At 46.5% G+C, this 72,089-nt stretch overlaps 1 protein-coding gene across 1 annotated transcript; it reads left to right on the forward strand.

The window, feature by feature from the left end:
• Positions 1-7,286: 7,286 nt before the first annotated feature.
• On the forward strand, positions 7,287-32,257 carry PLPBP (pyridoxal phosphate binding protein). Its single transcript, XM_077484824.1, has 8 exons — positions 7,287-7,446; positions 9,648-9,755; positions 12,353-12,388; positions 13,919-13,994; positions 21,339-21,473; positions 22,069-22,211; positions 27,441-27,539; positions 30,246-32,257. The coding sequence occupies exons 1-8, from the start codon at positions 7,351-7,353 to the stop codon at positions 30,381-30,383; spliced, it is 831 nt and encodes a 276-aa protein (XP_077340950.1). The 5' UTR covers positions 7,287-7,350; the 3' UTR covers positions 30,384-32,257.
• Positions 32,258-72,089: the final 39,832 nt, after the last annotated feature.

The following is a 72,089-nucleotide window of genomic DNA, read 5'->3' on the forward strand; positions in this document are numbered from 1 at the left end:
GTTCCTCACAAGGTGGTCCATCATTAGAGAATGATCTGCTCCCTCCATGGGCCTTAATCAGTCGGTAGGAGGCTTGCCCCCTAGTCCTCTCCAAAAGCCCCTGTCCTGATTGGGTCTGTCACACTTACCATTTACATGAGTCTACAAGCTATAGCCTGCAGGTCACATCTGGCTCGCTCCACCATTTCTTTTTCCCACCCCAAAGCAACTGATCCCATATCTGAGTCAGCCAATGACACTGAGCGGCAAGAACACACACTGTCATTTGTTGCTTTACTGCCGGAGTCTGGCCCGACTTCACCATGGAAACCCACGATGCTGATCCAGGGCCCTCCCAACATTCAGAAGTGGACCCACTTTGCCTGCTGCCCTCCATCCAGACCTGCACTGTCCTGGGCCAGGCTGCCGCTGTGCTGAAGGTTCTTAGACAAGAGAGCGGTACTGAGAACTCTGATGTGGGGGGGGGGGGGTGTTATGTGATGTGAAAGGGGGCTCTGATATGAAGGTGGAACTCTGATGTGATGGAGGACCTTTGATGTAATGGCAGAACCTCTGATGCGATGAGGGACCTCTGATGTGATGGGGGGGACCTCTGATGTGATGGGGGGGACTTCTGAAGTGAAGGGGGGACCTCTGATGTGATGGAGGAACCTCTGGTGTGGTACGGGAACCTCTGATGTGATGATGGAACCTCTGATGTGATGGGTGAACCTCTGTTGTGATGATGAAACCTCTGATGTGATTGGGGGGGGACCTCTGATGTGATGATGAAACCTCTGATGTGATGACAGAACCTGTGTTGTGAAGGGAGGGGACCTCTGATGTGATGGAGGAACCTCTGATGTGATGGGGAACCTCTGATGTGACAATGGGACCTCTGATGTGACGATGGGACCTCTGATGTGATGGGGGAACCTCTGATGTGACGATGGGACCTCTGATGTGTTGATGGAACCTCTGATGTGATGATGGGACCTCTGATGTGATGATGGGACCTCTGATGTGATGGGGAACCTCTGATGTGATGGAGGAACCTCTGATGTGACAATGGGACCTCTGATGTGATGATGGAACCTCTGATGTGATGATGGGACCTCTGATGTGACGATGGGACCTCTGATGTGACGATGGGACCTCTGATGTGATGGGGGAACCTCTGATGTGACGATGGGACCTCTGATGTGTTGATGGAACCTCTGATGTGATGATGGGACCTCTGATGTGATGATGGGACCTCTGATGTGATGGGGAACCTCTGATGTGATGGAGGAACCTCTGATGTGACAATGGGACCTCTGATGTGATGATGGAACCTCTGATGTGATGATGGGACCTCTGATGTGACGATGGGACCTCTGATGTGACGATGGGACCTCTGATGTGATGGGGGAACCTCTGATGTGACGATGGGACCTCTGATGTGATGATGGGACCTCTGATGTGTTGATGGAACCTCTGATGTGATGATGGGACCTCTGATGTGATGATGGAACCTCTGATGTGATGATGGGACCTCTGATGTGATGATGGAACCTCTGATGTGATGATGGGACCTCTGATGTGACGATGGGACCTCTGATGTGACGGGGGAGCCTCTGATGTGACGATGGGACCTCTGATGTGATGATGGGACCTCTGATGTGATGATGGGACCTCTGATGTGATGATGGAACCTCTGATGGGATGATGGAAGCGCCTAGAGGCGATTCAGTTCGCATTGTGCGCTATACAAGTATTTCATTCATTCATTCATGGAACCTCTGATGTGCTGATGGAACCTCTGATGTGATGATGGGGCCTCTGATGTGATGATGGGGCCTCTGATGTGATGATGGGACCTCTGATGTGCTGATGGAACCTCTGATGTGATGATGGGGCCTCTGATGTGATGATGGGACCTCTGATGTGCTGATGGAACCTCTGATGTGATGATGGGGCCTCTGATGTGATGATGGGGCCTCTGATGTGATGATGGGACCTCTGATGTGATGATGGGGCCTCTGATGTGATGATGGGACCTCTGATGTGCTGATGGAACCTCTGATGTGATGATGGGGCCTCTGATGTGATGATGGGACCTCTGATGTGCTGATGGAACCTCTGATGTGATGATGGGGCCTCTGATGTGATGATGGGGCCTCTGATGTGATGATGGGACCTCTGATGTGCTGATGGAACCTCTGATGTGATGTGATGATGGGGCCTCTGATGTGATGATGGGGCCTCTGAAGTGAAGGGGGGACCTCTGATGTGATGATGGGGCCTCTGATGTGATGATGGGGCCTCTGAAGTGAAGGGGGGACCTCTGATGTGATGATGGAACCTCTGATGTGATGGGGGAACCTCTGATGTGATGGGGGAACCTCTGATGTGATGATGGAACCTCTGATGTGATGGGGGAACCTCTGATGTGATGATGGAACCTCTGATGTGATGGGGGAACCTCTGATGTGATGGGGGAACCTCTGATGTGATGGGGGAACCTCTGATGTGATGATGGAACCTCTGATGTGATGGGGGAACCTCTGATGTGATGATGGGACCTCTGATGTGATGGGGGAACCTCTGATGTGATGATGGAACCTCTGATGTGATGGGGGAACCTCTGATGTGATGATGGAACCTCTGATGTGATGGGGGAACCTCTGATGTGATGGGGGAACCTCTGATGTGATGGGGGAACCTCTGATGTGATGATGGAACCTCTGATGTGATGGGGGAACCTCTGATGTGATGATGGGACCTCTGATGTGATGGGGGAACCTCTGATGTGATGATGGAACCTCTGATGTGATGGGGGAACCTCTGATGTGATGGGGGAACCTCTGATGTGATGGGGGAACCTCTGATGTGATGGGGGAACCTCTGATGTGATGATGGAACCTCTGATGTGATGAGGGAACCTCTGATGTGATGGGAGAACCTCTGATGTGATGGAACCTCTGATGTGATGGGGGAACCTCTGATGTGATGGAGGAACCTCTGATGTGTCGGGGGAGTGGCCTCTGATATAAATAGTGCATCACATGCTCTGAGTTTTTTTCAGTTCTCAGCCACTCTGGCCATAAACTACACCCCCATAGGATACATTGTATACACAGATGATATAGAATATAGGGCTGAAACAACTAATTGATTAATCAACAACTAATCGATTACTATTTTCATAATCGATTAATCGGCCAGTAACACAATGGGGTTGAAAAAACACGAAAATTAGCCCTTTATAGTACAAAAAGAGCAAATAATCTCTACTGTAAATATTACTTTCACAGTTCTACAGTACCCTTTACAGTAGTGATCATCTGCTTTTTTTTTGTACTATAAAGGGCTAATTTTAGTTTTTTAACCCCATTATGTTACTAAATGTCTTAGGCCTGGTTCACATCTGAGTTTTTTTTGGTGCCTTTTGCAGAAATGCACTACAGTTCATTTACATGGTTTCCTATGGGACACGTTCACATCTGTACTTTTTTCAACCGCTGCGTATTTAGAAAAGATTTGATCTCTGAGTCTGATATTTACCAGATTCATATCTTCTAATAGTATATACAGTATATCTCCTCTAATAGTGGTATATACAGTATATCTCATCTAATTGTATATACAGTATATCTCATCTAATTGTATATACAGTATACAGTGCCTTGCGAAAGTATTCAGCCCCCTTGTACTTTTCAACCTTTTGCCACATTTCAGGCTTCAAACATAAAGATATAAAATTTTAATTTTTTGTGAAGAATCACCAACAAGTGGGACACAATTGTGAAGTGGAATGAAATCTATTGGATAATTTAAACTTTTTTAGCAAATAAAAAACTGAAAAGTGGTGCGTGCAAAATTATTCGGCCCCTTTACTTTCAGTGCAGCAAACTCACTCCAGAAGTTCAGCGAGGATCTCTGAATGATCCAATGTTGTCCTAAATGACTGATGGTGATAAATAGAATCCACCTGTGTGTAATCAAGTCTCTGTATAAATGCACCTGCTCTGTGATAGTCTCAGGGTTCTGTTGAAAGCGCAGAGAGCATCATGAAGACCAAGGAACACACCAGGCATGTTCGTAATACTGTTGTTGAGAAGTTTAAAGCCGGATTTGGATACAAAAAGATTTCCCAAGCTTTAAACATCCCAAGGAGCACTGTGCAAGCGATCATTTTGAAATGGAAGGAGTATCAGACCACTGCAAATCTACCAAGACCTGGCCGTCCCTCTAAACTTTCAGCTCAGACAAGGAGAAGACTGATCAGAGATGCAGCCAAGAGGCCCATGATCACTCTGGATGAACTGCAGAGAACTACAGCTGAGGTGGGAGAGTCTGTCCATAGGACAACAATCAGTCGTACACTGCACAAATCTGCCCTTTATGGAAGAGTGGCAAGAAGAAAGCCATTTCTCAAAGATATCCATAAAAAGTCTCGTCTAAAGTTTGCCACAAGCCACCTGGGAGACACACCAAACATGTGGAAGAAGGTGCTCTGGTCAGATGAAACCAAAATCCAACTTTTTGCCCACAATGCAAAACGATATGTTTGGCGTAAAAGCAACACAGCTCATCACCCTCAACACACCATCCCCACTGTCACACATGGTGGTGGCAGCATCATGGTTTGGGCCTGCTTTTCTTCAGCAGGGACAGGGAAGATGGTTAAAATTGAGGGGAAGATGGATGCAGCCAAATACAGGACCATTCTGGATGAAAACCTGTTGGAGTCTGCAAAAGACCTGAAACTGGGACGGAGATTTATCTTCCAACAAGACAATGATCCCAAACATACAGCAAAATCTACAAAGGAATGGTTCACAAATAAACGTATCCAGGTGTTAGAATGGCCAAGTCAAAGTCCAGACCTGAATCCAATCGAGAATCTGTGGAAAGAGCTGAAAACTGCTGTTCACAAACGCTCTCCATCCAACCTCACTGAGCTCCAGCTGTTTTGCAAGGAAGAATGGGCAAGAATTTCAGTCTCTCGATGTGCAAAACTGATAGAGACACCCCAAGCGACTTGCAGCTGTAATCGCAGCAAAAGGTGGCTCTACAAAGTATTAACGCAAGGGGGCCGAATCATTTTGCACGCCCCACTTTTCATTTTATTAGTTAACCACTTGCTTACTGGGCACTTAAACCCCCCTCAGTCCCAGACCAATTTTCAGCTTTCAGCGCTGATGCACTTTGAATGACAATTGCGCGGTCATACAACATTGTACCCAAATGAAATTTTTATCATTTTTTTCCCACAAATAGAGCTTTCTTTTGGTGGTATTTAATCACAGCTCGGAGTTTTATTTTTTGCTAAACAAACAAAAAAAGATGCAAAAAAAAAAAAATCATGTTTTAATAGTTTGTTATAAAATTTTGCAAACGGGTCATTTTTCTCCTTCATTGAAGTGCGCTGATGAGGCGGCACTGATAGGCTGCATTGGTGGGCACTGATGGGCTGCATTGGTGGGCACTGATGGGCTGCATTGGTGGGCACTGATGGGCTGCATTGGTGGGCACTGATGGGCTGCATTGGTGGGCACTGATGGGCTGCATTGGTGGGCACTGATAGGCTGCACTGGTGGGCACTGATAGGCATAGTCAAGGCGGCACTAATAGGCACAGATAAGGCGGCACTGATGGGCACAGATAAGGCGGCACTGATGGGCACAGATAAGATGGCACGGATGGGTGGCATGGATGGGTGGCACGGATGGGCACTGATAGGTACCACTGATAGATGGGACTGATGGGCACTGATAGGTGGCACTGCTGGGCACTGATGGGCGGCACTGATGGGCACTGATGGGCGGCACTGCTGGGCACTGATGGGCGGCACTGGGGTGCAGCACCTTTGAGGCAGATTGTGGGCACTGTGGGTGGCACTGTGGGCACTGCTGGGTGGCACTATGGGCACTGCTGGGTGGCACTGACTGGGGGCACTAACTTTTTATTAGGGTGGCACTGCAGGGGGCAGGTGGGCACTGGCAGGGGGCAGGTGGGCGCTTGCATTTCTGGCCGTGATCGGGACTGATGTCCCGATCACGGCTGCCGGTGATCGGCTTTTTTTTTTCTCCTCGCGCTGTCGAGGAGGAATAATAGCCGATTACCGGCTCCGTTATGTCACCTGATCAGCTGTCATTGGCTGACAGCTGATCACGTGATAAGGGGTCGGGATCGACCCCTTGCACGGATCGGTGATCAGGCGAGTCTCATGGACTCGCCGATCACAGAGCGCGCCGCACGCGCCCCTCAGGGGGCGCGCAGGCCGCTCGTACACGGGACGACGTCAATAGACGTAGTCCCGGAAAAGGAGATCCGCGCTGTAGCCGTCAATTGACTATAGCGCGGATCTCAAGTGGTTAAAAAAGTTTCAAAAATCCAATAGATTTCGTTCCACTTCACAATTGTGTCCCACTTGTTGGTGATTCTTCACAAAAAATATTTTATATCTTTATGTTTGAAGCCTGAAATGTGGCAAAAGGTTGAAAAGTTCAAGGGGGGCGAATACTTTCACAAGGCACTGTATCTCCTCTAATTGTATATAGAGTATATCTCCTTTAATAGTATATACATTATACTTACCATATAGGTGGTTATTTTTTTTACCACTGCATACACAGATATTTTAGAATAAATTGACTTTTTTTTTTTTTAAACTTTACATATTAGCTAAATTATAAACCAGGCTTTTTTCTTAACATTATTAATCAAAACAATAATCGGCCAACTAATCGATTATAAAAATAATCGTTAGTTGCAGCCCTAATAGATGATACATTGTATACACAGATCAGATATAGAGGATACATTGTATACACAGATGATATAGAATAGAATAGAGGATACATTGTATACACAGATGATATAGAATAGAATAGATGATACATTGTATACACAGATGATATAGAATAGAATAGATGATACATTGTATACACAGATGATATAGAATAGAATAGATGATACATTGTATACACAGATGATATAGAATAGAATAGATGATACATTGTATACACAGATGATATAGAATAGAATAGAGGATACATTGTATACACAGATGATATAGAATAGAATAGATGATACATTGTAGCTTCCTCTTCCCTATTACAATCTATCATTGGATACAATGCGCGGCACAGGCTCCGCTCAATCACATGATCTGTGATGTCATCTCCCCTCCCCTCTGTCTCCCATCCACCAATAGGAGTGTTTATCTCTCCTCTGCCCCTCTCAACATGGCCGCCTCTCCCTCCACCTGTCAGTGTATGACCCCGCCCCTCTCTGGGAATGGTGAGGTATGATTGGCCTCCTGTGGAGGACGTCTCCTGCCATTGGCTGTACGTCGCTCGGGCAGTGATAGGAGGGTGGAGGATGAGGAGGGTGGTCGGCAGCATGTCGGAGGAGATCGGGAGGTCGGTGCTGTGTGTGCTGGAGAAGGTGAAGGAGGCGGCGGCCCGGAGGGCTCAGGTGAGGGGTGGGGGTATTGGAAGAAGGGAAATTGTTGGTGGACGATGGATATCGGCCGATATAGGAGGTGCGATCCCTCCACACACTGTGCGATCTCATCTGTCCAATCAGAGCCTGTGTATTGTCCTGAGACTCCTCTATTGTACCCAGACAGATCAGATCTATGATCCATACACTGTACAATCTGATTGTACGATTTCCATCCACCCATCTGTGGGGCGGTGCCACCAATCACAGCTCAATCACAGCTCATACTGGTGAGCGGACACGGGAAACCGGTTTCCACCGATCAGTGAAAGATACAATTGTAACGTATCCGTCAGATCGTTCTTCCCTGCAACCTAATTGGTCGAAATCTGATCACATCCATGAAGGAAGTCTCTCCATGTCACCAATCGATAATACACGGGATACATTGTATATACACACACCGAGTAGACGGGATACATTGTATATACACACACCGAGTAGACGGGATACATTGTATATACACACACCGAGTAGACGGGATACATTGTATATACACACACCTAGTAGACGGGATACATTGTATATACACACACCTAGTAGACGGGATACATTGTATATACACACACCTAGTAGACGGGATACATTGTATATACACACACCTAGTAGACGGGATACATTGTATATACACACACCTAGTAGACGGGATACATTGTATATACACACACCTAGTAGATGGGATACATTGTATATACACACACCTAGTAGACGGGATACATTGTGTATATATACACACACCTAGTAGACGGGATACATTGTATATACACACACCGAGTAGACGGGATACATTGTATATACACACACCGAGTAGACGGGATACATTGTATATACACACACCTAGTAGACGGGATACATTGTATATACACACACCTAGTAGACGGGATACATTGTATATACACACACCTAGTAGACGGGATACATTGTATATACACACACCGAGTACACGGGATACATTGTATATACACACACCGAGTACACGGGATACATTGTATATACACACACCTAGTAGACGGGATACATTGTATATACACACACCTAGTAGACGGGATACATTGTATATACACACACCTAGTAGATGGGATACATTGTATATACACACACCTAGTAGACGGGATACATTGTGTATATATACACACACCTAGTAGACGGGATACATTGTATATACACACACCGAGTAGACGGGATACATTGTATATACACACACCGAGTAGACGGGATACATTGTATATACACACACCTAGTAGACGGGATACATTGTATATACACACACCGAGTAGACGGGATACATTGTATATACACACACCTAGTAGACGGGATACATTGTATATACACACACCTAGTAGACGGGATACATTGTATATACACACACCGAGTAGACGGGATACATTGTATATACACACACCTAGTAGACGGGATACATTGTATATACACACACCTAGTAGACGGGATACATTGTATATACACACACCTAGTAGACGGGATACATTGTATATACACACACCGAGTACACGGGATACATTGTGTATATATACACACACCTAGTAGACGGGATACATTGTATATACACACACCTAGTAGACGGGATACATTGTATATACACACACCTAGTAGATGGGATACATTGTATATACACACACCTAGTAGACGGGATACATTGTGTATATATACACACACCGAGTAGACGGGATACATTGTATATACACACACCGAGTAGACGGGATACATTGTATATACACACACCCAGTACACGGGATACATTGTATATACACACACCTAGTAGACGGGATACATTGTATATACACACACCTAGTAGATGGGATACATTGTATATACACACACCTAGTAGACGGGATACATTGTGTATATATACACACACCGAGTAGACGGGATACATTGTATATACACACACCGAGTAGACGGGATACATTGTATATACACACACCCAGTACACGGGATACATTGTGTATATATACACACACCTAGTAGACGGGATACATTGTATATACACACACCTAGTAGACTGGATACATTGTATATACACACACCGAGTACACGGGATACATTGTATATACACACACCGAGTACACGGGATACATTGTATACACAGGCGAGGTCTCCCATTGGTCGGTGATATGAAGGTGAAGTAGACAGTAAATCTCTTTCTTCTCCTGCAGACTCTCCCGGCGGTGGCGCCCAGACTGGTGGCGGTCAGTAAGACGAAGCCGGTTGATCTGGTGATTGAAGCCTACAGACACGGCCAGCGATATTTCGGGGAGAATTATGTAAGTTGCTGAGGCTCTCCTCCCACCCGGCGCCCCCCATTCCATCCCAGACTGAGCAGAACCGGACCCTCAATGTCCACCTCCCACCCAGTTCCCGTATAATCCCAGATGTCTATGGAGGTGCATCTGCAGATATCCCCCCAGATCTGGTCCGGTCACTAACAATCCCATGAATGTCACCAGACCCGAATATGGATGGATATAGACAGATCTACATCTTCTCTCACCCCGGCCCTTCTACAGGGCCGGGGTGAGAGAAGATCCCAAAAAGGATCATTACTGTGCAGAAGAGGACAAAGAACTCGTCACCAGGCTGATCTTCTCCGATCACTGAGTTACCAGCTTGCTCTTTGTAGACGGCCAACTTGGTAGAGTAGTAGTACCAATCTGAAGCCACGGGAGAGGTAGATGAAGTAGAAATGGTTTCCCCCTTCGGCCCGAGACGCCCCACCCCTTCACCCCGTCTGCCCCTTTGGCCCGAGACTTCCCCCCCGTCTGCCCCTTTTGGCCCGAGACTTCCCCCCCCCCCCCGTCTGCCCCTTTTGGCCCGAGACTTTGACCCCCCCCCCCCGTCTGCCCCTTTTGGCCCGAGACTTCGACCCCCCCCCCCCGTCTGCCCCTTTTGGCCCGAGACTTCCCCCCCCCCCCCCCCCGTCTGCCCCTTTTGGCCCGAGACTTCCCCCCCCCCCCGTCTGCCCCTTTTGGCCCGAGACTTCCCCCCCCCCCCGTCTGCCCCTTTTGGCCCGAGACTTCCCCCCCCCCCCCGTCTGCCCCTTTTGGCCCGAGACTTCCCCCCCCCCCCCCGTCTGCCCCTTTTGGCCCGAGACTTCCCCCCCCCCCCGTCTGCCCCTTTTGGCCCGAGACTTCCCCCCCCCCCCCCCGTCTGCCCCTTTTGGCCCGAGACTTCCCCCCCCCCCCCGTCTGCCCCTTTTGGCCCGAGACTTCCCCCCCCCCCCGTCTGCCCCTTTTGGCCCGAGACTTCCCCCCCCCCCCCCCGTCTGCCCCTTTTGGCCCGAGACTTCCCCCCCCCCCCGTCTGCTCCTTTTGGCCCGAGACTTCCCCCCCCCCCGTCTGCCCCTTTTGGCCCGAGACTCCCCCCCCCCCCCCCCCGTCTGCCCCTTTTGGCCCGAGACTTCCCCCCCGTCTTCCCCTTTGGCCCGAGACTTCCCCCCCCCGTCTTCCCCTTTGGCCCGAGACTTCCCCCGTCTTCCCCTTTTGGCCCGAGACTTCCCCCCCCCCCCCCCCGTCTTCCCCTTTGGCCCGAGACTTCCCCCCCGTCTTCCCCTTTGGCCCGAGACTTCCCCTCCCCCCCCGTCTGCCCCTTTGGCCCGAGACTTCCCCCCCCCCGTCTGCCCCTTTTGGCCCGAGACTTCCCCCCCCCCGTCTGCCCCTTTTGGCCCGAGACTTCCCCCCCCCCCCCCGTCTGCCCCTTTTGGCCCGAGACTTCCCCCCCCCCCCCGTCTGCCCCTTTTGGCCCGAGACTTCCCCCCCCCCCGTCTGCCCCTTTTGGCCCGAGACTCCCCCCCCCGTCTGCCCCTTTTGGCCCGAGACTTCCCCCCCCCCCCGTCTGCCCCTTTTGGCCCGAAACTTCCCCCCCCCCCCCCCGTCTGCCCCTTTTGGCCCGAGACTTCCCCCCCCCCCCGTCTGCCCCTTTTGGCCCGAGACTTCCCCCCCCCCCCCCCCCCGTCTGCCCCTTTTGGCCCGAGACTTCCCCCCCCCCGTCTGCCCCTTTTGGCCCGAGACTTCCCCGTCTGCCCCTTTTGGCCCGAGACTTCCCCGTCTGCCCCTTTTGGCCCGAGACTTCCCCGTCTGCCCCTTTTGGCCCGAGACTTCCCCGTCTGCCCCTTTTGGCCCGAGACTTTCCCCGTCTGCCCCTTTTGGCCCGAGACTTCCCCGTCTGCCCCTTTTGGCCCGAGACTTCCCCGTCTGCCCCTTTTGGCCCGAGACTTCCCCGTCTGCCCCTTTTGGCCCGAGACTTCCCCCCCCCATCTGCCCCTTTTGGCCCGAGACTTCCCCCCCCCCCCGTCTGCCCCTTTTGGCCCGAGACTTCCCCCCCCCCGTCTGCCCCTTTTGGCCCGAGACTTCCCCCCCCCGTCTGCCCCTTTTGGCCCGAGACTTCCCCCCCCCATCTGCCCCTTTTGGCCCGAGACTTCCCCCCCCCCCCCGTCTGCCCCTTTTTGGCCCGAGACTTCCCCCCCCCCCCGTCTGCCCCTTTTGGCCCGAGACTTCCCCCCCCCCCCGTCTGCCCCTTTTGGCCCGAGACTTCCCCCCCCCCCCCCGTCTGCCCCTTTTGGCCCGAGACTTCCCCCCCCCCCCCGTCTGCCCCTTTTGGCCCGAGACTTCCCCCCCCCCCCCCCCGTCTGCCCCTTTGGCCCGAGTCTGCCCCTTTGACCCGAGGCTCCCCCCATCCGTCCCTCTTGTGTGAATGGAGGAACCAATTAATTGTTTTTGATGACTCTATGGGCAGATTTAGTCTGGTATCCTTACAGCTGGTCTCAGTTGAGTCCTTCACTACATACCCCCTGTGTACCTTCCTCTCCTGTAGCCGAAGTGTCCGGATACTTTGACAAGAAAATATTTTTTTTTTTGCCTTCCAGGTCCAGGAATTGGCCGAAAAAGCCTCTGATGCCAATGTAAGTTTTTTATTTCTCTGATTTATTCTGATTTAACTCCTTTAGGGCCGGGCCCGAGGCTCTATAGAAAAAATTGGTGGCTTTTGTCTTTTTTATTTTATTTTATTTTTTATATGTCGCACTGTATCTGCGCAGTTGGTTTTTCAAACTTTTTGTTTGGGGGGAGAAAAACACTTTATTGAATGATATTGCACACAATCGCAATATACACCAAATTTTTTTTTTTTTGTAAAATATATAAAAGATGATTTTGCGCCGAGTAAATAGATACCAAACATGTCCCCGCTTTTAAAATTGCGCACACCTGCGGAATGATGTCAGACTACGGTACTTAAAATTTGCCAATAGGTGACGCTTTAAAAGCCTTTACAGGTGTGTGTGTGTGTGTGTGTGTGTGTGTGTGTGTGTGTGTATGTGTATATATATATATATATATATATATATATATATATATATATATATATATATATATATATAAATATAATATAATATAATATAATATAATATAATATAATATAAAATATATATATATATATATATAATATTTATGATTTATTTTACTAGTAATGGCGACAATCTGCAATTTTCAGCGGGACTGCGGCAGACAGATTGGGCACTTTTTTTGGGAATAAAAATAGCCGATTACTGTATAAATGTCACTGGCAGGGAAGGGGTTAACACTGGGGGGGGGGGGGGGGGCGATCAAGGGGTTAAGTGTGTCCTAGGGAGGTGTTTCTAACTGTGGGGGGAGGGGACTTACTGGAGGAGGAGAGAGATCGCTGTTCATAAGCACTAGGGACAGACAATCTCTCTCTACTCCCCAGTCAGAACGGAGATTTGTCTGTTTACATTGACAGATCCCCGTTCTGACTCTCTGAGGAGAGATAGCGGGTCGCTGGCGGACATGGTGGCTGCAGGTCACACGCATCCACATCGCACGCGCCCTATAGCTCTTACAGCGGCCAACATACACCTATGGCGGTTTGCGCAGCTGTGCCAGTCTGGCGCAGTATAATGATGGCGGCTGGGCTGCAGGCGATTAGCTTCCTGTTTTACAATACAATGGGGGAGGGGATTTACTAAAGGCAAACAGGCTCTGCAAGTATAGTTGCGCTCATTTTCCTTTAGTATTGTATTTTTCCGTTCCATAAGAAGCGCCTGACCGTAAGACACCGAGGTTTTAGAGGAGAAAAAGCAAGAAAAAAAATATTCTGAACCAAACGGTGTACTAAAATATTTACCAGTGCCATGAATGCAGCCTGACGGAAGAGCGAGCGGCCCGAGCGGGAGCGCCGCAGCCGTACTCCATTCGGTCACTCGGGCTGCTCTGTCTGGGTGACGGGTCCAGCGGGAGATTGCCGTTTTTTTTTTTGTTGTTTGTTTTTGCTTTTTTTTTTGAGAGGGGGGGGGGTTGGTTTGGGGTGTGTGGTGTTTTTTGTTTTTTGTGTGTGGTTTTTTTTTTTTTTTTTTTTTATGCTGACAAACAGGAAATCCTCACCAGCTTTGTCATCTCTGCTTTCATTTCTGTAGATTTTGTCATCCTGTCCAGATATTAAATGGCATTTCATTGGACACCTCCAGAAACATAACATCAACAAGCTGGTTGGTAAGACGCCTTTTACAATGACTCCGCCCCCCCGATAGGGAACGGTTTGTTGTAAAGTAATATTGAAAGCAACAAAGTCAAACTCACATGTTTAACCACTTCAGCTCCAGAAGATTTACCCCCCCCACTTCATGACCAGGCCATTTTTCTTTCTATACGGCACTGCGTTACATATTAACTGACCATTGTGAGGCATACAATTTTTATTATTTTTTTATTTTTCTTTCTACAAAACCTATCCAATGGGGGGGGGGGGGAATCAAATTCCTTCATAAATTTAGGCCAAAATGTATTCTCTAACGTGTTTTGGATAAAAGCAAAAAAAATAATTCACAATAAGTGTATAATTGGTTTGCATGAAAGTTTTATAGAATCTATGAACTGTGTGTGTGTGTCACACACACACACACACACACACACAGTGCCTTGCGAAAGTATTCGACCCCCTTGATCTTTTCAACCTTTTGCCACATTTCAGGCTTCAAACATAAAGATATAAAATTTTTATTTTTTGTGAAGAATCACCAACAAGTGGGACACAATTGTGAAGTGGAATGAAATCTATTGGATTTTTGAAACTTTTTTAGCAAATAAAAAACTGAAAAGTGGTGCGTGCAAAATTATTCGGCCCCTTTACTTTCAGTGCAGCAAACTCACTCCAGAAGTTCAGCGAGGATCTCTGAATGATCCAATGTTGTCCTAAATGACTGATGGTGATAAATAGAATCCACCTGTGTGTAATCAAGTCTCTGTATAAATGCACCTGCTCTGTGATAGTCTCAGGGTTCTGTTGAAAGCGCAGAGAGCATCATGAAGACCAAGGAACACACCAGGCAGGTCCGTAATACTGTTGTGGAGAAGTTTAAAGCCGGATTTGGATACAAAAAGATGTCCCAAGCTTTAAACATCCCAAGGAGCACTGTGCAAGCGATCATTTTGAAATGGAAGGAGTATCAGACCACTGCAAATCTACCAAGACCTGGCCGTCCCTCTAAACTTTCAGCTCAGACAAGGAGAAGACTGATCAGAGATGCAGCCAAGAGGCCCATGATCACTCTGGATGAACTGCAGAGAACTACAGCTGAGGTGGAGAGTCTGTCCATAGGACAACAATCAGTCGTACACTGCACAAATCTGCCCTTTATGGAAGAGTGGCAAGAAGAAAGCCATTTCACAAAGATATCCATAAAAAGTCTCGTCTAAAGTTTGCCACAAGCCACCTGGGAGACACACCAAACATGTGGAAGAAGGTGCTCTGGTCACATGAAACCAAAATCCAACTTTTTGCCCACAATGCAAAACGATATGTTTGGTGTAAAAGCAACACAGCTCATCACCCTCAACACACCATCCCCACTGTCACACATGGTGGTGGCAGCATCATGGTTTGGGCCTGCTTTTCTTCAGCAGGGACAGGGAAGATGGTTAAAATTGAGGGGAAGATGGATGCAGCCAAATACAGGACCATTCTGGATGAAAACCTGTTGGAGTCTGCAAAAGACCTGAAACTGGGACGGAGATTTATCTTCCAACAAGACAATGATCCCAAACATACAGCAAAATCTACAAAGGAATGGTTCACAAATAAACGTATCCAGGTGTTAGAATGGCCAAGTCAAAGTCCAGACCTGAATCCAATCGAGAATCTGTGGAAAGAGCTGAAAACTGCTGTTCACAAACGCTCTCCATCCAACCTCACTGAGCTCCAGCTGTTTTGCAAGGAAGAATGGGCAAGAATTTCAGTCTCTCGATGTGCAAAACTGATAGAGACACCCCAAGCGACTTGCAGCTGTAATCGCAGCAAAAGGCGGCTCTACAAAGTATTAACACAAGGGGGCCGAATCATTTTGCACGCCCCACTTTTCATTTTTTTATTACCATATTTATCGGCGTATAACACGCGCTGACATATAACACGCACCCCAAGTTTAGGAGGGAAATTTAAGGAAAAAAACTTACATTTAAATGCCCATCAATGCAGCCTTATCAGTGTCCATCTGAAGCCTTGTCAGCGTCATTTGCAGTGTTGTCCATTTTAGTGCATTGTCCGCTTAGGTTTTTAAAAATGGCGCCGCCGAGATGCCCCGTGTATCTCGGCGGCACCCGGAAGTTCTCGGCGGCTTTCGGCCGCTCTCAGAACTTCTCGGCGGCTTTCGGCCGCTCTCGGAAGGTCCGAGAGCGCCCGAAAGCCGCCGAGAAGGTCCGAGAGCGGCCGAAAGCCCAGAGCCCAAAAAATTGTGCGGAAATCGCGGAGTATCAGCGTATAACACGCACCCGCGATTTTCCCCTGATTTTAAGGGGAAAAAAAGTGTGTGTTATACGCCGATAAATACGGTAGTTAAAAAAGTTTCAAAAATCCAATAGATTTCGTTCCCCTTCACAATTGTGTCCCACTTGTTGGTGATTCTTCACAAAAAATAAAAATGTTATATCTTTATGTTTGAAGCCTGAAATGTGGCAAAAGGTTGAAAAGTTCAAGGGGGCCGAATACTTTCGCAAGGCACTGTATACTGTATATACAATTAGATGAGATATACTGTATATACCACTATTAGAGGAGATATACTGTATATACCACTATTAGAGGAGATATACTGTATATACTATTAGAAGATATGAATCTGGTAAATATCAGACTCAGAGATCAAATCTTTTCTAAATACGCAGCGGTTGAAAAAAGTACAGATGTGAACGTGTCCCATAGGAAACCATGTAAATGAACTGTAGTGCATTTCTGCAAAAGGCACCAAAAAATAATATAATAATATAATATATAATATATAATTTATTATTGAATTTATGCAGAAATAGATACTGTACTGTAATGGTGGTGATCAGTGACTGACTTATAGCGGCACTGTGATAGTGTGGTGGAAAATCTGACACTAATTGACATCACCAGTGATACTAATACACTGATCAGTGATATTACTATGCACTGTTACTGTACTATTGAAACCAGCTGGGAAGGGGTTAACATCTATGGTGATCAAGGGGTTAAATGTGTGCCTAACTATGTGTGATGAGTTTACTAAGAAATCACTATTTCTCATTGCTGCAAACTGAGAGATCGTTCCCTCTGTACAGAGCTCTGGGCTGTGATTGGACGCAGCTGATCACGGCCATGAATCATTGGCCAGGACTTGCTGACAATCTCCTGCTGTGCACAACCCTATATATTGCGTGCAAGCAGCTGCTGAAAGCAAAGCACACATGGCACTACATTGCAGGCGGAGTGTGGCCAAGTGCATAATATCCTCTTAAATAGTTTGTTTGTGCCAAGCTTATCCAAATAAAGTATTTACAGCATTAACTGGTGGGTTTGCTGGGCACAATGCATTACCTATATGTGCCCTCAGCTATATACAGTATACAGCGCTGCATTGCCTGTACAGGGGTCCCCGAGTTACGAACCCATTAGGGACTTTCCTTCTGTTTGCAATCTGGAAATGTTCATAAGTCGGGCGTGCATGTGCAAAACGACAATTGCGGACATTTCCGATGTTGTGTCAAATGCTGTTCTGCACATGCACGGCAAATTATGGACATTTCCGACGTTTTCTGAGGCTCCGTCTGGCTGCGCATAACGGTAGAGGGTCCCCGTAGGTCAGGCGTTCGTAAGGCGGGGATCCCCTGTATGTACCCTCAGCTATATACAGTATGCACTGTGTGTGTGTGTGTGTGTGTGTATATATATATATATATATATATTGGCTACACTGCAGAGTACACACAGTTGTGCTCATAAGTTTACATACCCTGGCAGAATTTTATGATTTCTTGCCCATTTCTCAGAGAATATGAATGATAACACAAAATCTTTTCTCTCACTCATGTTTGGTGTTTGGCTGAAGCCATTTATTATCAATCATCTGTGTTTACTCTTTTTATATCATAATGAGAACAGAAACACAAATGACCCTGATCAAAAGTTTACATACCCCAGTTCTTAATACCATGTATTGCCCCCCTGCAACATCAATGACAGATTGAAGACTTTTGTGGTATCTGTAGATGAGGCTCTTTATCTTCTCAGATGGTAAAGTTGCCCGTTCCTCTCCAATTCCTGTAAATTCTTGGGCTGTCTTGGATGAACGGCACGCTGGAGATCTCCCCAGAGGGGCTCAATGATGTTGAGGTCAGGAGACTGAGATGGCCACTCCAGAACCTTCACTTTATTCTGCTGTAGCCAATGACAGGAGGACTTGGCCTTGTGTTTTGAATCATTGCCATGTTCGAATGTCCAAGTACATCCCATGCGCAGCTTCCTGGCTGATGAATGAAATTTTCCTCCAGTATTTTTTGATAACATTCTGCATTCATCTTGCCATCAATTTTTACTAAATTTCCTGTTCCTTTGTAGCTCACACATCCCCAAAACATCATCGATCCACCTCCATGTTTCACAGTAGGGATGGTGGACCAACAGAAACACAAATTACCCTGTCTGAAGTTCCGCTCATCGGACCCCCCCCCCCCCCTCCGGTGTCACAATTCAGGGGGGAGGGGGGTGCAGATACCTGTATAATCCAGGTATCTGCACCCACTTCTGGGACAAGCTCGCCGCAGATGCCCCCCCCCCCCCCGTTGTGTTCTGAGAAACACACAGTTCCCAGGACACAGCGGGGACCAGTACAGATGCGCAGTAGGGAACCGGGCAGTGAAGCCACAACGCTTCACTTCCCGATTCCCTGACAGAGGATGGCGGCGGGGGCGGCGGAGAGATGAGCGATCGCTCGTCATCTGCCGCCGACATCTCTGGACCCTGGGACAGGTAAGTGTCCATTTATTAAAAAGTCAGCAGCTGCAATATTTGTAGCTGCTGGCTTTTAATATTTTTTTTTAAAGGTGCAGCTCCTCTTTAATCCCATGTATTGCCCCCCTGCAACATCAATGACAGCTTGAAGTCTTTTGTGGTATCTGTGGATGAGGCTCTTTATCTTCTCAGATGGTAAAGTTGCCCGTTCCTCTCCAGTTCCTGTAAATTCTTGGGTTGTCTTCCATGAACGGCACGTTTTTGGGATCTCCCCAGAGGGGCTCAATGATAATGACATGGCCACTCCAGAACCTTCACTTTATTCTGCTGTAGCCAATGACAGGTGGACTTGGCCTTGTGTTTTGGATCATTGTCATGTTGGAATGTCCAAGTACATCCCATGCGCAGCTTCCTGGCTACTGAATGCAAATCTTCCTCCAGTGTTTTTTGATAACGTACTGCATTAACCCTGCCATCAATATTGACCTAATTTCCTGTTCCTTTTGTAGCTCACACATCCCCAAAACATCAGCGACCCACCTCCGTGTTTCACAGTAGGGATGGTGGACCTTTCATCATAGGCCTTGTTGATTCCTCTCCAAATGTAGTGTTTATGGTTGTGGCCAAAAAGCTCAATTTTGGTCTCATCACTCCAAATGACTTTGTGGCAGAAGGTTTGAGGCTAGTCCCTGTGCTGTTTGGTTTATTGTAAGTGGGATACTTTGTGGCATTTGTGTAGTAATGGCTTTCTTCTGGCGACTCGATCATGCAGCCCATCTTTCTCCAAGTGCCTCCTTATTGTGCATCTTGAAACGGCCACACCACATGTTTTCAGAGAGTCCTGTATTTCACCTGAAGTTATTTGTGGGGTTTTTCTTTTGCATCCCCATTACTTTTCCTGGCAGTTGTAACTGAAATTTTAGTTGGTCTACCTGACCGTGGTTTGGTTTCAACAGAACCCCTCATTTTCCACTTCTTGGTTAGAGTTTGAACACTGCTGATTGGCATTCTCAATTCCTTGGATATCTTTTTATATCCCTTTTCCTGTTTTATACAGTTTTAACTACCTTTTCCCCGCAGATCCTTTGACAATCCTATTGCTTTCCCCATGACTCAGAATCCTGAATGACGTCAGTGCAGCACTGGATGGAAGATGCAAGGGTCTGTCAGGATTCCAGAAACTCGTTGACCTTTTATACACACACACTAATTACTACCAACAGATCACAGGTGAGGAGGGTTCCCTTTTAATAGCCATTCAAACCCCTTTGTGTCAACTTGTGTGCATGTTATCAGGCAGAAATCACCGGGGTATGAAAACTTTTGTTCAGGGTCATTTGGGTAGTTTCTGTTGTGATTATGATATAAAAAGAGTAAATAGATGATGGATAATAAATGGCTTCAGCCAAACACTAAGCATGAGTGAGAGAAGTTTTTGTGTTCTCTGAAAAATGGCCAAGAAATCATAAATTCTGCCAGGGTATGTAAACTTATGAGCACAACTGTACAGTATACAGCGCTGTTACATATGTACCCTTGGCTATATACAGTATACAGCGCTGTGTTATGTATATGTGCCCTCGGCTATATACAGCGCTGTTACATATATGTACCCTCGGCTATATGCAGTATACAGCGCTGTGTTGCATATATGGGACCTCAACTATATACAGCGCTGTTGCATATATGTGCCCTCGGCCATATACAGTGTACAGCATTGTTACATGTGCCCTTGGCTGTATACAGAGCTGTTACATACATGTGCCCTCAGCTATATACAGCATTGTTACATGTGCCCTTGGCTGTATACAGCACTGTGTTACATATATGTGCCCTCAGCTACATACAGTATACAGCGCTGTGTTTTTATATGTGCCCTCGGCTGTATACAGCGCTGTGTTTCGGCAGCGGTACAAAGACTTCCTGTCCTACTTCCGGAACAAGAGTTGGGCTCGGTGCTGCTCGGCCATTCATGGGAAGCTTTGTATTCTATGAATCTCCCAGAGATGGCCTCCTCCTCTCCTGCCTTGTTGCTAGGACGTTGCTAAGACACTCCCGGCAGAGTCCAGCCCCCTCTGTGTGTGTGATTTTTCTCCCCCGTCGCAGTAGCTCTGAGCGCTGTGATGCTGCGATGGGGGAGATATGAAGCACGCGTGTGCGGGGGTTGGAGAACTCGCTTCCTGTGATTTGGTGGAGGTGACGATCGGTGGGAGTGTCCTAATAACAAGACAAGATGGGATGATTCCACCTCTGGGAGTTCTCCGACAGGCGTCAAAGGAAAAGCTCTATTTGTGTGAAGAAAATGATATAAATGATATTTGGGTACAGCGTCGCACGACCGTGCAATTATCAGTTAAAGTAGCACAGTGCTGAATAGCGTAAAAATGGCCGTGAAGGGGCGTAAATTTTCCAGGGGTGACGTGGTTAATGATCCTTTTTAATAATTGTGACATTTTTACTCCACAACACATTTTTCATTAGAAAATTATTTTCACAAAATTTCCTCCAACATCGCTTTACACCTATTTAAGACTGTCCCGCGTTTTCTGATTGGACGCACATTTCCAGGCTTGTTCTTCTTCCCTCAGCGGTCCCGAACCTTCACATATTGGAGACGGTGGACTCGGTGAAGCTCGCCGACAAGGTCAATGCGTCCTGGCAGAGGAAAAAGTCCGGCGAGAGGTTGAAGGTCATGGTACAAGTCAATACCAGCCATGAAGAAAGTAATTCTTCCTCCTAAATTTATTCTTTTGTCATCTTCTTCTGTTTGAAGTTTTTTTGCTGGCCATTTGATTATTTATTTATTTATTTATTTATATATATATATATATATATATATATATATATATATATATATATATAATATATATATTAGTGTGTTTTTTTTTTTTTGTATATATATATATATATATATATATATATATATATATATATATATATATATATATATATATATATATATATATATATATTTATATTTATATTTATATGTGTTTTTAAAATATAATTATAATATTAATTATAGTTTTTTAATATAATTATAATATTAATTATAGTTTTTTAATATAATTATAATATTAATTATAGTTTTTTAATATAATTATAATATTAATTATAGTTTTTTAATAATAATAATAATAATAATAATATATATTTATATTATAGTTTTTTTTTTTTTTAATAATATATATAATATATTATATATTTTTTAATAAATTATAGGTTTTTTTAATAATATCGTTTTTTTTTAATAATTTTATATATAATTTATTATTATTAATAAATTACATATATTATGTATTTTTTTTTTCCCCCCAGGTAAACATGGCCTGTCCCCATCAGGAACTGTAGATCTTGTGAAGCATATCGGGGAGAAATGTCCTGGTTTGGAGTTTGTGGGACTTATGACCATCGGAAGCTTTGACCACGATCTCACCCAGGGCCCCAATCCCGACTTCCAGGTATCTGCTGTGTCCATTGGGCGGCATTATATTATGCTGGATGTACAAAATAAAAGTATTCATACCCCTTGAAATTCCCCACATTTTGTCACGTTACAACCAATAACGTAAATGTATTTTCTTGGGATTTTATGTGATAGACCAACACAAAGTGTCACACAATTGTGAAGTGGAAGGAAAATGATACAAATAAATGTGAAAAGTGTGTGTGTGTGGGGAGGGGGGGGGGGGCATTTGTATTCCGCCACCCTTTTACTCTGATACCCCTAACTAAAATCTAGTGGAACCAATTGCCTCCAGAAGTCACCTAATTAGTAAATAGAGTCCACCTGGGTGTCATTTATTCTCAGTATAAATACAGCTGTTCTGTTAAGCCCTCAGAGGTTTGTTAGAGAATCTTAGTGAACAAACAGCATCATGAAGGCTGAGGAACACACCAGACAGGTCAGGGATAAAGTTGTGGAGAAGTATAAAGCAGGGTTAGGTTATAAAAAAAAAATTAAAAAAATCCCAAGCTTTGAACAACTCACGGAGCTCTGTTCAATCCATCATCGGAAAATGGAAAGTTGTGCTCATAAGTTTACATACCCTGGCAGAATTTATGGTTTCTTGGCCATTTTTCAGAGAATATGAATTATAACACAAAATCTTTTCTCTCACTCATATTTAGTGTTTGGCTGAAGCCATTTATTATCAATCAAATGTATTTACTCTCTCTTTATATCATAATGAGAACAGAAACACAAATGACCCTGATCAAAAGTTTACATACCCCAGTTCTTAATACCATGTATTGCCCCCCTGCAACATCAATGACAGATTGAAGACTTTTGTGGTATCTGTAGATGAGGCTCTTTATCTTCTCAGATGGTAAAGTTACCCGTTCCTCTCCAGTTCCTGTAAATTCTTGGGCTGTCTCGTATGAACGGCACACTGGAGATCTCCCCAGAGGGGCTCAATGATGTTGAGGTCAGGAGACTGAGATGGCCACTCCAGAACCTTCACTTTATTCTGCTGTAGCCAATGACAGGAGGACTTGGCCTTGTGTGTTGGATCATTGCCATGTTCGAATGTCCAAGTACCTCCCATGCGCAGCTTCCTGGCTGATGAATGAAATGTTCCTCCAGTATTTTTTGATAACATACTGCATTCATCTTACCATCAATTTTTACTAAATTTCCTGTTCCTTTGTAGCTCACACATCCCCAAAACATCATCGATCCACCTCCATGTTTCACAGTAGGGATGGTGGACCTTTCATCATAGGCCTTGTTGACTCTTCTCCAAATGTAGTGTTTATGGTTGTGGCCAAAAAGCTCAATTTTGGTTTCATCACTCCAAATGACTTTGTGTCAGAAGGTTTGAGGCTCGTCTCTGTGCTGTTTGGCGTATTGTAATTGGGATACTTTGTTGCATTTGTGTAGTAATGGCTTTATTCTGGGGGACTCGACCATGCAGCCCATCTTTCTTCCAGTGCCTCCTTATTGTACATCTTGGAACAGCCACACCACATGTTTTCAGAGAGTCCTGTATTTCACCTGAAGTTATTTGTGGGTTTTCTTTGCATCCCGAAGAATTTTCCTGGCAGTTGTGGCTGAAATTTTAGTTGGTCTACTTGACCGTGGTTTGGTTTCAACAAAACACCCAATTTCCCACTTCTTGATTAGAGTTTGAACACTGCTGATCTCACGGAGCTCTGTTCAATACATCATCTGAAAATGGAAAGAGTATGGGCACAACTGCAAACCTACCAAGACATGGCCATCCACCTAAACTGACCGGGCCGGGCAAGGAGAGCATTCATCAGAGAAGAGCCAAGAGGTCCATGGTGACTCTGGAGGAGCTGCAGAGATCCACAGCTCAGGGGGGAGAATCTGTCCACAGGACAACTATTAGTCGTCTCTCCACAAATCTGCCCTTTATGGAAGAGTGACAAGAAGAAAGACATTGGAGAAAGAAAGTCATAAGAAGTCCTGTTTGTAGTTTGTGAGAAGCCATGTGGGGGAGGGGGCAGCAAACATGTGGAAGAAGGTGATCTGGTCAGAGGAGACCAAAATTCTACTTTATGGCCTAAAAGCAAAACGCTATGTGTGGGGGAAACTAACACTGCCCATCCCCCTGAACACACCATCCCCACCGTGAGACATGGTGGTGGCAGCATCATGTGGTGGGGATGGTTTTCTTCAGCAGGGACAGGGAAGCTGGTCAGAGTTGATGGGAAGATGGATGGAGACAAATACAGGACAATCTTAGAAGAAAACCTGTTCGGATTCTACAAAAGACTTGAGACCGGGGCGGAGGTTCCCCTTCCAGCAGGACAACGACCCGAAACATCCAGCCAGAGCTACAATGGAATGGTTTACATCAAAGCATATTCATGTGTTAGAATGGCCCAGTCACAGTCCAGACCTAAATCCCATTGAGAATATGTGGCAAGAAAATTGCTGTTCAGACGCTCTCCATCCAATCTGACAGAGCTTAAGATATTCTACAAAGAAGAAGAATGGGCAAAAATGTCCTCTCTAGATGTGCAAAGCTGGTAGAGACATCCCCAAAAAGACTTGTAGAGAAAGGGGGTTCTACAAAGTATTGACTCCGGGGGGCGCCATACAAATGCCCCTCCCCCACACTTTTCACATATTTATTTGTATCATTTATCATTTTCCTTCCACCTCACAATTATGAGCCACTTTGTGTTGGTCCATCACATAAAATCCCAATAAAATACATTTATGTTTTTGGTTGTAACATGACAAGATGTGGGGAATATCAAGGGGTATGAATACTTTTTCAGGGCACTGTATGTGTGACACTAATCTGTGGAATTCATTTCTACTAAGGATGCGCTGATAAAAAAAAAAAAAAAAAAAAAAACTTGTCAATTTAAAACATGTCAATACATGTTAAACATATAATATGTGTGAAAATTTTAACGAACAAAGCAAAAAAAAAAAAAAAAAAAAAACTTTAATTATTAATAATTTTATAAAATGGAATTGAACAAAAAAAAGTAATAAATGAAAGACTAAAAATGTCTGATTAGTGTATACTAAGGGTTTAAGTACTTGCTGACCGACTAACTGTAAGGCTTCATACACACGGACGTTTTAAAAACTGGGCTGTAAAAAAAGCAGCATTTAAAAACGCGATTCTATTTGCACTTTGATTTGACGGCAATGCGCGTTTTAACGCCCTTTTTTTATTTTTTTTTTTAAACATCCCTCTGGTATTTTTTCCACTCACAAATTACCCACATAAACATTTTTTACATCTTAAAAACGCTGACGTTAAAAAAAACATCGGTATAGCGCTAATGCTTGGCTTTTGTTTGTGTTTTTTTTTTTTTGTTTTTATGATTTTTTTTTTTTTTTTTTTTTTCTGCGCCTTCGGAGGCTCCAGCGCTAGAGCTTCCTTTTTTTTTTTTTTTTTGCTCTTAAAAACGACCATGCCTGTTACAGCTCAAACGCCTTGGTGTGTATGAGCCCATTGAATAACATGGAGTGGCGTTCTTCCTCAGCAGAAAAAAGCTCAAAAACGCCGCTGTTAAAACGCTCGTGTGTATGAGGCCTTAATGTACATCGTTACTTTGACTTTAAATACCGGTGTTAATGTGACAGCAGCTAGCTGGTATCCCTTTTTTTTTTTTTTTTTTTTTTTGTTAGGCGATCGCTTTAAAGATAAAAGTAGTCCCAATTGGTGGATTCGCCATGAGAACACTTTTTTATACTGTAGGCTGCGGCGGGAGAGGTGCCACTGATTCTCGGTGCTTCCCGAAGCTTACTGGAGCCGTGGGTAAGCCAGGAACCGATCCAGTGCGGCTGATAGGTAGGCAGGAAGCAGAGTGAGGGCAAGATGGGGCCCCACTCGGCTCTATACCCTTGGATAACCGGCGCAACGTCTGACGTCACTTCCGCCTCTCTGGCATAAACAAATTTTATTTTTATTGTTTTTTTCCCCCCTTTTAAAGGCATAGGGGTCAATTTTAGTAATGTTTACCGCATGCGATAAGGGTATTGTATTACTCATTTGCATACATTATCGCACGCAATAAACTAAGTCCAATTCACACAAACGATTATGAAAATTAAAAAAATAATGATTATGTGGTATTTAACAAAAAAAAAAATGTACCAGTAAATAAAAAAAAAAGTTCTCGAGTCCAATTCAGAAACGGACCAGAGAGTTAAAAAGTATAATTACCAGCGGGGTTTTGCTGGCGGTATTTGTCAAAAAACAGTCCTGGGGGTCGGGGGGGATCCCCAGGCTGTTTTTTTGACAAATAGCCAGTTGCTAAGCAGCTTCCGGCTGCAACATCCTCTAACAACTGATGACTCGTTGGGTGTCGGCGGGCTTCTCTGCTTACAGCTGATTGTAAAAAGAAAAGAAAAAAAGCCAACGATTTTAAAGTATGGGGGGGGGGTGGAGGGGGGGAATGCATAGGGGTCATAAACAGGGCATTCAGACCCCCAAAACCCCTATCAGACCTTTATCCGAGCATGCAAGTCAGGAAAGGGGGCAATGTGCGAGCAATCCCCCCCCCCCCCCCCCCAAAACCATACCAGTCTACATTCCCTCAACATGGAAGGATGGGGGGGCGTTGCCGTTTTCTGGCTTGCCGTTGTCTCTGCATTGCCATTGTAAATGAATGAATGCATAATTTTGTATAGCGCACAAAGCGAACTGAATCGCATCAAGGTGCTGGTTGTCTTTGCGGTTGCCGGTTGTCTTTGCGGTTGCCGTTTGTCTTTGCGGTTGCCGTTTGTCTTTGCGGTTGCCGTTTGTCTTTGCGGTTGCCGTTTGTCTTTGCGGTTGCCGTTTGTCTTTGCGGTTGCCGTTGTCTTTGCGGTTGCCGTTGTCTTAGCGGTTGCCGTTGTCTTAGCGGTTGCCGTTGTCTTAGCGGTTGCCGTTGTCTTAGCGGTTGCCGTTGTCTTAGCGGTTGCCGTTGTCTCTGCGGTTGCCGTTGTCTCTGCGTTTGCCGTTGTCTCTGCGTTTGCCGTTGTAAATGAGTGAATGCATAATTTTGTATAGCGCACAAAGCAAACTGAATCGCATCAAGGTGCTGGTTGTCTTTGCGGTTGCCGTTGTCTCTGCGTTTGCCGTTGTAAATGAATGAATGCATAATTTTGTATAGCGCACAAAGCAAACTGAATCGCATCAAGGTGCTGGTTGTCTCTGCGGTTGCCGTTCTCCATGTAATTCTTTCTTCTTTGTACTCTTCTCTCCATATAGCTGCTGCTGAAACAGCGGGAAGAAGTGTGTGAGAAGCTGGGCCTTCCTGTAGAAGGCGTAGAGCTGAGTATGGGGATGTCGTCTGACTTCGAACATGCGGTAAGTGTGGATGATGATGAGTCCTGAGGGTGTAGCACTAAGGATGGGGGGAGGGGTCATAATTTCTCACCAACAAACAATTCTGCCCATCGCTTTCGTAAATGGCGGCTTCGTACATCACATCAGACTTTTCTGTACTTTGTGGCTGTATTCCTACATTTTGGCTTTGTCACTCTTCAGGCATTCTTCTTACTGCCTGAAGGTCTCCTTTTCTGCCCTTCGCCCCGTACATTTTAGAATTTGTAAGCCTCCGTTCACACCGGTGCGACTTGCCATGCGATGTGACAAATCCAAATCGCAGGACGAGTCGCACCCACAGCTGTTCATATTGGGGAAACGCCGACTTTGTGAGAAATAAATAAGTCTCTACACTATATTTTTGGTGATTTCAGCTGTGACTTGCATGGACATCTTCAGGGCGGGAAGTCGCACAGATGTCGGTTAAGTCGCACTGACATGAGGATTTCATATCGTGCCATTTCAAACGAAGATGTATTTGGTGCGAACGGGGGGGGGGGGAGGGGGCTAAAGCCCAATTTTAAAAAGGGAAAATATAAAATCAGCACAAGGGACATTCACAAAACGCTGCACGACTCGCGCATTGCGCAGTAGGAAATGGTAGGAAATCAGCCGTGGGGGGTGATGGGCGACATCGCGGGCTCACTGGACAGGTAAGTGCCCTTATTTAAAAATCAGCAGCTACAGTGTTTGTAGCTGCTGTCTTTAAAAAAAAAAAAAAAAAAAAAGGGCCTGGAACACCGCTTTAAGGAATCCCTAAGGGGCCAAAACCCGTGCCTGGTAGCCACGATCTCCGCCGGGCACTCGCAGTCGCTCCTGAAGGAGCGAGGACAGGGGTTTGTTTGTGTGTGTGTAAATGCACAAATCCACGTCCTGTCACGGGAGAGGAGACAGATTGTGTGTTCCTAGTATATAGGAACACCGATCGGTCTCCTCCCTTAAGTCAGTCCCATCCCCCCCCCCCACATTTAGAACACACGGTCAGGGAACACATTTAACCCCTTGATTGCCCTCTAGTGTTAATTTTAAAGGCTAATATGCAAGTTATTGTCCTAAAAAAGTGTTTGGGGACCCGGCTCCTGCCCCAGAGGGCATGGATCAATGCAAAAAAAAAGTTTTAAAAATGGGCGTTTTTCTGGGAGCAGTGTTTTTTTTTATGTGAAACAATAAAAGTGTAATATTCCTTTAAATTTCGTACCTGGGGGGTGTCTATAGTATGCCTGTAAAGGGGAACATGTTTCCCGTGCTCAGAACAGTCTGACAGCAAAATTTACATTTCTAAAGGGGGGAAAAAAAGTCATTTTAAACTACTCGTGGCTATAATGAATTGTCGTCCTGCAATACACATAAAAGTTTATTGATAAAAACGCCATGGAATTTCCCCACAGGGGAACCCCGAACCAAAAAAAAATAAAAAAATGCGTGGGGGTCCCCCTAAATTCCATACCAGACCCTTATCCGAGCACGCAACCTGGCAGGCCGCAGGAAAAGAGGGGGCCCCCCCCTGAACTGTACCACATGCCCTCAACATTGGGAGGGTGCTTTGGGGTAGCGTCCCCATGTTGAAGGGGAGAAGAGCCTCATCCCCACAACCCTTGCCCGGTGGTTGTGGGGGTCTGTGGGTGGGGGGGGGCTTATCTGAATCTGGAAGCCCCCTTTAACAAGGGCACCCCCAGATCCCGCCCCCCCCCCCCCATGTGAATTGGTAATAGGGTACAAATGTACCCCCTACCATTTCACAAAAAAAAGTGTCAAAGGTTAAAAAAGATTTGCCAGATTTTGACAATTCCTTTATTAATGTCTTCTTCTTTTCCCCGCTTCTTCTTCCATCTTCTGGTCTTCCTTTTGGTGTTCTTCTTCCTCCCGGTCTTCTCATCCGGCATCTTCCTCTGGCTTCTTCTTCCGCGCGATCTGCCTCAGTGGGAGTCTTCCACTGTGTAACGCTTCTGTTCTTCTGACACTTCTTCTTATAGAATGGAGGGCGGGACAAATGGGGACTGTGGGGAAATCCCTATGCCGTTTTTATCAATGAACTTTTATGTGTATTGCGGACCGACAATTCATTGTAGCCGCGAGTGGTTTTAAATGACCTTTTTTTCCTTTTTAAAAATGTAATTTTGCTGTCAGAATGTTCTAAACACGGGAAACACGCGCCCCTTTACAGGCATACTATAGACACCCCCCAGGTACGAAATTTAAAGGAATATTACACTTTTATTGTTTCACTTTAAGCGTTATTAAAATCACTGCTCCCGAAAAAACAGCCGTTTTTTTTTATTTTTATTTTTTCATTGATACATGTCCCCTGGGGCAGGACCCGGGTTCCCAAACACTTTTTTTTTTATGGTAATACCATGCATATAAGCCTTTACAATTAGCACATTTTATTTCTCCCATAGACTTTTAAAGGGTGTTCCGTGGCTTTTGAATTTGCTGCGAACACCCCAATTTGTTCGCTATTCAGCGAACAGCCAATGGTCGACCCGAACATAAAGCCCATCCCTAATTAGTACATAGGGAGGGCTGGAATTTATATTCTTGCGTCTCGTGAAGCGGCACATCCAATGCAGACCCACTAGTATTGGAATGAATGGCACTCCCCCACCAGGCCACGCCCCCCAATCTTTCCATTCTGTGATTGGATGTCAGTCTGTTCTCTTCACCTCTGTGCTGTTTCTCTTTCTCCAGATTGAGCTCGGCTCCACGAATGTCCGCATCGGCAGCACCATCTTCGGTGAGCGAGTGTACACCAAGCCAGCAAAGGGAGAAGCGAATATAACGAGTACAGAAGAGAAATTGGGGAGCCTATCTGTAGGAGGACCGTGATTGGACGTTGGGAGCGCCTGGACCATGAAGTCTGCAGATGGGATTCCACCACCCCTTCCCCTCCCCCTCATATCTGATTGGTTATTTGTGAATGTACAGCTGCTGCTGCTAACATGTCGTTTTTTAAAGCTGAACTCCAGCAAATACACCAATGAAATACACATACAGGATCTTATAAAAGACGTTTTACTTGCCAAACAATTTGATTTTCATCCAGTTTTGAGATTTACACAGTTCTGCCACTCAGCACAGCCCTGTGATTGGGCGGAAGACCGGATTTTCCACTGCTGCACTTAAAGTGGTTGTAAACCCTTACAAACCACTTTGACCTACAGGTAAGCCTAGATTAAGGCTTACCTGTAGGTCCAAGAAATATCTCCTAAACCTATATGGTTTAGGAGATATTTGCCCGAAAACGGGCACCGCTGTCTACGGCGCATGCGCCGTAGACAGTGGCGCGCAGGCGCACTGAGCGCGGCATTTCCAAGAATGGAGCTGCCACGCGTGTCAACTCCCGTGCGCATGTGCAGGAGTGACGTCATCGCGGCTTCGCCGAATGACAGCGGCGGAGCTGCGCGACCCCACCAACAAGATGGATGCGCCGGACTACAGGGGACAGCGGCGACTTTGCTGGCTCCTGTGTCAGGTAAGTGACACATAATGGACTACGATGCGATGTGATGCGATGCATAGTAGTCCATTATGCTTTGCCTTTGCAGGGAATGAAAGAGGAAGTAAACTCATCAGGGTTTACTTCCTCTTTAAGTTACACTCACAAGTCATGTTCCCCCCCCCCCCCCCCCCCAGCCTCTGATTGGACAGAGAAAGGAAAAGCAGCAGCTTGCTCCTCCCCTCCCATAGCTCTGCTTTTTCTCTCTGTGTAGGGCGACTGGTCTTGTCTCCACCCCCTCCTGTAGTGGGTGGAGCCTGCTGAGTCCCTCCCACAGCTCTGCTCTCTCTGGGTCCCTCCCACTGCTCTCCTCATTCTCCTTGTGCAGGACGACTGGTCTTGTCTCCACCCCTTCTTGTAGTGGGTGGAGCCTGCTGGGTCCCTCACACATCTCTCTCCCACAGGTCGTCTCATTCTCCTTGTGCAGGGGGGCTGGTCTTTTCTCTGCCCCTTCCTATAGTGGGTGTCGCCAGAGCCGGGCAAGGGGTGGGTAGAAGGGGGGTGGCTGTCCAAGGCACAGTGTGTGTTTGTAGGGGCGGGGGGGTGTCGCTGGGAGAGGAGGAGAGAGAAGAGAGGAGGTGCGGGCTGTGCTCTCTCTCCCCCCCTCCTCCTCATCCATAAGCTCACATATAATAAAGGGGGGGGGGAATAGGGCATCAGATGATATTGTCCCTTCGCTGGGCGTGGCCTCCTAAGTCCCTTCCACAACTCTGCTCCATCTCCCTGTGATAGTTGACTGGTCTTGTCCCCGCCCCCTCCTGCAGTGGGTGGAGTCTCTGCGCAGCCTATGTACAGCCCAGCGATGATGTCACTGCTACTACTTTTTACAAGGCACTATCTGGCTTTGTAAAGGCATTTGGTGCACACAAAGGGGATTTATATCCTTTTATAGGAATGTATTCATACATTTTTTTTTTTTTTTTGCACCCGGAGTTCAGCTTTAATTGTTTTCAGAGTGAAATCGTCTTATCACTAATACAAGCCGCACCGTTGTGTCTCTATATCTAGAAGTGGGCGGAGAAAAGGCGATGTTCGGAGGGCGGTAACCGTTCCCCCCCCCCCAATCCATTGACTTCCACTGAACTGATGACCCCGGATCGCTCGTCTCCGGGTTACTGCCCTCTGCATATCATCGTGACTCTTCAAGTTGCCTCTTGAAACTGTCGTCATTTGTATTGTTTGCAATAAAAAAAATTTATAAAAATGTTTGACCTTCAGCAAAGTGTATCGGAGCAAGAAAGTATTTCTGGTCTCGTTTCAGTGAAATTGCTCCAGTTTGGGGAAAATTCTTTGGAAAACCACAATTTCCACCCATAATGAAAATACAAATCTTTTGTGCATTCATTATGGCACAGTTTTTATTTTAATTTTATTTCATTTTTTTTTCATTTTACATTTTTAAAATTTTTTTATTTTTTTTCCCCTCTTTTAAATATATATTTTTTTTTTTTTATTAGAACTCCCGGAATTTGGTGCATGAGTCTCTGTCAGAAGCAATAGTGTTGTAAATGTGTCATAAATTGGGTGATACGCAAGTAGGGTTGCACCGATACTAGTATCTGTATCGCTGCTGATACCGAGTATTTGTACAAGTATCGGTACTCGTGCAAATACACCGATACTTTCAGGCTCGGCTCTTTGAGCTGTCGGTGGGTCTCACCACCCCACCACCCCCTCCCCCTAGTGTTAAATTAGTCCGCTAATTGGAGCTGTCAAAATAAAAATAAAAAAAAGCAGTCAAATGTTTATTAACAACATTGCTCAGCTGCTGAAACACTAAAATATAAAAAGAAACATTTGTTTCTATTTGTATCTTTCTGTTTCTTTAATCTGCAGATCAAAGAGATGAACAAATGTTCCTCTGTTAAACCCCTTAATTTACTCTAATCAGCATTAATTAACTCCCTATTCTCCTCCATTTAATTATTTTCCCTGCTTTTTTTTTTTTCACGTCTATTTTATAAATACAATTAAAACTTTATTTTTTTGTTTTTTTAGTGAATATTTTTATACATTAACATATATTTACACCATTTCACATTGAAAAAGCGCAAAATTAAAAAAAGAATCCATTTATTTAATTTGTAAATAACTTTTTCGATGCTTTTGGACCACTGCTGACAACGGAAGTGAAAACAAAACAGTTGCGGTAGATATCGGTAACTGATATCGGCGAGTACAAAAAAAAAAAAAAAAAAAAAAGGTATCTGTGCATCCGGTAGCCACGATCATTCTCCCTCCTACCTCTGTATGGAGATGATGGCGCTGTAATTATTTTAATAAAAAAAAAAAAATAATAATAATAATTGAAGTCCCTTTTTTCCTATTGGATATCCAGCTGTCATATGACCCAGCTCTCTCCCAGCCTGTCTGCAGGGAAACAGTGGCAGAGAAGCTCCTAGTCCTCTGCTGCTGGTCACCTGTTCAAAAAAATAAAAATAAACAGCCTTATAATACAGAGAAAATAAATAAATACTGTATTTATTGGTTTATAACACGTACTTTTTCACCCTGAAAATCGGGCACAAATAGCGTGGGCGTGTTATAGGCCAATACTTCAATTTTAGCCGCCTCGGAGGGGGGCGTGCCGTCAGATTACATACAGTGAGAATCTGTTTACTTGGCGGCCTCTGTAATAGAAAGTCCCATCTTCTAAGCCGCCATTGGACCAGTGAACTGTCTATCATAGGAGATTCTCACTGTATGTAATCTGTTGGCGCTCGTCCCGCCCCCTCCCTGTCCCCTCTAGGCTGCAGTTGGGCATCGATTAGGCTCTACTGATGGCAATGGTGAGGCTGCAGATGGGCATTGATGAGGCTGCACTGATGGCAATGGTGAGGCTGCAGATGGGCATTGATGAGGCTGCACTGATGGCAATGGTGAGGCTGCAGATGGGCATTGATGAGGCTGCACTGATGGCAATGGTGAAGCTGCAGATGGGCATTGATGAGGCTGCACTGATGGCAATGGTGAGGCTGCAGATGGGCACTGACCCTTATTTTGCTTCAAAGTTCCTTATTTAAAATTTACGGGTTTTTTTCCCCCTGAAACTTCCCTCTTAAAATGAATGTGCGTGTTCTACACCAATAAATACGGTAACTCTATAGTCACATGGGCTGCTCAGATGTGATGGGGAGGAGGTGCTCAGAATAGCAACTCACTGAGAACTGAGCATGTGCAGAGCTGCCACCGCAGTTGCAAAATCCCCAACTGCAGTGGGGACATGGACAGAAGGGGGCGATAGAGAGCCGCAGGATCAACCATGTGTTATGCAGAATACAGAAAATGAATCTCCTAGTGATGAGTGAGTATGGCCAGCGTGGAATACACCTTTATTCCTCGGTTTTCATTTTATTTTATATATGATGTGGGTTTAGTGACACTTCAATGAGGGATTAAGGCCCCCGCTCACACCAGTGCGTCCTATGATTTTTACAGGTCCAAATCACATGACAAGTCACACCCTTATTGTCGGCGATGGAACCGCACCGATTTAAAAAAAAAGAAGTTTCTGCGCTAGTTTTGGTGATTTTTCAAGGTGCGACTTCCATAGACATATGTGCCTGAAGTCGCACTGACATGCGGCATTGAAATTTGTGCGATTTCAAAGTCTGATTTGGTGTGAAGCGGGGGGGGGGGGGGGGGGGGCAACACCAGAAAAGTGGCGCAGCAGCTCTGACTGTATCCATGCCGGCGCTTGTATGGGTAAAATCACTGGGACCGCATACATGGAGTCCTAATGGGCTTGAATGCGCAGAACACCCATTCACCCCCCCCCCTCCCCCCCAGGTCAGGTAAACATGGCTCCTCCCAGGACCCCCCCCCCCCACCTGGATGAGGCCTTGGATACAATCACCCGATTTCTGTAATAATGATTGAATGGTGGACGAAGGGCGATCGATTTTATTTCACATTTCATACTTTTCCGGAATCTGTGACTTTAAGGTAATTGAAGCGCAGAATTAATTTACAGTATCTCACAAAAGTAAGTACACCCCTTACATGTTTGTAAATCTTTTCTTCTCCCTTTTCATGTGACAACACTGAAGAAATGACACTTGTCTACAATGTAAAGTAGTGAGTGTACAGCTTGTATAACAGTGTAAATTTCCTGTCCCCTCAAAATAACTCAACACACAGCCATTAATGTCTAAACCGCTGGCACCAAAAGTCAGTACACCCCTACGTGAAAATGGCCATATTGGGCCCAATTAGCCATTTTCCCTCCCCCGGTGTCATGTGACTCGTTAGTGTTACAAGGTCTCAGGTGTGAATGGGGAGCAGGTGTGTTAAATTTGGTGTTATCGCTCTCACTCTCTCATACTGGTTACTGAAAGTTCAACATGGCACCTCATGGCAAAGAACTCTCTGAGGATCTGAAAAAAAAAGAATTGTTGCTCTATATAAAGATGGCCTAGGCTATAAGAAGAATGCCAAGACCCTGAAACTGAGCTGCAGCACGGTGGCCAAGACCATACAGCGGTATAACAGGACAGGTTCTCCTCAGAACAGGCCTCACCATGGTCCTCCAAAGAAGTTGAGGTCACGTGCTCAGCGTCATATCCAGAGGTTGTCTTTGGGAAATAGACGTATGAGTGCTGCCAGCATTGCTGCAGAGGTTGTAGGGGTGGGGGTCAACCTGTCAGTGCTCAGACCATACGCCGCACACTGCATCAAATTGGTCTGCATGGCTGTCATCCCAGAAGGAAGCCTCTTCTAAAGATGATGCACAAGAAAGTCCACAAACAGTTTGCTGAAGACAAGCAGACTAAGGAAATGGATTACTGGAACCATGTCCTGTGGTCTGATGAGACCAAGATAAACGTATTTGGTGTCAGATGGTGACAAGCGTGTGTGGGGGCAACCAGGTGAGGAGGACAAAGACAAGTGTGTCTTGTCTACAGTCAGGCATGGTGGTGGGGGTGTCATGGTCTGGGGCTGCATGAGTGCTGCCGGCACTGGGGGGGCTACAGATCATTGAGGGGACCATGAATGCCAACATGTACTGTGACATACTGAAGCAGAGCATGATCCCCTCCCTTCAGAGACTGGACCGCAGGGCAGTATTCCAACATGATAACCACCCCAAACACACCTCCAACACCACCACTGCCTTGCTAAATAAGCTGAGGGTAAAGGTGACGGACTGGCCAAGCATGTCTCCAGACGTGATGTCATCATGGGGGAGGGGAAGAGGACTCCAGTGGTGACCTGTGAAGCTCTGGTGACCTCCATGCCCAAGAGGGTTAAGGCAGTGCTGGAAAATAATGGTGGCCACACAAAATATTGACACTTTGGGCCCAATTTGGACATTTTCGCTTAGGGGTGTACTGACTTTTGTTGCCAGCGGTTTAGACATTAATGGCTGTGTGTTGAGTTATTTTGAGGGGACAGGAAATTTACACTGTTATACAAGCTGTACACTCACTACTTTACATTGTAGACAAGTGTCATTTCTTCAGTGTTGTCACATGAAAAGAGAGAAGAAAAGATTTACACACATGTGACTGAGGGGTGTACTTACTTTTATGAGATACTGTAAATTAATTATTGCGCTCCAATTACCTTAAAGTCACAGATTTCGGGTCACATCCGGGGAAGTATGAATTGTGAAATAAAATCGATCACCCTTCGTCCACCATTCAATCATTATTACAGAAAACAGGTGATTGTATCCAAGGTGGGTGAGGGGTGTACTTACTTTTGTGAGATACTGTATAAGTTGTGATATGTTTGTGTTTTCTTCCTCTATGATGCAATAAAGAGAATTGTTGCAACTGCTTCCGTTTTTTAATAAAACATCTGTGAAGACAAACCGCCATTGGTCCATGGGTCCGTCCATCCATCCATCCATCGGTCCATCCTTCCATCCATCCAACCATGGGTTTGTCCATCCATCCATTGGTCCATCCATCCATCCATTGGTCCGTCCATCCAATCATCAGTCCGTCCATCCATCCATCCGTCCGTCCATCCATCCATCGGTCTGTCCATCCATCCATCGGTCCATTCATCCATCCATCCATCCATGGGTCTGTCCATCCATCCATTGGTCCGTCCGTCCATCCATCCATCCATCGGTCCGTCCATCCATCCATCCATTGGTCCGTCCATCCATCCATCCATCCATCCATCCATCCATCCATCCATCGGTCTGTCTATCCATCCATCAGTCCGTCCATCCATCCATCCATCCATCGGTCCATCCATCCATCCATGGGTTTCTCTTTTATTGTTTTTGTAGCGCAAGGAAAAAAAATCGCAGAGGTCATCAAATACCACCAAAAGAAAGCTCTATTTGTGGGGGGGGGAAATTATATACATTTTTTTTGGGGTACAGCGTTGCGATTGTCAGCAACCGCTTGCCAACCAGCCGCCGCAGTGGTACTGCAGCAGGTTGGCTCAGTTGCGCGGATCGCCGTCGCTGCATGTCGGGCACGTACACGGCGATCTGCGGGGCCATTTTCTAGCAGGGGGGAGGCAACCAGCAGGTACGGGGGACTCAAGGTGTCCTCCGGCCACCCGCGATCGCTCCAGAGAGAGAGGGGGGCAGAACGGGGATCTGTCAGTGTAAACAAACAGATCCCCATTCTGACAGGGGAGTAGAGAGAGATCGTCTGTTCCTAGTGTTCAGGAACAGCGGTCTCTCTCCTCCTCCAGTCAGTACCCTCCCCCCCACAGTTAGAACACACACTAGGGAACACATTGAACCCCTTGATCGCCCCCCCCCTTAGGGTTAACCCCTTCCCAGCCAGTGACATTTATACAGTAATCAGTGCATTGTTACAGCACTGATTGCTGTATAAATGTTAATGGTCCCAAAAATGTGTCAAAACTGTCCGATCTGTCCACCGCAATGTCGCAGTCCTGCTAAAAATCACTCATCACCACCATTTATTAGTAAAAAAAAAAAAAAAAGGAATAATAAAAATGCCTTTTTTGTAGACACTATAACTTTTGCGCATTTTATTTATTTTTTATTTTTTTACCAAAATATGTAGTTGACTACATATTGGCCTAAACTGAGGAAGAAATGTTGTTTTTTTACTTTTTTTTTTTTTATATATATTTATTATCGCAAAAAGTAAAGAATATATATATATATATATTTTAATATATTTTAATCAAAATTGTCGTTTATAGCACAAAAAATAAAAACCTCAGAGGTGATCAAATACCACCACAAATGAAAGCTCTATTTGTGGGAAACAAAAGAACGGCAATTTTGTTTGGGTGCCACGTCGCACGACCGCGCAATTGTCAGTTAAAGTGCCGCATTGCAAAAAAAAAAAAAATGGCCTGGTCAGGAAAGGGGGTAAATCTTCCGGAGCTGAAGTGGTTAATGCCGGACGAATTTCTTTGCAATCTGCAACTTCTTAAGCAGCTTATTTGTCTTTAGTAAATTACCCCCCCATAACTCCCACACATCCACTGACACATGTAATATTCATGGCAGCCACTTGGGGGAGCACTTTGTCCATTGAAAGAAACTTCCTACATGGAGGTTGTTGATCAGCAGCTGAGTTTTTCTCCAGACTTCATTCTTCTATAGAGACATCGGAGGTTATTTACTAAAGGCAAATCCACTTTGCACTACAAGTGCACTTGGAAGTGTAGTCGCTGTAGATCTGAAATGAGGGGAAGCTCTGCTGATTTTATCACTCAATTGTGTACAAGCAAAAAAAATACTGTTTTTTATATTCCTTGCACGTCCCCCTCAGGCCGCGTACACACGGGCGGACTGTTTTTCGGAATTTCCGTAAGACAGTCCGCTGAAACTTGGTTTGAGCGGACAGTCCGCTCGTGTGTAGGCTTGTTCGATAAACTAAGTTCCGCGCATGCTCAGAAAGAATTTACACGGCGAAGGTTGCATTGCAGTGTATAGGACTTCGAATCTCTCGTCCCGTCGTACGTGCCGTTCACGTCATCGCGCACGTTTTCAGCGGACTGTTCGTTCGTCGTGTGTGGTCAAGTCCGTTCATGCTAATTTTGAACGGACTGTTTGTCAAACTGTTTGACGAACCTAGTTGGGCGGACAGTCCGCCCGTGTGTACGCGGCCTCAGATCTACAGCAACTGAACTTCCAGGTGCACTTGTAGTGCAAAGTGGATTTGCCTTTAGTAAATAACCCCCATTGCTCTTCCTCCTCCATCACTATAATGTGTCGTCCAACCAAAAAGCTGCTTCTTGGTTCATTTTTTTATATGAAATCTCCCATGTTGTTCTGTATATGGCTGACATCAGCAGGGGGCGTCCCTTGTGTTCACAGGCCACACTCTCCTAAGGACTGAAGTCGATCGATTATCTGCAGCTGGAAGTTGCTGCAATGATTGTTTTTGCATTAAAGAAAAGCACCAGGGGGGTGGGGATTTGTGCTAGTAGGGATGATTGGAGGGGGGGGGGGGTATTTGTGTTAGGAGGGGGAATTTTGGGAGGTGGCAGGGGGTATGAATTATTCCAGGAGGGGAGATTTTTTAGGCGGAGTAGGGTGGGGATTTGTTCTAGTAGGGATGATTGGAGGGAGGGTATTTATGTTAGGAGGGGAACTTGGGGAGGTGGTAGGGGGAGAGTTTTTTGGGCGGAGGGGGGGCAGGGATTTGTGCTAGTAGGGATGATTGGAGGGGGGGTATATGTGTTAGGAGGGGGATTTTGGGGAGGTGGCAGGGGGTATGAATTGCTCTAGGAGGGGAGATTTTTTGGGCGGAGTAGGGTGGGGATTTGTGCTAGTAGGGATGATTGGAGGGAGGTATTTATGTTAGGAGGGGGAATTCGGGTAGGTGGCAGGGGGTATGAATTGTTCTAGGAGGGAAGATCGTTTGGGCGGAGTAGGGTGGGGATTTGTGCTAGTAGGGATGATTGGGGGGGTATTTGTGTTAGGAGGGGAATTTGGGGAGGTGGCAGGGGTATGAATTGTTCTAGGAGGGGAGATTTTGGGGGGGGGGGTGGGGATTTGTGCTAGTAGGGATGATTGGGGGGTATTTGAGTTAGGAGGGGGAATTCGGAGAGGTGGTAGGGGGTATGAATTGTTCTAGGAGGGGAGATTTTTTGGGCGGAGGGGGTGGGGATTTGTGCTAGTAGGGATGATTGGGGGGGTATTTATGTTAGGAGAGGGAATTTGGGGAGGTGGTAGGGGGTATGAATTGTTCTTGGAGGGGAGATTTTTTGGGCGGAGCGGGACGGGGATTTGTGCTAGTAGGGATGATTGGAGGGGGGATATTTGTGTTAGGAGGGGGAATCCGGGTGGTGGCAGGGGGTATGAATTGTTCTAGGAGGGGAGATTTTTTGGGCGGGGGGGGTGTGGGGATTTGTGCTAGTAGGGATGATTGGGGAGTTATTTGTGTTAGGTGGGGGAATTCCGGGAGGTGGCAGGGGATATGAATTGTTCTAGGAGGGGAGATTTTTTGGGTGGAGTAGGGTGGGGATTTGTGCTAGTAGGGATGATTGGAGATGGCGTATTTATGTTAGGAGGGGGAATTTGGGGGAGGTGGTAGGGGGTATGAATTGTTCTAGGAGGGGAGATTTTTTGGGCGGAGGGGGGCAGGGATTTGTGCTAGTAGAGATGATTGGAGGGGGGTATATGTTTTAGGAGGGGGGATTTGGGGAGGTGGCAGGGGGTATGAATTGATCTAGGAGGGGAGATTTTTTGGGGCGGAGTAGGGTGGGGATTTGTGCTAGTAGGGATGATTGGAGGGGGGTATTTATGTTAGGAGGGGAATTCGGGTAGGTGGCAGGGGGTATGAATTGTTCTAGGAGGGGAGATCTTTTGGGCGGAGTAGGGTGGGGATTTGTGCTAGTATGGATGATTTGGGGGGGTATTTGTGTTAGGAGGGGGAATTTGGAGAGGTGGCAGGGGTATGAATTGTTCTAGGAGGGAGATTTTTTGGGGGGGTGGGGATTTGTGCTAGTAGGGATGATTGGGGGGTATTTGTGTTAGGAGGGGGAATTCAGAGAGGTGGTAGGGGTATGAATTGTTCTAGGAGGGGAGATTTTTTAGGCGGAGGGGGGGGGATTTGTGCTAGTAGGGATGATTGGAGAGGAGGTATTTATGTTAGGAAGGGGAATTTGGGGAGGTGGCAGGGGGTATGAATTGTTCTAGGAGGGGAGATTTTTTTAGGCGGAGGGGGGTGGGGATTTGTGCTAGTAGGGATGATTAGGGGGGGGGGGGGGGGTATTTGTGTTAGGAGGATGGGGAATTTTGGGTGGGGGGAGGATTTGTGCTAGGAGAGTGGATGGGGGAATTTTGTGCTGAGAGGGGGGGGGGATTTGGGGTGGGGGGATGTATAATGGGAGGGTAAATTTGAGGGATCGAGGATTTGTGCTAGAGGAGTGATTTTTTTTGGGGGGGGGGAGGTCGATTTGTGCAAGGGGGGGAATTTGCAGAGAGAGAGAGGATTTAAGCCGGGGGGGGGGGGGATTTCTGCTAGGAGGGGAGATTTCAGCATGGGGGTGGGTGGATTTTTCCTGGGAGGGGGGTATTAATTGTTAGGGGGTAAGCAGATTATTGCTAAATACTTTTTTTTTTTCCGGGGGGAGGTTTGCTGACACATAACGCTCTTACACATTGGGGGGGGGGGGGGGCGCGGTTTGGCGTGCTCGCGCTGGGCACTAGATGCCAAGGTTTATTATTTAGTTGAATCTTTTGTGCAACATGGTGACTATTGGACGCGTGCACTGCCCCGAAAAAAAAAAAAAAAAAATTGGTTTCTGTTTCATTCGTTTTTTTTCAGGTCATTCGTTAGGATCTCAATTTGTCAATTCGAAAATAAGAAAATACGAAATAATAATAATAACTATTAAATTCTAGGAATTGGAATTTTCTTTCAAATTGGCTGTTTAGTGAACGGAACAAATTCATCCAAAGTTACAAAGTATCCAAAATGGCGAATGCCGCGTCTAAACGAATGGAAAGAAACAAATGAATAATAAATAGTTTTTTTCTTGTTATTATTTATTATTAGGAGTTTGTTTACATATAGTTACATAGTATATGTAAACTAATTAATAATAATAAATAATAAGAAGAAGAAAAAGAAAAACTCTTTATTATTATTATTATTATTATTATTATTATTAATTTGTTCCTTTCCATTCTTTAGATGCGGAATTCGCCATTTTGGATACTTCGTAACTTCAAATAAATTTGTTACTTTCACTGACGGCCAAAATTTTGAAAGGAATTTCCGATACCTGGAATTGAATAGTTAGTGATAGTGAAGTTATTATTAGTTTGTTATTTCGGATTTTCTAATTTTCTAAATTTGTCAAAATTCATTAAAAAAACGAATTCGGATACAAATTGCTAATCAGCCAATCACGCGGCAGCAACTCGATGCATTTTGGCATTTTGGCATCTAGACGTGGTGAAGACGACTTGCTGAAGGTCAAACCGAGCACACAGAATGGGGGAAGAAAGGGGATCTGGGTGACTTAGACCGGCCCGTCTGCCACCAACAACCAACCATGCCACGTCCAGAGAATTTCTAGGATTTTCACACACAGCCATCTCTCGGGGATTACAGAGATTGGTGGGGAAAAGAGAAAATATCCAGTGAGCGGCCGTTCTGTGGAGGAAAATGCCTTGTTGAGGTCAGAGGAAAATGGGGCATACTGATTCCAGATAATAGAAAGACAAGAGTAACTCAAATAACCTGTCGTTACACCCAAGGTATGCAGAATAACCATCTCTGAACACACAACACATACAAGGTTGAAGCAGATGGGCTACAGCAGCAGACGACCACACCGGGTGCCACTCCTGTCAGCTAAGAACAGGAAACTGAGGCTACAATTGGCACAGGATCACCGACATTGGACAACAGAAGATTGGAAAAACGTTGCCTGGTCTGATGGGTCTGGATTTCAGCTCCGACATTCAGATGGTGGGGTCAGAATTTGGCACATGGATCCATCCTGCCTTCTATCACCGGTTCAGGCTGGTGGTGGGGGTCCAACCCGCTACTAGCAAGGAGGACCTTATAAAGGGGGTCCAACCCATTACTAGCAAGGAGGACCTAATAAAGGGGTTCCACCCCGCTACTAGCAAGGTGGACCTAATAAAGGGGTTCCAACCCGCTACTAGCAAGGTGGCATCCAATAAAGGGGGTCCAACCCGCTACTAGCAAGGTGGACCCAATAAAGGGGGTCCAACCCGCTACTAGCAAGGTGGACCCAATAAAGGGGTCCAACCCGCTACTAGCAAGGAGGACCTTATAAAGGGGGTCCAACCCATTACTAGCAAGGAGGACCTAATAAAGGGGTTCCACCCCACTACTAGCAAGGTGGACCTAATAAGAGGGTTCCAACCCGCTACTAGCAAGGTGGACCTAATAAAGGGGTTCCAACCCGCTACTAGCAAGGTGGATCCAATAAAGGGGGTCCAACCCGCTACTAGCAAGGTGGACCCAATAAAGGGGGTCCAACCCGCTACTAGCAAGGTGGACCCAATAAAGGGGGTCCAACCCACTACTAGCAAGGTGGACCCAATAAAGGGGGTCCAACCCGCTACTAGCAGGTGGACCTAATAAAGGGGGTCCAACCCGCTACTAGCAAGGTGGACCTAATAAGAGGGTTCCAACCCACTACTAGCGAAGTGGGCCTAATAAAGGGATTCCAACCCGCTACTAGCAAGGTGGACCCAATAAAGGGGGTCCAACCCGCTACTAGCAAGGTGGACCCAATAAAGGGGTTCCAACCCGCTACTAGCAAGGTGGATCCATAAAGGGGTTCCAACCCCGCTACTAGCAAGGTGGACCAATAAAGGGGGTCCAACCCGCTACTAGCAAGGAGGACCTAATAAAGGGGGTCCAACCCACTACTAGCAAGGTGGACCCAATAAAGGGGGGTCCAACCCGCTACTAGCAAAGGGGACCTAATAAAGGGGTTCCAACCCACTACTAGCAAGGTGGACCTAATAAAGGGGGTCCAACCCGCTACTAGCAAGGTGGACCCAATAAAGGGGGTCCAACCCGCTACTAGCAAGGTGGACCTAATAAAGGGGGTCCAACCCACTACTAGCAAGGTGGACCCAATAAAGGGGGTTCCAACCCGCTACTAGCAAAGGGGACCTAATAAAGGGGTTCCAACCCACTACTAGCAAGGTGGATCCAATAAAGGGGGGTCCAACCCGCTACTAGCAAGGTGGACCCAATAAAGGGGGTCCAACCCGCTACTAGCAAGGTGGATCCAATAAAGGGGTTCCAACCCGCTACTAGCAAAGTGGACCCAATAAAGGGGGTCCAACTCGCTACTAGCAAGGTGGATCCAATAAAGGGGTTCCAACCCGCTACTAGCAAGGTGGACCCAATAAAGGGGGTCCAACCCACTACTAGCAAGGTGGATCCAATAAAGGGGTTCCAACCCGCTACTAGCAAAGTGGACCCAATAAAGGGGGTCCAACCCGCTACTAGCAAGGTGGATCCAATAAAGGGGTTCCAACCCGCTACTAGCAAGGTGGACCCAATAAAGGGGTCCAACCCGCTACTAGCAAGGTGGATCCAATAAAGGGGTTCCAACCCGCTACTAGCAAGGTGGACCCCAATAAAGGGGGTCCAACCCGCTACTAGCAAGGTGGATCCAATAAAGGGTTCCAACCCGCTACTAGCAAGGTGGACCTAATAAAGGGGATCCAACCACTACTAGCAAGGTGGACCTAATAAAGGGGGTCCAACCCACTACTAGCAAGGTGGACCCAATAAAGGGGTCCAACCCACTACTAGCAAGGTGGATCCAATAAAGGGGTTCCAACCCGCTACTAGCAAAGTGGACCAATAAAGGGGGTCCAACCCGCTACTAGCAAGGTGGATCCAATAAAGGGGTTCCAACCCGCTACTAGCAAGGTGGACCCAATAAAGGGGGTCCAACCCGCTACTAGCAAGGTGGATCCAATAAAGGGGTTCCAACCCGCTACTAGCAAGGTGGACCCAATAAAGGGGGTCCAACCCGCTACTAGCAAGGTGGATCCAATAAAGGGGTTCCAACCCGCTACTAGCAAGGTGGACCTAATAAAGGGGATCCAACCCACTACTAGCAAGGTGGACCTAATAAAGGGGGTCCAACCCACTACTAGCAAGGGGGACCTAATAAAGTGGGCGGGGAGTCTTAGTCCATGTGGGAAATCTTGTTATCTTGTCCATAAGAAGACACTTTATATTGAATCCTCACTATGGAAATGCAATATTTGGGAGTTTTGTATTATATGTAACATTTTTTTCAAACTTGTACGTTTTCTTTATACGGTTTGTGATTTGTTTTATATTTGAGGTTTTTCTTATTAATTTGCGTCTCACAAAGCACACACACAACTGCAGCGATCATTCCTCTTCATTCGTTGTCCTCGCCTCGGATCGCACATCGGAGGTGCAGAGCATTTATTTTCACTTTAATAAAATAAATAATTCAACAATCAACATCAACGAATAAAATCACCAATAAAGTGAAAAAGATAAAACCAAGAAGAACAATATAAACCAAACAATCCTGTAATAGAAAGGAAAGTCCACTCCAGAAGAATGTTCGGGGCTCCATTGGGGGGCAATTCCCAAAGGAATACTGCAGGCCCCACAGGGGGCGGTGTAGAGTCTTCTAAACATAAAACACCGCAGATGCACATGTTTATTTCCCAAACCACCTTGAAACACACACTATATTACCAAAAGTATTGGGACACCTGCCTTTACACACACATGAACTTTAATGGCCTCCCAGTCTTAGTCCGGAGGGTTCAATATTGAGTTGGCTCCGCCCTTTGCAGCTATAACAGCTTCAACTCTTCTGGGAAGGCCGTCCACAAGGTTTAGGAGGGTGTCTATGGGAATGTGTGACCATTCTTCCAGAAGAGCATTTGTGAGGTCGGGCACTGATGTTGGACGAGAAGGCCTGGCTCGCAGTCTCTGCTCAATTCATCCCAAAGGTCTTCGGGTTGAGATCAGACCTCTGTGCAGGCCACACAAGCTCCTCCACCCCCAAACTCGCTCATCCATGTCTTTATGGACCTTGCTTTTGTGCACTGGTGGGCAGTCATGTTGGAACAGGAAAGGGCCATCTCCTTAGGAACATGAATGTAGTGTATATTCCAGACTCCATGTGTGTCTGAACCAAATATAAAAATATGAAAAAGGCAGCCTGCTGAAATCCATTTATAACCATCAGAGGAAAGGTACACATTGGGGGGGGGGGGCGAGATTTGGAGCCCTGAGGTGAGAACAGAATCATCAGATTTTCAGCCAAGCTTTATAAGCAATCGTGTTCTACATGCGCCAAAGTTCCAACCATGTACTACTTCCTCCCCCTCCTCCTCCTCATCCTCATCCTCCTCCGATGTCGGTGTTTCTGGGCCCTCGCATTATAGAAGGAACACTTTTATGGGTCGTTTATAATGTCGATGGAGGAAGTCGTAGTTTACTGACTATGGCTTTGCCAGACTGCGAGGAGAGAAAAATCCGGGATACACAACCCCCCCCCCGGCGGGTGACAATGAGCCCCTCTGTTTGGCTCACATTTGCTTTATCATCCATAAAGAGGCCACTTTCTCTGCCAAAGATAAATAAATATACGGAGGGGAAATGAAAGCCGCCACTTCCTACCAACACCTTTCAAAGGGCATCCAGGAACAGACGCTCGCTTGACCCGGAGATCTTGTTTGCGAGGTCTCGGAGGAGGAGCCAGGTGTGAAGGGACTTCTGTGGGTCCTGGAAATTCACAAATGTGATGAGTAATGTTTCTTTCTCCTCCATTGAGGGACTCGGGTATTTAGATACCGTTGGGGTTTACTGTCACCTGCAGGAGACTTGTAACCATAATTAGGCCAGCCTAAGGTAGCCCCCTTTTTCTAGCCAGCCATGTCCTGGAAGGCTGGATGTCTTTTCTTCAGCTGTGCTGGGAAAAGTCTAATTGATCTTTTCCTGGACCCCTTGCTCCAGTCCCTGTGTCAGCTCAGCACTATAGAGCTGTGCCCCCATTTTGGCCACCACTGTCTTCCTCCTTTCCCTTCCTTTGGGTCATGTAAGGCCCCAGGCATGTACTGGCCACCCGGACTCCCGGGAGATTCCCGGACGGCCGATGGCTCAGTGGGCCGGTCTGGTGCAGTCCTGGAGCGGCTCCTCTCTGACAGTGACTGATCGTGATTTCACTTCAGTCAGGAGGAGAAGCTTCCGTCATATGCTAGAGAGAGCATTAGGCGTTATGGTCCCTCCAGCCTGCAGGGGGAGATAGACAGCCGGCTGACTTTCCTTCCTCTCTCCCCTTATCACTTGTTATCACATGACTGGAGAGAGGAAGGAGAGAAGCTGCCTTCAGAACTGTGAGTACATGTGGGGGGAGGACACTCTGATGTAAGGGGGCCGCTGATGGGACTCTGATGTAAGGGGCTGGTGATGGGACTCTGATGTAAGGGGCCAGTGATGGGACTCTGATGTAAGGGGGCCGGTGATGGGACTCTGATGTAAGGGGGCCGGTGATGGGACTCTGATGTAAGGGGGCCGGTGATGGGACTCTGATGTAAGGGGGCCGGTGATGGGACACTCTGATGTAAGGGGCCGGTGATGGGGCTCTGATGTAAGGGGGCTGGTGATGGGACTCTGATGTAAGGGGGCCGGTGATGGGACTCTGATGTAAGGGGGCCAGTGATGGGACTCTGATGTAAGGGGCCGGTGATGGGACACTCTGATGTAAGGGGCCGGTGATGGGGCTCTGATGTAAGGGGCCGGTGATGGGACTCTGATGTAAGGGGGCCAGTGATGGGACTCTGATGTAAGGGGCCGGTGATGGGACACTCTGATGTAAGGGGCCGGTGATGGGACACTCTGATGTAAGGGGCCGGTGATGGGACTCTGATGTAAGGGGGCCGGTGATGGGACTCTGATGTAAGGGGGCCAGTGATGGGACTCTGATGTAAGGGGCCGGTGATGGGACACTCTGATGTAAGGGGCCGGTGATGGGGCTCTGATGTAAGGGGCCGGTGATGGGACTCTGATGTAAGGGGGCCAGTGATGGGACTCTGATGTAAGGGGCCGGTGATGGGACACTTTGATGTAAGGGGCCGGTGATGGGACACTCTGATATAAGGGGCCGGTGATGGGACACTCTGATGTAAGGGGGCCGGTGATGGGACACTCTGATGTAAGGGGCCGGTGATGGGACACTCTGATGTAAGGGGCCGGTGATGGGGCTCTGATGTAAGGGGCCGGTGATGGGACTCTGATGTAAGGGGACCAGTGATGGGACACTCTGATGTAAGGGGCCGGTGATGGGACACTCTGATGTAAGGGGGCTGGTGATGGGACACTCTGATGTAAGGGGGCCGGTGATGGGACACTCTGATGTAAGGGGCCGGTGATGGGGCTCTGATGTAAGGGGGCCGGTGATGGGACTCTGATGTAAGGAGGCCGGTGATAGACTCTGATGTAAGGTAGCCGGTCTGGAAGAAATTCAGGGCCACATTTCTGTCCCAGTCCAGCCCTGTAAGGTCCTAAGTGGTGCCTGGTACCCCTCGTTGTGTCCTTCTCTCCAGAGGGACCCTCTGACCTCTCAGGTCAACTTGGACAACGTTTGATTATCCGTTACCCGCTGCGACCTGACTAACAAAACTTTCTGGAAGCAGGAGAGGAGCCGCTTCTCTGGATCCACAAGAAAGTGGGCTGCTGGCATATCCATCTACTGATCCAGAAAGTAGGCCATGCATGCGTATGGGGATCGAGGCTTTTCCCCACCAGCTCGTGCAGTCAGAAGATAAGGAGTGGCCTAAGCCTGACGCCCCTGACGCGTCTTGCCCCACCCATCGGTGCTTAGTCATAGAGTGACCCTATCACTGAGCCTTGGTGGTGTAAGACGAAACGCGTCGGTGGCATTGTTCATGTAAGCGAAGACATGAAGGCTGAGGCCACTCCTTCTCTTTTGACTGCATGTGCTGGTTGGGTAAAGTGTGGGTGTTCTTTACTCAGATAGGGGTCTGAATCCTCAGTTTCACCCGTGCATAACGGATACTTCTCAGAGCCTTGACTTCTCCTGTCATCCCCATTTTGGGACTCTCAGATGACCTCCCATGAAAAGAGTCGGCATTGTGGATCCAGAAGTGACCATCTCACAGGGCTTAATGTCCAGACGGTCCTGACTTCGTCAAGTTCCAGTTGTGGGAGTTGGCAACCAGCATACTTCCTCACTGGAAAGATCGGCAGCATGTCTACCTCCAGGCCCCTTGTTATCAGGCAGGAAGTTACCCTTCTCTCCTCCCTTACAGGAGTGTTGGTGGACCCTCCCCCCTCAAAGACATCTCCGCATCTCCTGCCGGTCCTGTTCTTGAGTGCTCTAACATACTTGTAGTACCTGGTGTGTCTGCTCTGCCTTTCCATCAGGGGGCTGGTAAGGATTCTTCTCACTTCCAGAGGAAAGTCTACCTGTTCATTCACAAAAGCATAGTAAACACAGTTTACTATGCTTCAGTTTTGAATGAACACGTTTAGTGATTGGTACCAATCACTCACTGTGCTCATTCAGAAAAGGAAGGAGCGGTCAATATTGTTATTTACCACCCCCCCCCCCCCACGCTCTCCTAAAGAAGAGAAGAAGTAGAGACGTGGAAGCCGGAAGTGTTGCAAGGGGGGAAGGAGGCCAGGGGAGCACATGGGGGTGGGGGGGGGGGGGCGGACAGCAAAAGGAAGGGAAACCTGGACAGCAGGGGTTGCTGGGGCAACATTTACTGGAACCGATCCCATGTATTGGCACAATTGTCAATTGGCAGTTAAAATAACACAGTGCCGTATAAAAAAAATGGCCTGGTCATGAAGGGGGGGGTAAATCTTTCCCGGAGATCAAGTGGTTAAAAATGGGCAGTGTCAGTCAGGAGAGCTGTAGGTGGTGTCAGTAGGACAGAGGTTGGTGTGTTTGGAGGTGGGGGGGGGGGGGCTTTGGTGAAATATCAGGGGTCTAAACGAACCCCTGAAGTCTCACTTTTGAGACAGAAAAAGCGATTGAGGACACGGACCTCAGCCTTCATCTCTGTAGCCTCAGCCACATAGAATGAAATGAACAGGAAGAGCTCTGCATAGTCTTCCTGTTCATTCACAAACTAAAGCATAGTAAACACTATGCTTCATTAATGAATGAACACGGTGAGTGATCGGTACCGATGCGTTTTTTTTTGTTCCATAGAAGTGCATGGAGAGGCTTGATTTCAGGATGCGTTTTGTTGCGCGTTTTTAAGTGTTTTTCTGCTCAAATGCAATATTTAAGTGAAAAACAATAAATTAAATAAATAAAAAAAACCTTAATCCTAACCCCTTACCCTAATATTAAACACTAATATTAACCCATAATCCTAACCCCTATACTATTTTTAACCCCTCACCCAAATATTAAGCCCTAACCCTAATCCTAAACCCTATATTAACCCCTTAACCTAATATTAAACCCTAACACTAATATTAACCCCAATCTTAACTCCAAATACCAATATTAACCCCAACCCTAATATTAAATTATATCACTAATATTAACCCCCAACCCTAATACGAAACTCTAATATTAACCCCAATATTAAACCCTAACACTAATATTGACTCCTAACTCTAGTCCCTAATATTAACCCTAACCCTAATCCTAACCCCTAACCCTAATATTAACTCCTAATCCTAACCCCTAACCCTAATATTAACCCCTAATCCTAACCCTAATATTAACTCGTAATCCTAACCCCTAACCCTAATATTAACTCCTAATCCTAACCCCTAACCCTAATATTAACTCCTAATCCTAACCCCTAACACTAATATTAACCCCTAACTCTAATACCTAATATTAACCCTAATCCTAACCCCTAACACTAATATTAACCCCTAATCCTAACCCTAATATTAACTCCTAATCCTAACACCTAACACTAATATTAACCCCTAATCCTAACCCTAATATTAACTCCTAATCCTAACCCCTAACCCTAATATTAACTCCTAATCCTAACCCCTAACACTAATATTAACCCCTAACTCTAATACCTAATATTAACCCTAATCCTAACCCCTAACACTAATATTAACCTCTAATCCTAATATTAAACCCTAACACTGATATTAATGCCTAACCCTAATTGGGAGCATTTTCTGCATATTTCTGCTCAAATGCAATAATGAAATTAAATGGGCACTCTGGCAGCATCTGATGGGGCACAGTAGCAGGAATTGATGGGCACAGGGTCAGCAATTGATGGGCACAGGGTCAGCAATTGATGGGCACTAGTGATGGACGAACTTCCGACGGGACGTTTCGCGAACGCGAAATGCGAACGGACCCAAACGTTCGCGAAACCGACCGTTCGCCGCGGGCCCCATTGACTTCAATGGGAGGCGAACTTTGCAAACCTTCATGTCGAATTTGCGGCCACGTGGTAATTATTAGGGGGTAAAACGTAGTCCCACCATCTGGACAATGACATAATACATGTATGAGGTGAATTTGGGATCGATAACTACAAGCATTTTTATTTTATTTGGGAAATTGTTCTAACAATTCAGGACTATGGAGCTAATGAAGGCAATGGAGGAGAGGGAAGGTCAGGGACCAGGGTAGGCAAAGAAGAGGGTGCAGGAGATGATCACCAGCAGCGTGACATACCGGAATGACACATGCACCGTGATAGAGGCATCTGACAGCAGCACCGTAATACAGAGCACTGACAGCAGCACCGTGACATACAGCGCTGACAGCAGCACCGTGACATACAGCGCTGACAGCAGCACCGTGACATACAGCGCTGACAGCAGCACCGTGACATACAGCGCTGACAGCAGCACCGTGACATACAGCGCTGACAGCAGCACCGTGACATACAGCGCTGACAGCAGCACCGTGACATACAGCGCTGACAGCAGCACCGTGACATACAGCGCTGACAGCAGCACCGTGACATACAGCGCTGACAGCAGCACCGTGACATACAGCGCTGACAGCAGCACCGTGACATACAGCACTGACAGCAGCACCGTAAGCAGCCCCAGGAGGAAGTCAGCACAGCACAGGGATGGTGTGATCCCCTCATAATAAGAACCCCCAGGAGGAAGTCAGCACAGCACAGGGATAGTGTGATCCCTTCATAATAAGAACCCCCAGGAGGAAGTCAGCACAGCACAGGGATATCATAAGCAGCCCCAGTAGAAATATGACACCGCTCAACCTCTTCAAAGAGGAGGGTAGGGGCATATAGTACGGTGTGCTTTTTTGGGTCAAGGAAGTGAGCCAAATGAATTAAGAAGGTCTGTGTGCTTGATTAAAAAAATAGTTTATAGACATATACATGGTCTACTGGTCACATGTGTTGAATTCCTCCGAGATCCATGCCTCATTCATTTTTAGAAATGTGAGGTAGTTAACACTGTGGTGAGCTAGGCGAGTACGCTTATCGGTCACAATCCCCCCTGCTGCGCTGAACGTCCTTTCGGACAGGACACTGGATGAGGGGCAAGCCAACAGTTCGATTGCAAATTGGGCAAGCTCTGGCCAGAGGTCAAGCCTGCCCACCCAGTAGTCTAGGGGTTCATCACTCCTCAGAGCGTCCACATCGGCCGTTAACCCAATGTAGTCGGACACCTGACGGTCTAGGCGTTCCCTGATGCTGGATCCGGATGACACCTGTCGATGGGTCGGCTGAAAGAATGACCTCATATCCGAAGTCACCAACACATCTTCAAACCGGCCTCTTCTTGCAGGCGCTGTTGGATTGGTACCCGCAAATCCTTCTCTGGGAGTGGGAATTGCTCCTCTGCCAGCGCACGCAAAAGCAGAATGCAGCATTTCTCGAAGCAAGGCCTGGAAGTGCTGCATTCTGACAGCCCTCTGCGACGGCGGTAACATTTCCGCCATTTTGTGTTTGTACCGGGGGTCTAAGTACGTTGCCACCCAGTACTGGTCCTTGACCCTCATGCTTTTTATACGGGGGTCCCTATTAAAACACTGGAGCATGAAGGCCCCCATTTGCACTAAAGTGGAAGCGGTGTGGTGGCCTGGCTCCTGCTCATCATCCAGGATAATGTCGTCCTCTTCATTCTCCTCTCCCCATCCTCGCACAACAGGGATCCCAGAAAGGTTTAAAGCATGCTCTTCTTGCTCCTGCTCATCCGCCCCGGCACCATCCTCCTCTGACTCCTCATCAGACTCCTGTTGTTGACTTGTCTCAGATAGAGTAGCCCCCCCTGGGAATTCATCCAGCATTGCGACTTCCTCATCTTCCCGCTCCTGCTCCTCCACAGCCTGATCAATGACACGACGCAATGCACGCTCCAGAAAGAAGGCATAAGGTACCATGTCACTGATGGCGCCATGGCTGCGACTGACCAGTTTGGTGATCTCCTCAAATGGCCGCAGAAGTCTGCATGTGTCGCGCATGAGCAGCCACTGGCGCGGTGAAAAAAAACCCAGCTCCCCAGAACCGTTTCTTTCGCAGAGTTCATACAGGTAGACGTTAACTGCACGTTTCTGCTGGAGCAGCCTATCAAGCATATAGAAGGTTGAGTTCCATCGCGTCGGGCAATCGCAAATAAGACGTCTGACCGGCAGATGGTGTCGCCGCTGAATGTCAGCAAGGCGAGCCATGGCCGTGTAAGATCTTCTGAAATGGGCCGAGATTTTCCTTGCCTGCCGCAAGATGTCCTGGACCCCAGGGTATTTGACAAGGAATCGCTGCACGACCAAGTTTAAGACGTGTGCCATGCACGGCACGTGCGTGATTTTGCCCTGTTTCAATGCGCTAAGCAGATTGGCACCGTTGTCACACACCACTTTACCAACTGTCAAATTGAGCGGTGTTAGCCACTCATCTGCCTGTGAACGCAAAGCTGAAAGGAGTGCCGGGCCAGTGTGGCTCTTTGCTTCCAGGCACAACAGACGCAGCACGGCATGGCAACGTCTCACCTGGCATGTGGAATAGGTTCTGGGGAGCTTGGGCGGTGCAGTGGAAGAGACGCTAGCAGCGGAAAAGGAGGAGGCAGCTGAGGAGGAGAGGGAGGAGGATGGAGTAGGAGGAGGAGAAGAAGAGTCAGGCCTGCATGCAATCCGTGGCGGTAAAACCAAATCTACACGGGTGCCACGGGTAGTGATGGACGAACTTCCGACGGGACGTTTCGCGAACGCGAAACGCGAACGGACACAAACGTTCGCGAAAACGACCGTTCGCCGCGGGCTCCATTGACTTCAATGGGAGGCGAATTTCGCAAACCTTTAGGTCGAATTTGCGGCCACGGGGTAATTATTAGGGGGTAGCACGTAGTCCCACCACCTGGACAATAGCATAATACATGTATGAGGTGAATTTGGGATCGATAACTACAAGCATTTTTTTTTTATTTGGGAAATTGTTCTGACAATTCAGGACTATGGAGCTAATGAAGGCAATGGAGGAGAGGGAAGGTCAGGGACCAGGGTAGGCAAACAAGAGGGTGCAGGAGATACAGAGCACTGACAGCAGCACCGTAATACAGAGCACTGACATCAGCACCGTGACATACAGCGCTGACAGCAGCTCCGTGACATACAGCGCTGACAGCAGCTCCGTGACATACAGCGCTGACAGCAGCTCCGTGACATACAGCGCTGACAGCAGCTCCGTGACATACAGCGCTGACAGCAGCTCCGTGACATACAGCGCTGACAGCAGCACCGTGACATACAGCGCTGACAGCAGCTCCGTGACATACAGCGCTGACAGCAGCTCCGTGACATACAGCGCTGACAGCAGCTCCGTGACATACAGCACTGACAGCAGCTCCGTGACATACAGCGCTGACAGCAGCTCCGTGACATACAGCGCTGACAGCAGCACCGTGACATACAGCGCTGACAGCAGCTCCGTGACATACAGCGCTGACAGCAGCTCCGTGACATACAGCGCTGACAGCAGCTCCGTGACATACAGCGCTGACAGCAGCTCCGTGACATACAGCGCTGACAGCAGCTCCGTGACATACAGCGCTGACAGCAGCTCCGTGACATACAGCGCTGACAGCAGCTCCGTGACATACAGCGCTGACAGCAGCTCCGTGACATACAGCGCTGACAGCAGCTCCGTGACATACAGCGCTGACAGCAGCACCGTAAGCAGCCCCAGGAGGAAGTCAGCACAGCACAGGGATGGTGTGATCCCCTCATAATAAGAACCCCCAGGAGGAAGTCAGCACAGCACAGGGATGGTGGGAGCCCCTCATAATAAGAACACCCAGGAGGAAGTCAGCACAGCACAGGGATGGTGGGAACCCCTCATAATAAGCAGCCCCAGTAGAAATATGACACCGCTCAACCTCTTCAAAGAGGAGGGTAGGGGCATATAGTACGGTGTGCTTTTTTGGGTCAGGGAAGTGAGCCAAATGAATTAAGAAGGTCTGTGTGCTTGATTCCAAAAATTGTTTATAGACATATACATGGTCTACTGATCACATGTGTTGAATTCCTCCGAGATCCATGCCTCATTCATTTTTAGAAATGTGAGGTAGTTAACACTGTGGTGAGCTAGGCGAGTACGCTTATCGGTCACAATCCCCCCTGCTGCGCTGAACGTCCTTTCGGACAGGACACTGGATGAGGGGCAAGCCAACAGTTCGATTGCAAATTGGGCAAGCTCTGGCCAGAGGTCAAGCCTGCCCACCCAGTAGTCTAGGGGTTCATCACTCCTCAGAGCGTCCACATCGGCCGTTAACCCAATGTAGTCGGACACCTGACGGTCTAGGCGTTCCCTGATGCTGGATCCGGATGACACCTGTCGATGGGTCGGCTGAAAGAATGACCTCATATCCGAAGTCACCAACACATCTTCAAACCGGCCTCTTCTTGCAGGCGCTGTTGGATTGGTACCCGCAAATCCTTCTCTGGGAGTGGGAATTGCTCCTCTGCCAGCGCACGCAAAAGCAGAATGCAGCATTTCTCGAAGCAAGGCCTGGAAGTGCTGCATTCTGACAGCCCTCTGCGACGGCGGTAACATTTCCGCCATTTTGTGTTTGTACCGGGGGTCTAAGTACGTTGCCACCCAGTACTGGTCCTTGACCCTCATGCTTTTTATACGGGGGTCCCTATTAAAACACTGGAGCATGAAGGCCCCCATTTGCACTAAAGTGGAAGCGGTGTGGTGGCCTGGCTCCTGCTCATCATCCAGGATAATGTCGTCCTCTTCATTCTCCTCTCCCCATCCTCGCACAACAGGGATCCCAGAAAGGTTTAAAGCATGCTCTTCTTGCTCCTGCTCATCCGCCCCGGCACCATCCTCCTCTGACTCCTCATCAGACTCCTGTTGTTGACTTGTCTCAGATAGAGTAGCCCCCCCTGGGAATTCATCCAGCATTGCGACTTCCTCATCTTCCCGCTCCTGCTCCTCCACAGCCTGATCAATGACACGACGCAATGCACGCTCCAGAAAGAAGGCATAAGGTACCATGTCACTGATGGCGCCATGGCTGCGACTGACCAGTTTGGTGATCTCCTCAAATGGCCGCAGAAGTCTGCATGTGTCGCGCATGAGCAGCCACTGGCGCGGTGAAAAAAAACCCAGCTCCCCAGAACCGTTTCTTTCGCAGAGTTCATACAGGTAGACGTTAACTGCACGTTTCTGCTGGAGCAGCCTATCAAGCATATAGAAGGTTGAGTTCCATCGCGTCGGGCAATCGCAAATAAGACGTCTGACCGGCAGATGGTGTCGCCGCTGAATGTCAGCAAGGCGAGCCATGGCCGTGTAAGATCTTCTGAAATGGGCCGAGATTTTCCTTGCCTGCCGCAAGATGTCCTGGACCCCAGGGTATTTGACAAGGAATCGCTGCACGACCAAGTTTAAGACGTGTGCCATGCACGGCACGTGCGTGATTTTGCCCTGTTTCAATGCGCTAAGCAGATTGGCACCGTTGTCACACACCACTTTACCAACTGTCAAATTGAGCGGTGTTAGCCACTCATCTGCCTGTGAACGCAAAGCTGAAAGGAGTGCCGGGCCAGTGTGGCTCTTTGCTTCCAGGCACAACAGACGCAGCACGGCATGGCAACGTCTCACCTGGCATGTGGAATAGGTTCTGGGGAGCTTGGGCGGTGCAGTGGAAGAGACGCTAGCAGCGGAAAAGGAGGAGGCAGCTGAGGAGGAGAGGGAGGAGGATGGAGTAGGAGGAGGAGAAGAAGAGTCAGGCCTGCATGCAATCCGTGGCGGTAAAACCAAATCTACACGGGTGCCACGGGTTACATGCTTGACGGCCGTCAGAAGGTTCACCCAGTGGGCAGTAAAACTGATATACCTTCCCTGCCCGTGTTTGCTAGACCACGTGTCTGTGGTCAGATGTATCTTGGCACCGACACTGTGTGCCAGAGATACATTCACTTGCCGCTGAACATGGCCATATAGCTCTGGGATGCCCTTCTCTGAGAAATACTTCCTTCCTGGGACCTTCCATTGTGGTGTTCCAATGGCCACAAATTTGCGAAAGGCCTCCGAGTCCACCAGTTTATATGGCAGTAGTTGGCGGGCTATGAGTTCTGACAAGCCAGCCGCCAACCGTTGGGCAAGAGGGTTATCCGGCGTCATCATTTTTTTACGCTCAAACATTAGGCCCACGGAAGCCTGCCTTTTTGCAGAAAAATGTGAGCTTGGCGTGATGGAAGGTGGAGTGGAGGACAATTGTGAGGAGAGAGGAGAAGGAGAAGTAGAAGACGAGGCTGGACGGTGAGAGCCTGCAGTGTGGCTTTGTGTGTTCCGTTGCTCCCACTGGGCTCGGTGATGGCTGCTCATGTGCCTTCTTAAGGCGGTCGTCCCTAGGTGAGTATTGGGCTTACCGCGACTAACGCGTTGACTGCAAAGATTGCAGATGGCAACGCTATTGTCAGCAGCGGACACGTTAAAAAAAGCCCACACTGCGGAGCCATGTGCCGGTGTCCTGGGAGCGCCAGATGTGACCGTACATGGTCGATGACTCGCTCCTGATACATTTGCAGTCTGCTTTGTCCCTGCTGTGCAATGTAAGTCATTGCTGCTTCTCCTCCCTATCTGCTGGTCCATATCTCCCTCTGAACTCCCCTCCTCTTCCTCTCTTGTGGGCACCCACGTGACATCACTAGACACGTCATCATCAACGTCACCTTCCCCACCGCTATAAGTAGAGTAGGCAGCAACACCGGGGACCAACCTCCTCCTTGGGCTGATCTGGGTACTGGCGTCAGACTGCTGAGTAGCGCTTGTTGCTACCTCCTCTTCCTGATCCAATACCAAGAGTGGCTGCGCATCAGAAATGTCCTCTTGATATGGATCGGAAAATAATTCCAGTGACTCAAGCGGAAGGTATGTGGTGGTGGTGGTGGTGGTCGTGTTGTTGGTGGTAGTGTCTTTGGGGGTGCACATAGCAGAGAGTGAAGAAGAGGGTGCAGATCGAGAGGATGAGGAGGGTGCAGAAGAGTAAGGCTGAGCGAGCCACTCAACCAAGTCTGGTGCATCCTTTAAAGTAATTGAACGCACCTTCTGCAACTTCCCACTTTGGCTCAAGCCTGTTGCTCCTGCCCTACCCCTACCACCCCTGCGGAAGGGCCTGCCTCTTCCTCTGCATGTCATTTTTTAAATGACCCTGTGACAAAACTCTTAGTCCCTATACCGCTGAAGGACTGCTGCAGTATAGGTGAGCGGTCAGCAGTGGTGCACGTCAACCCTATCTATTGTGGACCTATAGCGGTCCTTACAGAACAGCAGACTGTACCGCACTCAAGCCTATGTACCGTAGCACCCTATACCAAGTTACCAGTCCTTATAAGAACTTTTGTGGACCAAGCAGGTTGTGTATTAGTGTTTAGCAGACTGTACGTCAGTCCCTATACCGCTGAAGGACTGCTGCAGTATAGGGCAGCGGTCAGCAGTGGTGCACGTCAACCCTATCTATTGTGGACCGATAGCGGTCCTTACAGAACAGCAGACTGTACCGCACTCAAGCCTATGTACCGTAGCACCCTATACCAAGTTACCAGTCCTTATAAGAACTTTTGTGGACCAAGCAGGTTGTGTATTAGTGTTTAGCAGACTGTACGTCAGTCCCTATACCGCTGAAGGACTGCTGCAGTATAGGGCAGCGGTCAGCAGTGGTGCACGTCAACCCTATCTATTGTGGACCGATAGCGGTCCTTACAGAACAGCAGACTGTACCGCACTCAAGCCTATGTACCGTAGCACCCTATACCAAGTTACCAGTCCTTATAAGAACTTTTGTGGAACAAGCAGGTTGTGTGTTAGTGATTAGCAGACTGTACGTCAGTCCCTATACCGCTGAAGGACTGCTGCAGTATAGGTGAGCGGTCAGCAGTGGTGCACGTCAACCCTATCTATTGTGGACCGATAGCGGTCCTTACAGAACAGCAGACTGTACCGCACTCAAGCCTATGTACCGTAGCACCCTATACCAAGTTACCAGTCCTTATAAGAACTTTTGTGGACCAAGCAGGTTGTGTATTAGTGTTTAGCAGACTGTACGTCAGTCCCTATACCGCTGAAGGACTGCTGCAGTATAGGGCAGCGGTCAGCAGTGGTGCACGTCAACCCTATCTATTGTGGACCGATAGCGGTCCTTACAGAACAGCAGACTGTACCGCACTCAAGCCTATGTACCGTAGCACCCTATACCAAGTTACCAGTCCTTATAAGAACTTTTGTGGACCAAGCAGGTTGTGTATTAGTGTTTAGCAGACTGTACGTCAGTCCCTATACCGCTGAAGGACTGCTGCAGTATAGGGCAGCGGTCAGCAGTGGTGCACGTCAACCCTATCTATTGTGGACCGATAGCGGTCCTTACAGAACAGCAGACTGTACCGCACTCAAGCCTATGTACCGTAGCACCCTATACCAAGTTACCAGTCCTTATAAGAACTTTTGTGGAACAAGCAGGTTGTGTGTTAGTGATTAGCAGACTGTACGTCAGTCCCTATACCGCTGAAGGACTGCTGCAGTATAGGGCAGCGGTCAGCAGTGGTGCACGTCAACCCTATCTATTGTGGACCGATAGCGGTCCTTACAGAACAGCAGACTGTACCGCACTCAAGCCTATGTACCGTAGCACCCTATACCAAGTTACCAGTCCTTATAAGAACTTTTGTGGAACAAGCAGGTTGTGTGTTAGTGATTAGCAGACTGTACGTCAGTCCCTATACCGCTGAAGGACTGCTGCAGTATAGGGCAGCGGTCAGCAGTGGTGCACGTCAACCCTATCTATTGTGGACCGATAGCGGTCCTTACAGAACAGCAGACTGTACCGCACTCAAGCCTATGTACCGTAGCACCCTATACCAAGTTACCAGTCCTTATAAGAACTTTTGTGGAACAAGTGAGTTGTGAATGTTTAGCAGACTGCAGCAGAAGGGCAGCAGTCAAGTATAATATCCTTTCTATATTTGGAAGAAAGAATATTATACATGTACAAGCCTATTACTGTACCACTGATACCAGTCCTGAAAAGAACCTTTGTGGAACTAATAATAACAGCAAGTCTTTAAAATTACCCTCACTGCCTGACAACACTGCTTCCTTCCTGTCCCTATACAAATTGGCAAAAAAAGAGAACGATTAGTGGTTACTGGAACAGCTCTTTTGTGGACCTTGATAGTAACAGCTAATGATGATGATGATGATGATGATGATGAAAGACTAATCTGGCTGTCCCTGTAGCATACACCGTCCTTTCCCTTTCTCTAAACTAACAAAAGACACTCAGGCTGCTGCAAGAATCAGCAGCACAGCAAACCTATCAACACCTAACACCTATACCAGTCCTGAAAAGAACTTTTGTGTACCAAATAGCTAGTGGTTTATCTCTCCCTACTCCACACAGGAACCTGTCCCTATCTTAACAGAAGAAAGAATGTAAAATGGCCACCGGATCGGGTGTATTTATAGGTTAGGGGGAATGTACAAGTGTCCATGTGCTGTCATGTCTCAATTGGCTGTCCTGTATCACATGATAAACGTGTCACCAAAGGTTAAAGTTCTTGTATACATTAAACACGTAAGTCCGCCGCGGCGAACGACGGAAAAAGGCGTTCGAACGTGCGGACCGCGAATGTCGGAAATTCGCCGCGAAACGACCGCCGGGCGAACCGTTCGGCCATCACTAGCCACGGGTTACATGCTTGACGGCCGTCAGAAGGTTCACCCAGTGGGCAGTAAAACTGATATACCTTCCCTGCCCGTGTTTGCTAGACCACGTGTCTGTGGTCAGATGTATCTTGGCACCGACACTGTGTGCCAGAGATACATTCACTTGCCGCTGAACATGGCCATATAGCTCTGGGATGCCCTTCTCTGAGAAATACTTCCTTCCTGGGACCTTCCATTGTGGTGTTCCAATGGCCACAAATTTGCGAAAGGCCTCCGAGTCCACCAGTTTATATGGCAGTAGTTGGCGGGCTATGAGTTCTGACAAGCCAGCCGCCAACCGTTGGGCAAGAGGGTTATCCGGCATCATCATTTTTTTACGCTCAAACATTAGGCCCACGGAAGCCTGCCTTTTTGCAGAAAAATGTGAGCTTGGCGTGATGGAAGGTGGAGTGGAGGACAATTGTGAGGAGAGAGGAGAAGGAGAAGTAGAAGACGAGGCTGGACGGTGAGAGCCTGCAGTGTGGCTTTGTGTGTTCCGTTGCTCCCACTGGGCTCGGTGATGGCTGCTCATGTGCCTTCTTAAGGCGGTCGTCCCTAGGTGAGTATTGGGCTTACCGCGACTAACGCGTTGACTGCAAAGATTGCAGATGGCAACGCTATTGTCAGCAGCGGACACGTTAAAAAAAGCCCACACTGCGGAGCCATGTGCCGGTGTCCTGGGAGCGCCAGATGTGACCGTACATGGTCGATGACTCGCTCCTGATACATTTGCAGTCTGCTTTGTCCCTGCTGTGCAATGTAAGTCATTGCTGCTTCTCCTCCCTATCTGCTGGTCCATATCTCCCTCTGAACTCCCCTCCTCTTCCTCTCTTGTGGGCACCCACGTGACATCACTAGACACGTCATCATCAACGTCACCTTCCCCACCGCTATAAGTAGAGATCTCGGAGTAGGCAGCAACACCGGGGACCAACCTCCTCCTTGGGCTGATCTGGGTACTGGCGTCAGACTGCTGAGTAGCGCTTGTTGCTACCTCCTCTTCCTGATCCAATACCAAGAGTGGCTGCGCATCAGAAATGTCCTCTTGATATGGATCGGAAAATAATTCCAGTGACTCAAGCGGAAGGTATGTGGTGGTGGTGGTGGTGGTCGTGTTGTTGGTGGTAGTGTCTTTGGGGGTGCACATAGCAGAGAGTGAAGAAGAGGGTGCAGATCGAGAGGATGAGGAGGGTGCAGAAGAGTAAGGCTGAGCGAGCCACTCAACCAAGTCTGGTGCATCCTTTAAAGTAATTGAACGCACCTTCTGCAACTTCCCACTTTGGCTCAAGCCTGTTGCTCCTGCCCTACCCCTACCACCCCTGCGGAAGGGCCTGCCTCTTCCTCTGCATGTCATTTTTTAAATGACCCTGTGACAAAACTCTTAGTCCCTATACCGCTGAAGGACTGCTGCAGTATAGGTGAGCGGTCAGCAGTGGTGCACGTCAACCCTATCTATTGTGGACCTATAGCGGTCCTTACAGAACAGCAGACTGTACCGCACTCAAGCCTATGTACCGTAGCACCCTATACCAAGTTACCAGTCCTTATAAGAACTTTTGTGGACCAAGCAGGTTGTGTATTAGTGTTTAGCAGACTGTACGTCAGTCCCTATACCGCTGAAGGACTGCTGCAGTATAGGGCAGCGGTCAGCAGTGGTGCACGTCAACCCTATCTATTGTGGACCGATAGCGGTCCTTACAGAACAGCAGACTGTACCGCACTCAAGCCTATGTACCGTAGCACCCTATACCAAGTTACCAGTCCTTATAAGAACTTTTGTGGAACAAGCAGGTTGTGTATTAGTGTTTAGCAGACTGTACGTCAGTCCCTATACCGCTGAAGGACTGCTGCAGTATAGGTGAGCGGTCAGCAGTGGTGCACGTCAACCCTATCTATTGTGGACCGATAGCGGTCCTTACAGAACAGCAGACTGTACCGCACTCAAGCCTATGTACCGTAGCACCCTATACCAAGTTACCAGTCCTTATAAGAACTTTTGTGGAACAAGCAGGTTGTGTGTTAGTGATTAGCAGACTGTACGTCAGTCCCTATACCGCTGAAGGACTGCTGCAGTATAGGTGAGCGGTCAGCAGTGGTGCACGTCAACCCTATCTATTGTGGACCGATAGCGGTCCTTACAGAACAGCAGACTGTACCGCACTCAAGCCTATGTACCGTAGCACCCTATACCAAGTTACCAGTCCTTATAAGAACTTTTGTGGAACAAGCAGGTTGTGTATTAGTGTTTAGCAGACTGTACGTCAGTCCCTATACCGCTGAAGGACTGCTGCAGTATAGGTGAGCGGTCAGCAGTGGTGCACGTCAACCCTATCTATTGTGGACCGATAGCGGTCCTTACAGAACAGCAGACTGTACCGCACTCAAGCCTATGTACCGTAGCACCCTATACCAAGTTACCAGTCCTTATAAGAACTTTTGTGGAACAAGCAGGTTGTGTGTTAGTGATTAGCAGACTGTACGTCAGTCCCTATACCGCTGAAGGACTGCTGCAGTATAGGTGAGCGGTCAGCAGTGGTGCACGTCAACCCTATCTATTGTGGACCGATAGCGGTCCTTACAGAACAGCAGACTGTACCGCACTCAAGCCTATGTACCGTAGCACCCTATACCAAGTTACCAGTCCTTATAAGAACTTTTGTGGAACAAGCAGGTTGTGTATTAGTGTTTAGCAGACTGTACGTCAGTCCCTATACCGCTGAAGGACTGCTGCAGTATAGGTGAGCGGTCAGCAGTGGTGCACGTCAACCCTATCTATTGTGGACCGATAGCGGTCCTTACAGAACAGCAGACTGTACCGCACTCAAGCCTATGTACCGTAGCACCCTATACCAAGTTACCAGTCCTTATAAGAACTTTTGTGGACCAAGCAGGTTGTGTATTAGTTTTTAGCAGACTGTACGTCAGTCCCTATACCGCTGAAGGACTGCTGCAGTATAGGTGAGCGGTCAGCAGTGGTGCACGTCAACCCTATCTATTGTGGACCGATAGCGGTCCTTACAGAACAGCAGACTGTACCGCACTCAAGCCTATGTACCGTAGCACCCTATACCAAGTTACCAGTCCTTATAAGAACTTTTGTGGAACAAGCAGGTTGTGTATTAGTGTTTAGCAGACTGTACGTCAGTCCCTATACCGCTGAAGGACTGCTGCAGTATAGGTGAGCGGTCAGCAGTGGTGCACGTCAACCCTATCTATTGTGGACCGATAGCGGTCCTTACAGAACAGCAGACTGTACCGCACTCAAGCCTATGTACCGTAGCACCCTATACCAAGTTACCAGTCCTTATAAGAACTTTTGTGGACCAAGCAGGTTGTGTATTAGTTTTTAGCAGACTGTACGTCAGTCCCTATACCGCTGAAGGACTGCTGCAGTATAGGGCAGCGGTCAGCAGTGGTGCACGTCAACCCTATCTATTGTGGACCGATAGCGGTCCTTACAGAACAGCAGACTGTACCGCACTCAAGCCTATGTACCGTAGCACCCTATACCAAGTTACCAGTCCTTATAAGAACTTTTGTGGAACAAGCAGGTTGTGTGTTAGTGATTAGCAGACTGTACGTCAGTCCCTATACCGCTGAAGGACTGCTGCAGTATAGGGCAGCGGTCAGCAGTGGTGCACGTCAACCCTATCTATTGTGGACCGATAGCGGTCCTTACAGAACAGCAGACTGTACCGCACTCAAGCCTATGTACCGTAGCACCCTATACCAAGTTACCAGTCCTTATAAGAACTTTTGTGGAACAAGTGAGTTGTGAATGTTTAGCAGACTGCAGCAGAAGGGCAGCAGTCAAGTATAATATCCTTTCTATATTTGGAAGAAAGAATATTATACATGTACAAGCCTATTACTGTACCACTGATACCAGTCCTGAAAAGAACCTTTGTGGAACTAATAATAACAGCAAGTCTTTAAAATTACCCTCACTGCCTGACAACACTGCTTCCTTCCTGTCCCTATACAAATTGGCAAAAAAAGAGAACGATTAGTGGTTACTGGAACAGCTCTTTTGTGGACCTTGATAGTAACAGCTAATGATGATGATGATGATGATGATGATGAAAGACTAATCTGGCTGTCCCTGTAGCATACACCGTCCTTTCCCTTTCTCTAAACTAACAAAAGACACTCAGGCTGCTGCAAGAATCAGCAGCACAGCAAACCTATCAACACCTAACACCTATACCAGTCCTGAAAAGAACTTTTGTGTACCAAATAGCTAGTGGTTTATCTCTCCCTACTCCACACAGGAACCTGTCCCTATCTTAACAGAAGAAAGAATGTAAAATGGCCACCGGATCGGGTGTATTTATAGGTTAGGGGGAATGTACAAGTGTCCATGTGCTGTCATGTCTCAATTGGCTGTCCTGTATCACATGATAAACGTGTCACCAAAGGTTAAAGTTCTTGTATACATTAAACACGTAAGTCCGCCGCGGCGAACGACGGAAAAAGGCGTTCGAACGTGCGGACCGCGAATGTCGGAAATTCGCCGCGAAACGACCGCCGGGCGAACCGTTCGGCCATCACTAATGGGCACAGTAGCTGCAATTGATGTTGTTTTTTTTTGTTTTTTTCAGTTTGTTTGCACCCCCCCCCCCCCAAAAAATTTTTTTGAGCACCAAACGCCACTGGATCACTGTTATGAGAGCAGTAGGAGGGGCGGCTCACACACAGACAGAGAGGGGAGGGGGAGGAGGACACAGGAGCAGAGAGGAGAGCAGATAGCAGGCCGCTGATGACAGAGGCACGTCAACTGACCACGGTGTCTGGTCTCAGCAGCCACGATACACCGTGGTCAGTTCACAGAGGGGTGGGGAGAAACTGTCAAACACACAGTAGCAACAAATGATCAAAACAGATGATATTTTTCTCTATTGCCTAAGACCACTTTCACACTGAGGTGCTTTGCCAGAACTTTTAATCCACCCCCCCCCCCCCCCCGCTTGCTTCCGAAAAGCACAGTTTAAACAACGGTAAAGCGCCGCTAAAAATAGCAGCGCTTTACCGCCGACGCCCCCCAGCGTGAAAATGGCCTAATTAATAAGTGCCAAAGCTGTGCCATGCTGGCCACTTGTGCTGTTGTATCGCTCTTTTATGTTTTTTTTTTCTTTTCTTTCTTTCTTTTGTTATTTCTCTCGTTTTTATGTTGTCACTTTGTAAGCAGCCTGTGTTTAAAAATGTAACACAAATATTTTTTTTTTTAAATGCCAAAGCTCAAAAACGCGCATTGCAAACGTTGGGAAAAATGCCCCCCCCCCCCAAAAAACAAAACAAAAAAAAAACGCTCAAAACGCGACGGGTGTGAATTCCGCCAAACATAATTACAACAGAGTTCTTCGTTTTTGACTTTAAACAAAAAAAAAAAAAGTCTCTTTGGAACGTGGAACGCCGGGACATGGACTTCTCGTCCCCGTGGTATCCGAGAGGAATATGAGTTCCCCTCATCATACAAGACGCGTCTGAGGAACGTCAAGGAACCGCGAGTGAAACTGACGCCAGCGATTTATTTTTTATTTTTTTCCGCAAAAAAACTTCTCGGATCTTTCGTCTCTCAGACGTTTTTCGCTTTCCTCTTCCAATGTTTTCTAGTGTCCGATATCGTGGAGCAAATGAAACCTTCATCTCTTGCGGTAAGTTCCCCCCCCCCCCCCCGCGCTGTGAAGCAGGTATGTTAATTTTTACCAGTTATACGACTTTTGGAGCCGGACTGACAATAAAACATTCCGGGAGACTTTCATGGTGAACAGCTGCGCGGCACGTTGTCATGTGACTGCGAGATTCCGCCGAGATGACGGCACTGCAGATTTATCAGTAAATTATCACCAGACGTTCGCGAAAACACGATTCCCCGATATCAAGGGATGGGCCCCCCGATCACCCAACAATCCTACGATTGGGGAATGACGGCTGCCGTATTTCTTTCCCCCACTAGGAGGACGCGAGAGCAGCGAAGGGGGGAAATTCTCGGAGAGAATTCTTGGAATAACATGAAAAGATGACTGGGAACAATTAGGTGCAATTTTCAGCCATAAAATGCTTTGGATGTAACTGGATGAATGGAAAGAAATCGCACACACACACAGGGCAACGCAGCCTTCCAGAGGGACTTGTGTCCCCCCCCCCCCCTCCCAAAGTCATGAGTGGGGGAGGGGAATCATACCTTACGCTCACGCAGATGGCGTCAGCCACTCATATCGTCCTCCTTTTCATATTTGCGTTGCGTACCCAGCCTGCTGCGCACAGGTTTCCCCATGTATGAAAATACTATAAAATATGGGGGGAAAAAACTTGACCTTTTTAGGAAAAAAATAAACTTTACATTTTAGGAAAAAAATAAACTTTACTTTTTTAGGAAAAACATAAACTTTACTTTTTAGGAAAAACATAAACTTTACTTTTTAGGAAAAACATAAACTTTACTTTTTGTGGAAAAAATAGACTGGATTTTTTTTAGGAAACAATTATACTTGAATTTATAGGAACAAAATAAACTTGAATTTTTTAGGAAAAAAATATACTTGACTTTTTAGGAAAAAAAAAAGAACTACTAAGAACACCCAAATATTATATATTCTGTATATGTAAAAAAAAAAAAAAAAAATTAACAGGTATTTGCGCAGCGTTTTTTTTTAAGTGCAATTTTTCAGGAAAAAATATGTTTTAATGAACTTTTTTTAAGGAAAAAAATATACTTGACCTTTTAGGAAAAAATATATACTTGACTTGTTAGGATAAAAAAAAATACTTGACTTTGTAGGAAATAAATAAACTTGACTTTTTAGGAAAAAAATAAACTTTACTTTTTAGGAAAAAAATAAACTTTACTTTTTAGGAAAAACATAAACTTTACTTTTTAGGAAAAACATAAACTTAACTTTTTTGGGAAAAATTAACTTGATTTTTTTTTAGGAAAAAATTATACTTGAATTTTTAGGAAGAAAATAAACTTGACTTTTTAGGAAAATAATCCTTGACTTTTTAGGGGAAAAAAAAACTACTAAGAACACCCATATATTATAATACTGTATATATAATTTTTTTTTTTTTTTTTTTAGCAGAGGCCCTAGAGAGTAACATTTTTATGTCTCATGGTATTTGCGCAGCAGTTTTTCTAGTGCAATTTTTCTGGAAAAAAATGCGCTTTAATTAACTTTTTTTAAAGGAAAAAGTATACTTGACTTTTTAAAAAAAAAATATAATTGACTTTGTAGGAAAAAAATAAACTTTACTTTTTAGGAAAAAAATAAACTTTACTTTTTTGGGAAAAATTAACTTGATTTTTTTTTAGGAAGAAAATAAACTTGACTTTTTAGGAAAATAATCCTTGACTTTTTAGGGGGAAAAAAAACTACTAAGAACACCCATATATTATAATACTGTATATATCATTTTTTTTTTTTTTTTTTTTTAGCAGAGGCCCTAGAGAGTAACATTTTTATGTCTCATGGTATTTGCGCAGCTGTTTTTCTAGTGCAATTTTTCTGGAAAAAAATGCGCTTTAATTAACTTTTTTTAAAGGAAAAAGTATACTTGACTTTTTAGAAAAAAAATATAATTGACTTTTTAGGGAAAAAATAAACTTTACTTTTTAGGAAAAAATAAATCCTTGACTTTTTAGGAAAATATTATCCTTGAATTTTTAGGAAAAAAATATACTTGACTTTTTAGGAAGAAAAAAAACTACTAAGAACACCCAAATATTATATATACTGTATATGTAAAAAAAAAAAAAAAAATTAACAGAGGCCCTAGAGAGTAAAATGGCTGGTGCTGCATATTTTTATGTCACACTGTATTTGCGCAGCATTTTTTTAAGTGCAATTTTTCAGGAAAAAATACGCTTTAATTAACTTTTTTTAAGGAAAAAATATACTTGACCTTTTAGGAAAATATATATACTTGACTTGTTAGGAAAAAAAAAATACTTGACTTTGTAGGAAAAAAATAAACTTTACTTTTTAGAAAAAACATAAACTTTACTTTTTAGGGAAAAAAATCTTTGACTTTTTTGGAAAAAATTGAACTGTTATTTTTTAGGAAAAAATTATACTTGAATTTTTAGGAACAAAATAAACTTGAATTTTTAGGAACAAAATATATTTGACTTTTTAGGAAAAAAATATATTTGACTTTTTAGGAAGAAAATAAACTTGACTTTTTAGGGGGAAAAAAACTACTAAGAACACCCATATATTATACATACTGTATATATCATTTTTCTTTTAGCAGAGGCCCTAGAGTGTAAAATTTTTATGTCACACGGTATTTACGCAGTGGTTTTTCCAGTGCAATTTTTCTGGAAAAAAAATACGCTTTAATTAACTTTTTTAAAGGAAACAAATAACATTGAATTTTTAGGAAAAAAATATACTTGACTTTTTAGGAAAAAAATAAACTTTACTTTTTAGGAAAAAATAAATCCTTGATTTTTTAGGAAAATATTATCCTTGAATTTTTAGGAAAAAAATATACTTGACTTCTTAGGAAGAAAATAAACTTGTCTTTTTTAGGAAAATAATCCTTGACTTTTTATGAAAAAAAATATACTTGACTTTTTATGAAAAAAAAACTACTAAGAACACACAAATATTATATATACTGTATGTGTGTGTGTGTTTGTATATATATATATATATATATATATATATATATATATATATATATATATCTTTTAAAATGGCGGGTGCTGCATTTTTTCAAGTGCAATTTTTCGGGAAAAAATATGCTTTAATTAACTTTTAGGGAAAAAATATACATCTCCTTTTAGGAAAAAAAATATACTTGACTTTTAAGGAAAAAAATATACTTGACTTTTTAGGGAAAAAAATTACTAAGAACACTCAAATATTATATATACTGTATATATCAATTTTTAGTAGAGGCCCTAAAGAATAAAATGACGGGTGCTGCATATTGTTATGTCACATGGTATTTGCGCAAAAAAACATAACACTATATTTACCTCAATTTTTTTGTAAAATATAAAAGATGATGTTACATCCAGTACATAGATACCTAACATGTCACGCTTTAAAATTCCACACACTAGTGGAATGGTGACAAACGTTGGTAATTAGAAATCTCCATAGGCCACGTTCGCGGCGATACCTCACATGTGTGTTTTGAACGCCGCTTACATATGCGAGTGCAACCTACGTATGCCGTTGTTTCTGAGGACAGGGGAATTTTTTTTTTTCGATTATTATTTTTTTGTTTATTTTCTATTTTTTTATTATTATTATTTTTTTTTTCTTCCACTGTCCATTTTTTTTATCACTTTTATTCCTATTGCAAGAAATGTAAACATCCCTTTTTTATGGAGACATCTGGGGTCAATGACACCCCACATCTCTCCTCCACGATGGAAAGCATGAGATAAAAGAAGAAAAACATCAATCTCTTCTTTCTAGGTAAAAAAAACTCATGACGTCGCTTCCGGCCTCCTAGGGTCATAGAGCTGGCCAGGGACCATCCAGTCCACAGCCAGCTCTGTGGTAATCTGGACCCCCGTCAATAAATCTGGCCTCCCGATTGCACGCGAAGGCACCACAGGACAGCAGTTGATTGGTGCGACTGAACAGCACTTTTACAAGCGTCGGAAAGTCCACCGGGGAGTTTGGGGCCGCTGCCTGTGGTTGCGCTGGCTGACCATAGAGAGGAAGGAGGCACTTGCAGTCCCTGGTCATCTCTATGGTGTATGAAACCATAAGCAATGAAGATTTTGTCGCTTCTGGTTTCAGTCTTTTGTTTACCGGCTAGCAAAGCATCTGATAAATCTGAGCTCGGTTTGATCGGATGCTTTGGAGGGCAGAGGAGACATCTGGTGTCTGACCCCTGATCTCTCCGTAAGGAAGGAGTGGAGGGTGTTGGGTGATCACTTGGGTCTCCTTCCTAGATGTGGTAGAGAAGGGGTCATCGTGGAGACAATGGGGGTGGAGGGTGTTGGGTGATCACTTGGGTCTCCTTCCTAGATGTGGTAGAGAAGGGGTCATCGTGGAGACGATGGGGGTGGAGGGTGTTGGGTGATCACTTGGGTCTCCTTCCTAGATGTGGTAGAGAAGGGGACATCGTGGAGGCGATGGGGGTGAAGGGGGTTGGGTGATCACTTGGGTCTCCTTCCTAGATGTGGTAGAGAAGGGGATATCATGGAGGTGATGGGGGTGAAGGGTGTTGAGTGATCACTTGAGTCTCCTTCCTAGATGTGGTAGAGAAGGGGACATCGTGGAGGCGATGGGGGGGAAGGGGGTTGGGTGATCACTTGGGTCTCCTTCCTAGATGTGGTAAAGAAAGGGACATCGTGGAGGCGATGGGGGTGAAGGGTGTTGGGTGATCACTTGAGTCTCCTTCCTAGATGTGGTAGAGAAGGGGACATCGTGGAGGCGATGGGGGTGAAGGGGGTTGGGTGATCACTTGGGTCTCCTTCCTAGATGTGGTAAAGAAAGGGACATCGTGGAGGCGATGGGGGTGAAGGGGGTTGGGTGATCACTTGGATCTCCTTCCTAGATGTGGTAGAGAAGGGGATATCATGGAGGAGATGGGGGTGGAGGATGTTGGGTGATCACTTGGATCTCCTTCCTAGATGTGGTAAAGAAGGGGACATCGTGGAGGCGATGGGGGTGAAGGGTGTTGGGTGATCACTTGGGACTCCATCCTAGATGTGGTAGAGAAGGGGATATCATGGAGGCGATGGGGGTGAAGGGTGTTGGGTGATCACTTGGATCTCCTTCCTAGATGTGGTAGAGAAGGGGACATCATGGAGGTGATGGGGGTGGAGGGTGTTGGGTGATCACTTGGGTCTCCATCCTAGATGTGGTAGAGAAGGGGACATCGTGGAGGCGATGGGAGTGAAGGGTGTTGGGTGATCACTTGGATCTCCTTCCTAGATGTGGTAGAGAAGGGGATA

The sequence above is a fragment of the Lithobates pipiens genome, unplaced genomic scaffold (genome assembly GCF_037356315.1).
Source record: "Lithobates pipiens isolate NorthernLeopardFrog02 unplaced genomic scaffold, aLitPip1_a1.2 Scaffold_162, whole genome shotgun sequence".
Taxonomy (NCBI): Eukaryota; Metazoa; Chordata; class Amphibia; order Anura; family Ranidae; genus Lithobates; species Lithobates pipiens.

Coding starts and splice junctions, on each gene's coding strand:
- PLPBP (XM_077484824.1), top strand. CDS start 7,351: ATGAGGAGGGTGGTCGGCAGCATGTCGGAGGAGATCGGGAGGTCGGTG. Junction 7,447..9,647: donor CGGCGGCCCGGAGGGCTCAG/GTGAGGGGTGGG, acceptor CTTCTCCTGCAG/ACTCTCCCGGCGGTGGCGCC. Junction 22,212..27,440: donor GCCCCAATCCCGACTTCCAG/GTATCTGCTGTG, acceptor CTCTCCATATAG/CTGCTGCTGAAACAGCGGGA.